General features: G+C 46.2%; 3 protein-coding genes across 4 annotated transcripts in view; all 3 read right to left on the bottom strand.

Moving 5' to 3' along the window:
• Positions 1-46,153: 46,153 nt before the first annotated feature.
• Positions 46,154-49,895, bottom strand: LOC119332708. Its single transcript, XM_037605860.1, has 5 exons — positions 49,442-49,895; positions 47,834-47,958; positions 47,666-47,757; positions 46,632-46,718; positions 46,154-46,473 (listed from the first exon to the last, which is right to left on the bottom strand). The coding sequence occupies exons 1-5, from the start codon at positions 49,774-49,776 to the stop codon at positions 46,357-46,359; spliced, it is 756 nt and encodes a 251-aa protein (XP_037461757.1). The 5' UTR covers positions 49,777-49,895; the 3' UTR covers positions 46,154-46,356.
• A 12,162-nt stretch (positions 49,896-62,057) lies between these two features.
• On the bottom strand, positions 62,058-66,529 carry LOC119329590 (glutathione gamma-glutamylcysteinyltransferase 1). Its single transcript, XM_037602656.1, has 6 exons — positions 65,933-66,529; positions 65,673-65,836; positions 64,649-64,700; positions 64,339-64,566; positions 63,746-64,252; positions 62,058-62,450 (listed from the first exon to the last, which is right to left on the bottom strand). The coding sequence occupies exons 1-6, from the start codon at positions 66,401-66,403 to the stop codon at positions 62,370-62,372; spliced, it is 1,503 nt and encodes a 500-aa protein (XP_037458553.1). The 5' UTR covers positions 66,404-66,529; the 3' UTR covers positions 62,058-62,369.
• Positions 66,530-70,267: 3,738 nt separating this feature from the next.
• The window catches only part of LOC119330318 (O-fucosyltransferase 15-like), a 6,058-nt gene continuing 4,236 nt past the window's right edge, over positions 70,268-72,089 (bottom strand). For both annotated transcript variants that reach the window (XM_037603421.1, XM_037603422.1), the window contains exons 9-10: positions 71,808-72,048; positions 70,268-71,277 (exon numbers count right to left, since the gene is read on the bottom strand). In XM_037603421.1, coding sequence (XP_037459318.1) covers positions 70,966-71,277; positions 71,808-72,048 — 553 coding nt within the window. In that variant the 3' untranslated portion in view covers positions 70,268-70,965. The remainder of the gene's footprint in view (positions 71,278-71,807; positions 72,049-72,089) is intronic.

Genomic DNA, 72,089 nt, shown 5'->3' with positions numbered 1-72,089 from the left:
GTGGTGTCGTGAAGCTGCCAACTCCTTCACAATGTCATTTCCTGCCATGTCTTGACCTGAACAATACCATATTGTGTTAATGCAAATTTAAACTGTGTCACTTTATTCGTCAGTAAGAAATGTGATGAATTGTTAGCACTGATACTTTTATGTGCAAAACATGTCATATGTCTGCTTGTTTATCTTTCAGAGTGAGGAAGATATAAGTGTTGAACAAGCGCAGTCTCATCATCTTGCTCAGCTGCTTGCACTGCAGCTCCCCAGCAGGGCTAACCTTTCTTGAACTCTATTGAAGTGCTGTCGGTTTTGTATATTATTTTGTCGGCTTGTTTATTTGCACTGGTGGCGATCTTTGATGCCTAGTGTATGTAATCTGCTGTCTAATTGTGCTTTATTATCATAGTGGCGAACTTTGATGCCCAGTGGATGTAATATGCCGTAATTTCTTTATTGTATAGTATAGGTTTTTTCTTATTCACGATGCTACAGTTATTTTACTGTATATATCATGTCTTCGTAGTAAACCGGTCAAACCGTAAAATTATGGTACATAAGCGGGCCGTCATGCAATCATGATGTAGGTTGGGCCTGAAACGTGTCGATCAGCTCACGGGCCGGCAGCAACCCGAAATGAATCCCGGCCCATGATTGTGTGAATCAAATCACGGGCTTTTAACAGGCCGAAAAATTGTCTCAATCCTTGTTTGGCCCAATTAGATATCGGCTGCGAGCAGGCCGGATGCAAACCAGGCCGTAGTTAGGCCCAACTATATGACGGGCTTTTAACAGGCTGAAATTAATATAGGGCCGAAATGTTAAACAGGCACTTAATAGGCCAAAACTAATATCAGGCCGAATTACTAAGTGGGCCTTTAGCAAGTGGGCCCAAAGGCATAGTGTCCAGTTGACGGGCCGAATCTAATATGGGCCATAATTAGGCCCAAAACCTCTTAAAGGGCCGGACCTGATCTGGGCCATAATTTGGCCCAGAACATGGTAGGCTTTTAACGGGCCGGATCTCATATGGGCCACTATTAGGCCCGGAGTGTGGCAGGCTATTAATACACCAGATCAAATATGGGCCGACATTTGGCCCAAAACATGGCAGCTAGTTAACGGGCCAGCCTACTAGGGTCCTCAAAATCTTGTGGGCCTACAGCTAGGCCGGCCCATTAATATCGGCGAAATCTCGTGGGCCTTTAGCTGGGCCGGCCCATTATGATCCGCAAGAATTTTGTGGGCCTTTACCTGGGCCGGCCTATTATGGCACACGAAAATCTTGTGGGCCTTTACCTAGGCCGGCCCATTATGGCCCATGAAATCTTGTGGGCCTTTAGCTGGGCCAGCCCATTATGGTCCGCAAAATCTCGTGGGCCTTTAGCTGGGCCGGCCCATTATGGTCCGCAAAATCTTGTGGGCCTTTAGTTGGGCCGGCCATTTAAACTTGTTGGGTCGTGCCATGTGTCGACGTATCATAGGCGCCTTCTGTCCAGTGAGTGGATGACATCTGTCCCGACGATGAGTCGACACGTGTTTCCTCTAGCCAATGATGATTTTACACGTGGAAAATCCCCATTGGTCGGGGCTGTTAACGGGTTATCGGATCCAAAACCCGACCCGATAGCTTAACGGTGTTCCGTTACGGTGGATGCCACGTGCCGGTCACCCTTGACGAAAGCACTTCTGTGACGCGCGATTTATCGTCATGGAAGTGGACACTTCCGTGATGATAATTTTGGTAATGTCATGGAACACTTCTACGATAGCACAGGTATGACTATCTTGATTCTGTCATAAATTTGTCATGGATGTACATGCATGACAAAAAAAGCGACCTACTGTGACAAACACGTATCATCACGGGAGTGTATTTTTTTGTAGTGTTGGCAGATTACAACCTTGAGCAAGTCAAACTTGGTATCATGTTGGCCACTGTAAGATTCTGAGTATTCCGGGCCGCGGTGCCAAAGCAGTGCAGTGTTAATCGAAGGAAGGGGGATCAATCGCCGGGTGTAGACCTCCAAGAGCATCCAGCTGTCGCGACCGTCGACAAGCACCATCCAAGACGTGTTCATGCCGACCCAGTACATACCGTTAATGTAGTTGAGGCTGACAGGGATCGGAGCGCAGTCAAGGGGGTTGATGCTCGCCACCCTATGATCGTTATGCTGTGTGACATGCCGTTTCTGAAGATCAGGCGGCATCAGCAAGCAAGGAGCTGGCTTAAAAAGCTCCGGCCTGAGGGCTTTGAGTAAATGGTACATCCCCGACGAGCACGCGGCGAGCGGCATTGTACTGAGATTGTCCACATGCGAAACAATGAGCTTGATTACCTCTGTGGGGAGCGAATTCCAGGCACTCTTTCGGCGAACGCTGCTCGGTTCTGCCATTGTTAGTGCTTGGGTTTCAGACGAGGGGGGAGGCCCCTTAGTGGGGATGGAAGATTGGACGAGATTATGTGCGGACAAAGATGGAGAAGCGAATATGTGCTGCGGGAAGTGGACAGGTGATGATGACTACAGCATACCGCTTGACTTACGAGACACATACCAGCAGCGTAGGGTCATGTCGATGCCAGACAACTTGCTTGAGTGATCACAGTACTGGTACTCCCTATAGTGCTATGCCCTAACTTGCTTGAGTAGAGTAGTAGAGTAGGACTCTGCTCTACTACTAGCACCGGAGGAGTAGTATATTCTAATCTAAAATAGTTCCAAACTTCAATGCCCGAGCGTGGAACGACTATGAACTGTGCTCAAAGACCGTGTCTACGTGGTGTTTGGACATGGGCGACAACCTCAACGCCAACGGTGCTGCTCCCGTTGCACCGTATGTGTTTCTGTCCTTCCTGTTCGAAATCGTGGTAGAATTCATGATTTATTTTGTGCTTATTCAGATTAAATCTCGTAGTAACTTGCCCATATATCCAACTGGCGCAACGTCCCCTACAGCCACTCCCGTTTCATGGACGGCCTGGTCGATGCCTCCAAGGAGCCCTTCGTCCACTGCTATGAGTGCCCGATGCCGTTTTGTGGCTCGCCGGCAGACATGGTGCATCACCTCATGGATGCGTGCAGCGGTCACTGTTGGCCCTTGCCGGAGAACATCAAGCACGAGATGTGCTACCCGTTCACCATGCCGGAGTCGCTGGAGGATCGACGTGAGAGGGAGGGGGAGGAGATAGCGATGAACGTGAACGTGAGCGGGAGGAGATAGCGATGTCGTGGGAGGCGCAGTATTTATAGCGAGCAATGGCACACCTACGTAAGATATGGACTGAGCTGCACTGACTTAACTGCAGGTCCAGTTGCGTCACTGACATGTGGGCCAGACCCATGTTGGGCCCATATGTCAGTGACCCAATGCACCTGCAATTAAGTAACAGCTACGTGGGCATATTTGTTGGAGTAAATTATGGGGGAGTGAAGGGGTGGAAATATTGCTGGTCACAACGGATTGGACGAGCATGGGGGAGGAGAGTCATGCATGCAGATTTTTTCACACGGGGTGGAGTGGTGGGACCGCCGGAGGGAGAAGGAGAGTTTGGCAGGCATATTGTTTTCACACATGGAGAGGAAAAGATTTGGAGATGAACGGGCTTCCTGCAGGTATGGGGAACGGTGCAAAATAAGTCATCTTGCATGCCGGGCTAGGTATAGTCTCAAGTCATAAAAACATACATGCCCCACACATGTTCATATTTCAAGCTGCACTAAATTATTGCATGCGATGATTAAGGTTGGCAATAATGGTGGTATCTTAGCTGGTATCATGCACACGGGAATAGCAAACATGCTGATCTGGCAAAGAATTAAAGAAGAGAGGGGGGTTAGAATAACTAGTGTTCATGCATGCATTGGTAAACACATTTTTTTGTGAAAAATGACAACACTAGTTGAGTACTTTTGCAGACTTCGAAAACTATTCCACCGCCTCTACTATCTTGCTAAGAGTAGGTGAAATTTTTGAATCGAGCCCTTTAAACTAGAAGGGAGGTAGTGGTACTCTAATATCTAACCATGTTGTGATGACAAGATAGGACATGGCACGCACCTGGACAGAGGAACTAGTCTGCATTGTGCATTTAAGTTTTGTCTGAAGTCAATGTACCTCTACTTTCACCAGACTTATAGAAAAATATGTCAACATTCACAATGTCAAATCAATATTTTTACACTCATTATAAAACATAGTTCTTATACTCATTATAATCAGTATTGTAGATATTGATATTTTTAGTATAAATTTGGTCGTGGGATTTCATTGATGCCTGTCAAAGCATGGAGGAAGCGGAGCTTAGGGCTTGCATTGCCGGTCTCTACATAGGTATTTCTCTTCATAATCCTGCAATTTTAGAGACTGATTGCGCTTTTGTGGTAGCGTCTCTTGCATCGGGGGACTATGATAGGTATGCTATGAGTGACCTGAAGATCAAAGCATTGAGCATCTCAAAGTTGATCAACAATCTTCAATTGTCAAAGATTAGCCGTTCGGCCAATAAGGTGGCACACTTAATCGCTAAGTATAGCTTTGACAATAGATTAGATGGTATTCTTGTAAATAATGTACCGCCCTGTGTGGTGAATATTGTACCGATTGAGTGTACTGGTGTGGCTAGTTAATTAATATAAGATGGTGTTCAAAAAAAGTATAAATTTGGTCAAACACTTTGCAAATGGTTGGCGGGAGTAAAAAGGACCAGAGGGAGTATCATGCATACGGAGTAGGCAAAAAAAATTGCTTGTCTAAAAAAGGCAAAAAAAATTGCTCATTTATAGTCGGTCGAAGTCTCAAAGGGCGCGACCGTGCGAGGGAGGCGAAGGTCGTGGGAGGCGCGATGTTTGACGGAATTAAGTGAAGTTACATCCATGCGCCGGCATGGCGTGTGAACAGGCAGAAGCTATACCGTTAGGCCTACGATATGGTTCTAGTAGACATGACATCTAGTGGGTCCCGCATAGTTCTTGAGAACTCTTTGGGGGCTTGCAGCCGTTTATCCACTGGGCAAGCCAGCAACCCCACACCATTCGCATGCCCTACTCGTCCCTGTCTTCTACCTTACAACAGTTCGCTCCCAGTTTTTTTGCAGGGTACAACAGTTCAACTTCTCCTAACCCTCCTCCAAAATACATGGCCTCCCAAATCTCCATGGTTGCCGCTGAGTACCAGGTTAGAGCCATCACCGGCGATCAGTTCATCGTCATCTACAAACGTGGATCCGAGACGGTGAAAGCATGGCTTGCTCGCTTCGTACGCATGTTCAACAGTTCAATGGATGAGTGGGTCACTGGGCTAGATGTTGAGTACACCACAGTCCTGGGACGAGAGAAGGATCTAAAGGACGAAGAGAGAAAGAAGCCCGCCGTGATCCAGGTTTGCGTACATAATGTTTGCTTGGTCTACCACATATGCCATGCCGATGTTGAGTGCCAGGATTTTAAGAACTTCCTCAAGGACAAAAGAGTGAAATTCGTTACTGTAGGCTTTAAGAACGACAGGGATGTCCTGCGTCGGATAGGTCTTGTTGTAGGCCAGCCCTTCGATCTCTAGAAGGCAAGCCCAGAGTCCTCCTCTCAACCTTCAATGCTGACCCTGGCAGCAGCCATGATTGATCCTTCATACGCTAAACTGAAGAAACCTCATCACGAGTTTCATCATGCATGGGAGTCGAAGACATTAGATGAAGATCACATCCTGTATGCAGCAATGGATGCCTACCTTTGTTTAAATATCTACAAGGGTTGGACGAAGAAGCAGAGCCCAGTGTCCGGTTCAAGCAAAGAAGCGTCGGCGAAGAGGAAGAGGGACGAGGACGAAGTCGAGGACGAGAGGAGGACTCCGAGTAGGTGGCAGTGCCGTCACTCATGCTGGTTCTACTGCAGTGTCAAGCGGACTAGTTGCTTAGTTTATTTTCAAGGGTGTGTTGTGCTGAGGCCCCAGCAGAACTATGTTTATGTTCTTTCTCGTTATTTGAACTCTTTAGTACGTATAGTAGTACTAGTACTATGTCTTACTACTGTTCTTCTTGTAGTTGGTACTACTGTTCGTATCTTCGTGTTCCTGCTGTACTTAATACGTTCGTACTAGTAGTATAATTTGGGTCAGTCGATTTGTGAAAGAAGTTCGACGGAGCGAAGGAAGAAGACGGCAGAAGAGGTGGAAGAAGCCCTTCTATCCATCCATGTTGCATCAAACGGCTCACATGAGTCAACTGACCCAAATTGCTCCTTCAGATTACAGGATCCACATGGCATTCAAGGTCTCGAAGGAAGATTCCGCGTCCACACCTGGTTTGCGGGCTCGACGAGCGCGCGACCGGCTTCTGCCGTGACAGCCACCATGCGCGCCTCCTCTGCGCGACCGAAGACGACAATGACACGGTAGTTCCTCCTCGCCGGCGTGCTGGAGCACGCGCTCGTCCTCCTCTTTGTACGCTGCGTGCATAGACGCGGCTCCACCAGCTGCTCGCGTGCTTGGCAGCGCGGCGGCATCGCGAGGAGGGACTGCAGACGACATGAGTGGGCGAGCCTTTGGCTTCATGGCACAGGGATGGCGGCGACATGGCGGTGATGGGTGAGAAATTGTTGGCCGGAGCAGGCGGGCGCCGGCATGCGCAACGGCGGCGGCAGCATATTGATGAGTGCGCGTGTGGGGGCTTACTTTAGTTATATATATAAGGTTGGTCAAACTTAAAAGAAAACCATACTAGTACACGTAAACATTAGACTTAGGCAGTGCTTTTATTAGTTTGTACCACAGCCACGATACGGAATCCTGTGCAAGCGCGTGAACCGCGGCCGTGCGGTCGATCGAACGGCGCGTCACCGTGTCGCGCTCGAAGGACATCCACCGAACCTTTTTGTGTGTGTTAAAACAATCCTCGAATATTACTCAACTTTTTTTTCCTGTGAAAGTTCTTGACGCTGCAATATTTCCATATATTTGAATTTAGCCCCAGTTCGTGTTTATTTGGATTTGGATGTTTTAGGTGCGCCCTAGTTTTTTTAATACTGATTGTGTGTGTGTGTGACTGAGAGAGAACGTGTGTATGTGTCCATATGTGTGTTGTGGCGGAAGGGCAATGTGGAGACGGTGTGCGTGTGATACAGACATAGAGAGGTGTGAATGTGCAAATGATCATGCACGAGTGAGACATAGACAGATGTCGATACGTTGTGTATACATGAGAGAACGGTCTTCTAGTTTAGGGCCTGTTTGGTTCCAATAAGTCACCTGACTTATAAGTCAGGTGACTTAAAATCAGTGACTTATAAGTCACGCATGTTTGGTTGTCATCTGACTTCTAAGTCACCTGACCACATCTTCCCACCTTGTTTTTTAATGTAAAGGTGATAGGACCCACGTAAAAAGGGGTGACTTATAAGTTTTAAATTGGGGTGGAGCAACTTATGACTTATAAGTTTGGGTGACTTATAAGTTGGGTCCGTTTGGCAAAATAAGTCATTTTTTGCACTTTTCGACTTATAAGTTGGTGACTTATTTGGAACCAAACAGGGCCTTACTTGTGTGTGTGTGTGTGTGTGTGTGAGAGAGAGAGAGAGAGAGAGAGAGGGAGAGAGAGAGAGACAGAGAGAGCAGCATCCGTAACACAACAACCATCTCTCTCGATTCGTCTGTCCCTCGCACGGTTGCATGCAACACATGCATCAACGCACACATTTTGACACCCTCACCCAGCCCCTGCCCGCCTCAAGGCCCGCACAATCTCTTCGTGAATACCCATTTCTCTCATTAGGTTTGTTTTCTCTCAATATCTTACACACACAGAGAGACACACGCAGCACAACACACACACACACACAAGCACACAATTCATCCCCATCCAAGGTTATACGACGACCACTCTCGCTTGTGCTTCTTTGCACCCCAACATGCACAACACGTCAATCTTCAAAGGGGGCATCGAGCAGATCGAAGACGGCGACCACACCGCACTAGAGAATGCGGGGTCATTTGGAAGCAGGGTGATGTGACGACGGCTGACTGACTCCTCCCCCCACCCTCTCTCTCTCTCTTGCACAAAATTACCAATCCCTCTCTCCCCCGCACAAAATTTTCAATCCCTCAACCCACGAGATCCTTCCCCTCTCGTCCATGTTTTTCCAGCTCTCTCATCAAACATGTTGTCTCTTCTCCTTCCATGTATACAGAATCCAGATGCACACGCATCTCATGTATATTACATGTATCCATCTTTCTCACAGACCTAACTTCTTCCTCTCTCTTTCTCTCTCTATCTCTCTCTCTGTCTTGTTAGGTTTGTCTCCTACTCTCTCATCCACATACATACAATTTTTCCCGCCCTATCTGCTCCATCTTCAAAAGCTCTCTCTGCACGTTTCATTCACACATTGGGATATGTCAAAATGTTGCTTCTATAATGGCTGATATAGAGTTATGGTTGTTTTTGTTGCATCCTATAATGTAATAACTATGAAATGCATTTAGATTCTCATTTGACTGGGATTATGTGAGTTTGAGCATGTTGTGAAGTACTATAGACCTTGTATACATCTTGGGATTCGACAATGATTGTAACTATTGAATTGTATAGACCATTACATTCGAAGTCAATAGCCTAATATATTTATTTCACAATTTCAACAAATGATTAGTTCACTACAAACTAAGAAAACAAATATGTACTCCCTCCATTTTTCTTTAAATCCACGTATTAGCATTGGTCAAAGTCAAGTTTTGTAAACTCTCAGAAAGCTTATAACAAAAAATATTAACATATACAATAATAAATAAATACCATTAGATTCATTATTGAATGTACTTTCACATCATACATATTTGTTATGGTAAATGTTTATATTTTTCTATAAACTTGGTCAAACTTTAGGAAGTTTGACTTTGGTCAAACCTAATATGCAGAGTTTACTACTACTACTCGCTAGTTGCTTAGCTGAATCACTCAACACGCCACACGGGGAGCCCAGTGTCACAAAACTTTGAGGTCGGTGGGAAAATCTCCCGCGACCCTGATTCGAACAGTGGGAAGTTACCATCATAGCCTTCGGAACTGGCCTACGGATGACGCTTGGTAGGGGGCTGTTTTCGTAACTTCAGGCTCACCCTACCCAGCCAACCCCACCCCGGCACCCAGAGTAGTACACCTGAATACTCCCCATTTTCTATCCCCACCGCAAAATAGACTTCTCCACAGCACCGCAGCCTTCATGCTCCTCCCCTTTACATCGGTGCACTCGTCCACCGCAGCGCATCTACCTCATCGACGACCTCGTACGCCGCACTGGAGTCGGTCCACCGTCGTCGTCGTACACAGAGCCTCTTCCTCGGCATCGTCTTCCACGGTCTCAGATCTGCTTCCCGAAAGCCGATGCCAAGCGCAGAAGTACCACCGTCGTGGACAATGAACTGACTCCTGTTGCCGACCATGACTCACAGAGGCCGCCGCGACCATCTTTCTCCTCCTTGATTGGTAATATGTGTATTGAATCACTTAGCAGTACATGTGCAGTTCCAATTTTGTTCATACCTACCCTTCAAATTTCCTGGGTGCTATTGTTCCTGTAAAAGTAATTGGTTATAGCCTCCATTGTCCAACAGAATACCAACTTGTAATTGTGCGTCGCTCCTGTATCGCGCTATGCTTGGGTAGGTTTTTCATCTGCAACCAGTAGTGTGGCAAATGATGGAAAGGATTTTAGAACTAGCAAGATGCCCATGTGTTGCACGCATCAAGATGCATTTGTATGAGTAGTTTATCTTGTGGGAGAAAAGGATGAACAAGGGAAGGCCTTATTTGCAAATCTGGAGAGGGGTATGGGTATCTTTTTGCAAAATTCCCATTTATTTCCTTCCTATCTGTCAGATATAAATCGGACGGCCTATATTGCAAGAAAAAAAAGTATAGAGAAAAAAAGTAGACAGTAAAGGAAGTAGAGATAAATATTAAATATTAAATAAATATAACAGTAGAGAAGAGAGTAGAGATAGCATGTTGAGATTTTTAAAGCGCGGCGCGTTGCGATTCTGTTGGAGATACTCTAACATGGCAAACGAGTGCTTTAATGTTGCCCACAAGATGCGCGAGTATTACTAGTAGTATATTTTTATTGCCATGTTGAGATTGTAAAACCACGAGTGCGAACATGCAGAGGAGCAATGAAGACAAAACACGGGATATTCGGGACGTCTTCAAGGAGCGTGGCAAGTTAAAGAGGAGCTGCATCGAACCTATAAAACGAGCTTTGGTAAGTAACACCATTTCAATTACTTTCGTGTAGCCTCGTGTTCTTCGATGTGTATATGTTGTAGTTTATGTTTCTCTTAAGCGTAATGTTCTTCGATGTGTAATAAGAAGAGTCTTAATCGTCCTAATGCTTTCGTTTTTAGCTTGATGTAGGAAGTGGGTGTTCTCATCTTGTAGTCTGTTTTCATTTTTATTTTCCTTTTGAATTCACTTCTCCGAGTTCTGTTTATCTGGCTTCTACTAAATGGATCTGGGTTGCTCTGAGTATTGATCTAAAAAATAAGTAACTTCATGTCAAGATGCAGTTCCTACGAGGAGGGAAGTATGGTCAACCTCGAGAACATGTTTCCAAAATGAGCCTGGATTACACACAAGGTGCCAGTTCCCTAATGATGCTGGATTAGTCACAAGGTGCAAATTCCCAGATGATCCTGGATTACACACAAGCCAGGTGGAGTCGTCAGTTGTTCATGTCCTCGTGGCATTAGTAAAGGCTGAAAGAAAGCGTGCAGTAGCCCTTGAGAATGTAGCTGAGTTCCTGAAGAAGCGAAAAGAATAATCAGATGCTCTCTTCACCCAAGCAAAAGAAGAGATGGAAGAAGCCAGAAATAAGCTAGCAGAGGCAGAGCAGGCTAGGCGTCTCCTGCTATCTAAAACTATTGTCAATACAAAATTTCCTTCATAATAGCTAGGTTCAAATGTTTATCCAGTCAGCATGCCTGTTGTGATGTCTGTGCATCTACTGATGTGGCACAAAATGTATTTTTTCGGGTCATGTAATAACAGCAATTACTTCCCAAACAATAACAGACAAAACATTGGACATGGTATAGTTCACGCGCAAGCCCGACATTCCAAGTTCAACTTCCACATCAAACTCATGTTCACAGATATCTGCACATTCATACATAATGTCCACAACCATGATTCACTTCAAAGCCAAAAAAATGTGAGGAGAGTTATAAATAAATAAAATCCTCTACTAGTTCCTGCTACCAGTGCGAGCACAACAAGTCAAGACCATGCGTAAATTAATTATATTTTAGTCATTTTTGTGTTCTAAAATGCATGCCGGCTCGCGGAAGGACGTGTTGCCGGCACACACGCGGATTCAATGAAGGCAGGCGGGGCAGTCTTAAGCTGGTTGCACGCGGCGAGGAGGCATGCTCAGCCAGGCCTGCAGCGAGTGCGACCCTCTTGGCCGGCCCGCCGGTTCAATGCCTGCGCTATGAGAGGTCGCATCCGTGTCAGAGCAATTACACAGCGAGGAGGCATGCTCAGCTGACTATTCCTACAAAGGTGCTCCACCATGTACCCAGTACCCGCGAATGCAGCAATCGTGCACCTAGGGTTTTTTGGTAACGTCGCCTTTACATAACACTCATGTGTGCGAGACAGCGAGAGGCTGACTGCATGCGTGCGCCTCTTCTCTTCGTATATGTACTCCACCGTTTTTCTGGTGTCCAAAAAATTATACTAACTACTAGCAATGTGCCAATGCGTTGCCACACGATCAAAGTAGATTAATACATATTCACTGATTTCATAGAAAAAAGTCTAGTTTTGAAATACGTATATCACTAAAAATATGTTATGTTTCACTCAAAATATATTCCTTTGGCGGTTTTGATGAGATAAGGGAGGAATGTTGTTGGTTTCAAGATTCGAGAAGTGGTATATTTCTAATTTCTACTCTTACTAGCAAGATGCCCGTGCGTTGCACGGAACATCAAGATCTTGTGGGAGAAAAGGATGAACGAGGGAAGGCCTTATCTGCAAATGTGGTGAAGAGTGTGGGTAAATTGCCATATTTTCCTTCCTATCCGTCAGATATAAATCGGACGACCTACATTGTAGGATGGCAGGCCCACCATCATCACCAACTCTATTTTTTATCCCTACTCTTATAAAAAGCATTGTCGGTGATGATCGTGTGCCTGCCATCCTGCAATATAGGCTGTCCGATCTATATCTGACGGATAGGAAGGAAACTATGGCAATTTTGCAAAAAGATACCCACACCCCTCTCCAAATTTGCAAATAAGGCCTTCCCTTGTTCATATTTTTCCCTCACAAGATAAACTACTCATACAAATGCATCTTGATGTTTCGTGTAACGCATGGGCATCTTGCTAGTTGTTGCAAAAAGCCCATGTGTGTGTGAGAGAGGAGAGTGGAGGAGGACGGAGTGCATGTGTGACAAAGACACAAGGAGTGCGTGTGTGATAGGTATCAGCTTGAAATTAGGCGATAGTGTGTGTGTGTGCATGATCAAGAGGGCGTGTCTCAAGAAGGGAAGAAAAATCTACATAGATACAAGGAGCAGGAGAGAGACATGTATGCGATGGTGGAAGCACGAGTGTGCGGGTGTATAAACCTATCTAGAGGCTAGCTAGTCGATAAATGTTTGTGAGAGAAATACGAGTCGGGGTGCGAAAGCGAGAGTTTTGTGTGAGAGAGAGAGATGGTAGTCGGGAAGAGGAGTGGAAGCAGGAGTTGTGTGTGTGTGTCTGTGTGAGAGAGAGAGAGGAGACGGTAGTCGGGGTTGTCTGATTGGTAAACAAATGAATAATGTCAGTCTGGGATGGAGACGAAAAGGAGACCGCAACAAATGTTGTGTCTACAGGAGAGAGAGAGAGAGTAATTTTAGTGGTATGAGTCATATGTAGAGACATATAGAGTGTGTGAGAGAATCCCATAGAGAGAAAGACAAAGTGAAAGACGAGTGGAGACTGTGTGTGTGGCGGTGAAAAAGAAAGCTTAGGTACCGAGTGATTCCAGAGAACAGTAGAGACGTGAGAGATAATGAAAACCGTGTAGTGTATAATGATAGGGAGAGTGTGACACTTCTCAAGGGAGACGTCGAGAGACCATGTTTGCGAGGATAGGAGAAACATGAAGTGAGCGTGCGGGTGAGCTGGAGAAAACAGAGTGATAGCTACCTGAAGGAGCATGCATGCGAGAGAGATGGGCGTGAAAGGAGTGAACAAAAAAGGGATTCACATATTTGAATTCGAGATGATGATACATGTAATCCATACTCGAACCAAAATTGATCTATCAGACATGCATACTCATATGAATTCATGCACATCTATGTTATTTAATATGTAGATATTACTGATCCATACATTTTAGTTGAACATAATTTGGTTAATTTTTTTCGAATTCAACCTTAAGATTTCGAGATTGTTGTATTTGTAAATCATATTATACATATAAAGGAGCAGAATTCTTTGTTATGCTTTTGAAAGTATATATAAAAAATGATGTATATAGAATGTAATTCCAATTGAAAATGGATCCCTCTCGAAAAAAATAGAATACAAACGGGATTCGAATTGAGTTGGCATGGTAAACGTGCACTCTGCAAAATTTTAACGAAGCAGGGAAAGTCGCAGTAACCGCCCGAAACCAAAATCTATGAGATGGAAATCACTACTGCCTATCCCTGCCACGCAAAGCCTATCTGCTGGATTTCTATAGGTTTTGATAGGGGTAGGTTTATAATTTCACCCAAACGTGACGTAACCGCCTCTCACCCGGATTCATACACGGTGGGCACCAAAACACAGTGTGTCCTTGGCCGAAATCGACTCCCTCCCCGATTCATATTCATACACGGTGGGCGCCAAAAACAAACCCTCGTCGGCAAATATTCGGTGTATGCGAGACTACCGTCCTATCCCCAACCGACTAATGTTGTTGTGATGTAGTAGAAATTTGAAATGGGGGCTAAGTTTGCAAATTTCCTCGCATTTCAGACAAGCACGCCCTGAATACATGGTTCCCCCCTTCCTCTCTACCTCCCTTTTCCCCATTCGTACTCCGTGGGCGCCAAAACACCCTCTCCACCCCACCCTCCTCCGTCCACCGCCGTCCGCCACCCCATCCACCGCCATCCTCCTCCACCATGCCGGAGCTGATACCCCGACACTGCCGTCCATTACAAGAGATCGACCTCTCTCATCCACGGCTTCGGACCGGGATCCTTGCATCTCGTCCTCTCGCTTCATCCCCGCCGTCGTCCACCTTGCCGGCGCCGCTCCTACGACCGTCTCGTCCACCACGCCCTGCCACCACCGTCTACCCTCCTAGATCTGCTTTCACGCTGCTGACAGCCATCAGTACCACAGCACCGCCAATTCTCAGCAGATGCGTACACGGCGCCGCACCAGAGGCGATACTCTTTCGTATCTGCTCAACTTATTTATCGCACCAAGAAAATAGATCGCCACTTCTTTACTCTGATTTCTTGTCTTGGTTGCGAAGTTGCCTTTGTCCGGTTTGCACCTTTAGATCCACCATGGCACGCTCAACACTATACTCCCAATGCTTATGGTTTTCCCCTTTTATATTCCACACTAGTTAAATCACAGTAGACTAAATTTCAAAATTGGGTCAGTCGATTTTTCAGAGCTCGCCGGAGTTCGTCGGTGCGATCGAAGGGGATCAGGTGGTTGTGGGGCCTCGCCGAACGAAGAAAACTCGACGCGGGTGGGGGTTGGTGCGGGGGTGGGGGTGGGGGTGTCTGAGGAACACAGGCGGTGGGGGCCGGTGGTCCGGCCGACGGCCCGTGCGGTGTTCTGTATGGGAAGAATCAGAGACGAGGAAGAAGAAGGGTTAGGAGACATGGGATCTTCATCCAACCACCTGAAATGGTCGAGAGACAGATGGGAGTTGCATGCTTAATGCGCTCTGGTTCATCATGTGTGGGCACTGCGCAACCAACATTTTATTATCCAAAATCTGCTTGCTCTTCTTTACCATGTTCCTCTTCCGTTCTTCTTTAACATGTACTCTCTCCGTTCCTAAATACAAGTCTTTGTATAGATTCCACCATGGACTACATATGGAGCAAAATGAGTGAATCTACACTCTAAAATGTATCTGGATACATCTATATGTGATCCATAGTAGAAATCTCTACCAAGACTTATATTTTGGAACGAAGGGAGTATGATAGTAGTACAGTATGTTCCTTGTACTAAAGATGAGCAGGGACATTTGCAGTGTAGATGTCTATACGGTCGGTTGTGATGGACACTTTGAGCCTCTTTGTTTCGTAGGATCTTGTAAACATAGGAATAGGATTTGTAGTGGCATGCCCACTTGAATCCTATAAGAATAGCAAGGAAATGCGGGGAGCTGTGTCGCCTTTGAGAGTTACACTGATATTAACAGTACCGCACCTTCACTTGAAGAGAGCTGGTATCCGAAGCCTTTCTAGCCGTACTGGCAATACTAGCACATATATTCCAGCAAGTTCCACTTTGCTGATTTTACTCGGATGCTTAAGGTTTTCCCGTTATATCTACACTATGATCTGTGTAGCTGCTTTGTGTCGCACTAGCAGCAGTCCACTCTTAAAGCTAAAAACTGCAATGACTTACAAAATTGGCACCAAGGTATTGAGTGCCATTCTAGATGCAATGAAACTCATACACTCCCCGCCTGTTGATTCTTGTTCAAAATATGATCCTAATGACTACTCTAACCTCGAGGAGTCAAAGGCAGATGGCCTGTCCTGTTCACTCATCAAGGTGCTTGTTCTAATTTGGCAATGTGTTATTGATTGAGGGTATCTTGCATATGTTGTCTTGCATTTCTTCTACTTTGTTGCACCGCCATCTACTTCGTTTACTCATCATATATGTCGAGATGCCATGCCCATCCATTATCAATACATATTCTCTATCATCATAACATGTTTTTCTACTCAAATGTTGTTCTTGTGCATCATACATCAAAAAGGAAGAGGGTGATTGCCGAACCTGAAGGAGCACCAGCAAAGTCCTTGAAAAACGTGGTGGTGCCGGAGAAATCAGACAGCACCCCACTTATACTGGTTGTACAACCAGTGACACAAAACGTAGGACTGACTCCAGCAGACTGTACCCATACTTCACTGGCCACACCACTAGCCCCACCACACAGGACCTGCACTCCAGCAAAAGGTATACCGATTTCATTTGCCATAGCACCAGCTGTACCACAGAAAAATCCCACTCCAGCAAAAAGTACAGCAAGTCCACCGGCCGAAGACCTATCCCAACTGCAGAGATGGTCAATTCATGTACATTGGAACCCCATTCCATTTATTCCCAGTTTAAAAGACAATGCTTTCAATGTTGCTAGAGACTACGTGCATATATTCCCATCATGGGAAGATTATTGTGAAGACAAACACCATTTTCACATCTTCCTGTCCAACTTACGTGTAAGTGCTATTATTCATGGTTATTATTTTCCTGTTTTCTGCTGATTGAACACATCAATGATTCACATTACATTGTTGCAACTAGGCGAGGGTCAATCTGGATAGTCATGACGAGCAAAGCTTGCTTGTGCTTTTCAAGGAAGCATTGCAGCAGTATCGGTGTTACCTAAGGAAATCACACTTTGATGGCAAGTCTATAAACGAATTTCCGGTGAAGTCTCATGTGCTAAATTTAGAGGACAATGAATGGAAAAACCTTGTTATGCACTGGTCTCATTCCCAGGATGAGGTACTGTCTATGAAATCACATGACAATTTGAACTTCTACTTTTCCGCATGTGCCTTACGGATCTTTTTTGCGGGAAATTTGCTCGAAGAAGAATTCCGGTTTGACAAGAACGACAGGATATCGCAAATATGTTGTCTGCTGCTTTGCTCTTGTTAGTACCTGTTGTCCTATATCACTGTACTTGCATACATACCTGGTTCATTATGTGACAGCAGTATGCATGATAGCTTGCTTATCAATTGTTTGCTCCAAATTATCTGATCTGTATGAATGGTTACATTAGTGTAGAATATATCCAATGCCAATGTTTTTTTAGCTCTGCATTGTTCTTGTAAGTACATATTGTCCTTTATCAGTGTACTTATAATGACAGGTAGTTGTTCATGTACCATCACTCTGCAGCTTATTTTCCTTTGCCCTCCATTTTCTACACATCAGATCTATATTTACTCTTACCATAAGGTTGGTACTGAAGAAGCTTAGTTGTGCATTGCTCTTGGTTGTACCTTTTGCCTGTATCGCTGCACTTACATTTATAGCTACTTGGTTATGTAGCATCACTCTTCATCTTATCTTAAATATTCTCCATTTTTTCGTATATTATCACATCTATATTTACTCTTAACAAAATGTACAATAAAGGCAATGCTTTTGAAGAAGATTATGTGGTAAACTTCTTGAATTGCCCCCCCCCCATCAGCATGGACAAGGCCTTTATAGAGCCTGTCTTCACCAATAATGTAAGTTTGTCCATCTCAAGCCTTCAAACTTTGTTGTATATATTTGGTTAGGCATGACTGCAATGGCTGTTTATTTTTGGTGTTTGCATCAAATTGCTTTTAAAGTTTATTATGTAGTTCATAAACAAAAGTTTGTCCTTTCTCAATTTAAGTTTTCAGTTGTACAACCAAGTTCCTTCTTCATACCATGTAAATTAAACTATACGGAGCAAGTGATCTTCTTTTGCACTGCATGTATGCTTCTGTTCTTCATCCATAATCGAGTGGTGTGGTGAACCTACCCACTACAGCACAATGTCATATTCTGCAATGTCTTAACTATGAACAATGTCATATCATTCTACTATTATTTAAATCGTCTCTTTATTTGCCAATCTGAAATGGTATAAATTGATAGAACACTAACCATTGATACTTATGAGTTCTTGATCTGTAATCCAGTGGTGTCATGAAGCTGCCAACTCCTTCACAATGTCATTTCCTGCCATGTCTTGACCTGAACAATACCATATTGTGTTAATGCAATTTTAAACTATCTGACTTTATTCATAAGTGAGAAATGTGATGAATTGTCCGCACTGATACTTTTATGTGCAAAACCTATCATCTGTCTGCTTGTTTATCTTTCAGAGTGAGGAAGATATAAGTGTTGAACAAGCGCAGTCTCATCATCTTGCTCAGCTGCTTGCACTGCAGCTCCCCAGCAGGGCTAACCTTTCTTGAACTCTATTCAAGTGCTGTCGGTTTTGTATATTATTTTGTCGGTGTGTTTATTTGCACTGGTGGCGATCTTTGATGCCCCGTGTATGTAATCTGCTGTCTGCTTGTGCTTTATTATCATAGTGGCGAACTTTGATGCCCAGTGGATGTAATATGCCGTAATTTCTTTATTGTATACTCTAGGTTTTTTCTTATTCACAATGCTGCAGTTATTTTACTGTATATATATCCTGTCTTCGCAGTAAACCGTCCAAACCGTAAAATTACGGTACATAATCGGGCTGTCATGCAATCACGATGTAGGTTGGGCCTGAAACGTGCCGAACAGCTCACGGGCCGGCAGCAGCCTGAAATGAACCCCGGCCCATGATTGTGCGAATCAAATCACAGTCTTTTAACAGGCCAAAATTGTCTCGGTCCTTATTTAGCGCAATCAGATATCTGCTGCGACCAGGCCAGATGCAAACCGAGTCGTAGTTAGGCCCAACTATATGACGGGCTTTTAATAGGCCGAAGTTAATATAGGGCCGAAATGTTAAACGGGCCCGTAACAGGCCAAAACTAATATCAGGCTGAATTACTAAGTGGGCCTTTAGCAAGTGGGCCCAAAAGCATAGTGTCCAGTTGACGGGTTGAATCTGATATGGGCCATAATTGAGCCCAAAGCCTCTTAAAGGGCCGGACCTGATCTGGGTCATAATTTGGCCCAGAACGTGGTAGGCTTTTAACGGGCCGGATCTCATATGGGCCACTATTAGGCCCGGAGAGTGGCAGGCCATTAATGGACCAGATCAAATATGGGCCGGCATTTGGCCCAAAACATGGCAGCCAGTTAATGGGTCGGCCTACTAGGGTCCTCAAAATCTTGTGGGCCTACAGCTGGGCCGGCCCATTAATGTCGGCGAAATCTCGTGGGCCTTTAGCTGGGTCGGGCCATTATGATCCGCAAGAATCTTGTGGGCCTTTACCTGGGCCGGCCCATTAGGGCCCGCAAAATCTTGTGCGCCTTTAACTGGGCCAGCCCAGTATGGTCCGCAAAATCTCGTGGGCCTTTAGCTGGGCCGGCCCATTATGGTCCGTAAAATCTTGTGGGCCTTCAGTTGGGCCGGCCCATTTAAACTTGATGGGCCGGTCCACGTGTCAACATATCATAGGCGCGTCTCGCCCATTGGATGAGTGACACCTGTGCCAATGCGGACCTGACACGTGTCTCCTCCAGCTAGTGATGATTTTACACATGTAAAATCCCCATTGGTCGGGGCTGTTAACGGGTTATCGGATCCAAAACCCGACCCGATAGCTTAACGGTGTTCCGTTACGGTGGATGCCACGTGTCGGTCACCCTTGACGAAAGCACTTCTGTGACGTGCGATTTATCGTCATGGAAGTGGACACTTCCAAGATGATAATTTTGGTAATGTCATGGAACACTTCTACGATAGCACAGGTATGACTATCTTGATTCTGTCATAAATTTGTCATGGATGTACATGCATGACAAAAAATGCGACCTACTGTGACAAACACGTATCATCACGGAAGTGTATTTGTTTTGTAGTGATGCGAGACGGTTATTCATTTCAATCAGAGAATAATGGCTATTCTATTTATATGAGTAATATCTTTTATGGTCATGCACCCTTGCTGAGTGATCTATTTTTACTAAATCTTGATAGTAGTGATACACATGTTCATAGTATTGAAGCCAAAAGATACAAGTTTGATAATGATAGTTAATACGTCTCCAACGTATCTATAATTTTTGATTGTTCCATGCTATTATATTATTTGTTTTGGATGTTAATGGGCTTATTTATACACTTTTGTATTATTTTTGGGACTAACCTACTAACCCAAGGCCCAGTGCAAATTGCTGTTTTTTGCCTATTTTAGTGTTTCGCAGAAAAGGAATATCAAACGGAATCCAAACGGAATAAAACCTTCGGGAGAGTTGCTTTTGGAACAAACGTGATCCAGGGGACTTGGAGTGGACGTCAAGAAACCAACGAGGAGGCCACGAGGTAGGGGGCGCACCTACCCCCCTAGGCGCGCCCTCCACCCTCGTTGCTCCACCGACCTACTTCTTCCTCCTATATATATTCATATACCCCGAAAACATTCAGGAGCACCACGAAACCCTATTTCCACCGCCGCAACCTTCTGTACCCAAGAGATCCCATCTTGGGGCCTTTTCTGAAGCTCCGTCGGAGGGGGAATCGATCACGGAGGGCTTCTACATCAACACCATAGCCTCTCTGGTGATGTGTGAGTAGTTTACCTTAGACCTTTGGGTCCATAGTTATTAGCTAGATGGCTTCTTCTCTCTCTCTTTGGATCTCAATACAATGTTCTCCTTGATCTTCTTGGAGATCTATTTGATGTAACTCTTTTTGTGGTGTGTTTGTCGAGATTCGATGAATTGTGGGTTTATGATCAAGTTTATCTATGAACAATATTTGATTCTTCTCTGAAATCTTTTATGCATGATTGGTTATCTTTGTAAGTCTCTTCGAATTATCACTTTGGTTTGGCCTACTAGATTGATCTTTCTTGCAATGGGAGAAGTGCTTAGCTTTGGGTTCAATCTTGCGTTGTCCTTTCCCAGTGACAGCAGGGGTAGCAAGGCACGTATTGTATTGGTGCCATCGAGGATAAAAAGATGGGTTTTATATCATATTGCTTGATTTTATCCCTCTACATCATGTCATCTTGCCTAATGTGTTACTCTGTTCTTATGAACTTAATACTCTAGATGCATGCTGGATAGCGATCGATGTGTGGAGTAATAGTAGTAGATGCAGAATCGTTTCAGTCTACTTGTCACAGACGTGATGCCTATATACATGATCATGCCTAGATATTCTCATAATTATGCACTCTTCTATCAATTGCTCGACAGTAATTTGTTCACCCACCGTAATACTTATGCTATCTTGAGAGAAGCCACTAGTGAAACCTATGGCCCCCGGGTCTATTCTCCTTTATATTAATCTCCCGTCAACAAGATATTTCTTGCACCATTTATTTTGCAATCTTTACTTTCAATCTATATCATAAAAATACCAAAAATATTTATCTTATTATTATTATCTCTATCAGATCTCACTCTCGTAAGTGACCGTGAAGGGATTGACAACCCCTTTATCGCATTGGTTGCGAGGTTCTTATTTGTTTGTGTAGGTATGAGGGACGTGCGTGTAGTCTCCTACTGGATTGATACTTTGGTCCTCAAAAACTGAGGGAAATAATTACGCTACTTTGCTGCATCACCCTTTCCTTTTCATGGGAAAACCAACACAGTGCTCAAGAGGTAGCAAGAAGGATTTCTGGCGCCGTTGCCGAGGAAATCTACGCACAAGTCGAGACATACCAAGTACCCATCACAAACTCTTATCCCTTGCATTACATTATTTGCCATTTGCCTCTCATTTTCCTCTCCCCCACTTCACCCTTGTCGTATTATTCGCCCTCTTTTTCCTTCCTGCCTTCTGTGTGCTCTTTCTTTTTGCAATTTGTTGCCATCATGTCTGAAACTGGGGAGGTTATCGTTGATAAGGATAATAATATGGAAAACTTTGATGCTATCGATGATCCTCTTGAAAATCCTACTATTTTACACACTAAAAAGTTTTGGATTGGTAGCGGTAATATTATTGGGAAGGGAGTTATTCGAGATTTCTTTACTTGTGTCGGTGCTTTGCCCATCATGAGCGGGTCTATTCTTCATAAAACTAGTAGTCTCGCGGATGCTATATCTTTGCTCATAGTTGAACTTGATAGACACTTTTTACATATGCATCCTTCCATACAAAGGATTTCCTAGAATTTTCTAATATTGAGCATTCTTCTGTTAAGCGAGCAGCGACCATCTTTTTAGCTCATGAGTTCAGATTTATAATAAAAGAGGCCAATGAAATTTTTGTGCATTATAGGGTGGATGTAGGTCGTCCTCCCATAGAAGCAATCCTTTTTTATCAAGAAGACATTATGCGTTTACGATCTTTAGATCATGTTGCTTTTAATGAAAACCTTAGAAAAAGGGTTCCTACCGATGTTCTTGTTGACAGGGTCTCTGAACTTAATGATAATTTTGCTATCCAGAATAATGGGTTAGGTTTTTCCCTTGAACAAAGGCTCATGACTTTTTGCCAAAAGAATGCTTATAATGATGAATTGGTTGTGTAATATGAGGGGCCAAAGGAGGAACCAATACCTCCCGAGCTTGATCTTGGGGACTTTTGTCCCATTATATTTAGCCCTTTGATTACTTTTGCTTGCCACAAAGAAAGCTTTCTGCTGAACGTAGGGAGTATGAGATGAGTTTTCGTGATTTACCTTATCATTATCATGGCAATACCTAGATCTATTCTTGTTTTTATGCCTAGCTAGGAGCGTTAAACGATAGCGCTTGTTGGGAGCCAACCCAATTTTATTTTTGTTTCTTGCTTTTTGGTTCTGTTTAGTAATAAATAATTCATCTAGACTCTGTTTAGATGTGGTTTTATGCTTTTAATTAATGTTTGTGCCAAGTAGAACCTTTGGGAAGACTTGGGGAAAGTCTTTGCGATCTTGCTGTAAAAAACAGAAACTTTAGCGCTCACAAGATTTGCTGCCATTTTTTACTGGAGAGTCCGATTAAGTTGATTCTTTTTTAAGATGATTAATGGATAAATTCCTCACGTCCAGAAATTTATTTTAGAATTTTTGGGTTACATAAGTATTCGAGACCTACAGATTACTAAAGACTGTTCTGTTTTTGACAGATTCTGTTTTTCGTGTGCTGTTTGCTTATTTTGATGAATCTATGGCTAGTATCGGAGGTTATGAACCATAGAGAAGTTGGAATACAGTAGTTTTAATACCAAAATAAATAAAGAATGAGTTAATTGCAGTACCTTAAGTGGTGGTTTGTTTTTTATACTAACGGAGTTCATGAGATTTTCTGTTTAAGTTTTGTGTTGTGAAGTTTTCAAGTTTTGGGTAAAGATTTGATGCATTATGGAACAAGGAGTTGAAAGAGCCTAAACTTGGGGATTCCAAAGGCACCCCAAGGTAAAATTCAAGGACAACCAAAAGCCTAAGCTTGGGGATGCCGCGGAAGGCATCCCCTCTTTCGTCTTCTTCTATCGGTAACTTTACTTGAGGCTATATTTTTATTCACCACATGATATGTGTTTTGCTTGGAGTGTCTTGTATGATTTGAGTCTTTGCTTTTTAGTTTACCACAATCATACTTGCTGTACACACCTTTTGGGAGAAACACACATGAACTGAAATTTATTAGAATATTCTATGTGCTTCACTTATATCTTTTGAGCTAGATAATTTTGCTCTAGTGCTTCACTTATATCTTTTAGAGCACAGTGGTGGTTTTATTTTATAGAAATTATTTATCTCTCATGCTTCACTTATATCATTTTGAGAGTCCTTTAGAACAACATGGTAATTTTCTTTGGTTATGAAACTAGCCCTAGTATGATAGGCATCCAAGATGGACATAATAAAAACTATCATAGAAAGTGCATTGAATACTATGAGAAGTTTGATACTTGATAATTGTTTTGAGATATAAAGGTGGTGATATTAGAGTGTGCTAGTTGAGTAATTGTAAATTTTAGAAATACTTGTGTTGAATATTGCAAGTCCCGTAGCATGCACGTATGGTAACCGTTGTGTAACAAATTTGAAACATGAGGTGTTCGTTGATTGTCTTCCTTATGAGTGGCGGTCAGGGACGAGCGATGGTCTTTTCCTACCAATTTATCCCCCTAGGAGCATGCGCGTAATGCTTGGTTTTTGACGACTTGTATATTTTTGCAATAAGTATGTGAGTTCTTTATGACTAATGTTGAGTCCATGGATTATACGCACTCTCACCCTTCCATCATTGCTAGCCTCTTCGGTACCGTGCATTGCCCTTTCTCACCTTGAGAGTTGGTGCAAACTTCGCTGGTGCATCCAAACCCCGTGAAATGATGCGCTCTATCACACATAAACCTCCTTATATCTTCCTCAAAACAGCCACCATACCTACCTATTATGGCATTTCCATAGCCATTCCGAGATATATTGCCATGCAACTTTCCACCATTTCATTTATGACACGCTTCATCATTGTCATATTGATTTGCATGATCATGTAGTTGACATCGTATTTGTGCCAAAGCCACCATGCATAATTTATCATACATGTCACTCTTGATTCATTGCCCTTCCCGGTACACCGCCGGAGGCATTCATATAGAGTCATATTCTGTTCTAGTATCGATTTGTAATCATTGAGTTGTAAATAAATAGAAGTGTGATGATCATCATTAATAGAGCATTGTCCCAAATAAAAAAAGGCCAAAAAGGCCCAAAAAAGGGGCAATGCTACTATCCTTTTTCCACACTTGTGCTTCAAAGTAGCACAATGATCTTTATGATAGAGAGTCTCTTGTTTTGTCACTTTCATATACTAGTGAGAATTTTTCATTATAGAACTTGGCTTGTATATTCTAAAAATGGGCTTCCTCAAATGCCCTAGGTATTCGTGAGCAAGCAAGCTGGATGGGCACCCACTTAGTTTCTTTTGTTGAGCTTTCATATATTTATAGCTCTAGTGCATCTGGTGCATGGCAATCCCTACTCCTTGCATTGACATCAATTGATGGGCATCTCCCTAGCCCGTTGATTAGCCTCGTCGATGTGAGACTTTTTCTCCTTTTTTGTCTTCTCCACATACCCCCCCTATCATTATTCTATTCCACCCATAGTGCTATATCCATGGCTCACGCTCATGTATTGCGTGAAAGTTGAAAAAAGTTTGAGATTACTAAAGTATGAAACGATTGCTTGGCTTGTCATCGGGGTTGTGCAAGATGAGAGCATTCTTGTGTGACGAAAATGGAGCATGACCGAACTATATGATTTGTAGGGATGAACTTTCTTTTGCCATGTTATTTTGAGAAGACATGATTGCTTATTTAGTATGCTTGAAGTATTACTATTTTTATGTCAATATTAAACTTTTTTCTTGAATCTCTCAGACCTGAACATTCATGCCACAATAAAGAAAATTACATTGAGAATTATGCTAGGTAGCATTCCACATCAAAAATTCTGTTTTTATCATTTACCTACTCGAGGACGAGCAGGAATTAAGCTTGGGGATGCTTGATACATCTCCAACGTATATATAATTTTTTTATTGTTTCATGCCATTATATTATATGTTTTGGATGTTAATGGGCTTATTTATACACTTTTATATTATTTTTGGGACTAACCTACTAACCCAAGGCCTAGTGCAAATTGTTGTTTTTTTGCCTATTTCAGTGTTTCGTAGAAAAGGAATATCAAACGGAATCCAAATGGAATAAAACCATCAAACGTGATCCAGGGGATTTGGAGTGGACGTCCAGAAACCAACAAGGAGGCCACAAGGCGGGGGCACGCCTACCCCCCGGGTGCGCCCTCCACCCTCATGGGCCCCTCGTGGCTCCACCGACCTACTTCTTCCTCATATATATATATTCATATACCCCGAAAACATCCAGGAGCACCACGAAACCCTATTTCCACCGCCGCAACCTTCTATACCCAAGAGATCCCATCTCGGGGCCTTTTCTGGAGCTCTGCCGTAGGGGGAATCGATCACGGAGGGCTTCTACATCAACACCATAGCCTCTCCAATGATGTGTGAGTAGTTTACCTCAGACCTTCGGGTCCATAGTTATTAGCTAGATGAATTCTTCTCTCTCTTTGGATCTCAATACAATGTTCTCCTTGATCTTCTTGGAGATCTATTCGGAGTAACTCTTTTTGCGGTGTGTTTGTCAAGATCCGATGAATTGTGGGTTTATGATCAAGTTTATCTATGAACAATATTTGATTCTTGTCTGAAATCTTTTATGTATGATTGGTTATCTTTGCAAGTCTCTTCGAATTATCAGCTTGGTTTGGCCTACTAGATTGATCTTTCTGGCAATGGGAGAAGTGCTTAGCTTTGGGTTCAATCTTGCGGTGTCCTTTCCCAGTGACAGCAGGGGCATCAAGGCACGTATTGTATTGTTGCCATCGAGGATAAAAAGATGGGGTTTATATCATATTGCTTGAGTTTATCCCTCTACATCATGTCATCTTGCCTAATGTGTTACTCTGTTCTTATGAACTTAATACTCTAGATGCATGCTGGATAGCGGTCGATGTGTGGAGTAATAGTAGTAGATGCAGAATCGTTTCGGTCTACTTGTCATGGACGTGATGCCTATATGCATGATCATGCCTAGATATTCTCATAATTATGAACTTTTCTATCAATTGCTCGACAGTAATTTGTTCACCCACTGTAATACTTATGCTATGTTGAGAGAAGCCACTAGTGAAACCTATGGCCCCCGGGTCTATTCTCCTTTATATTAATCTCCTGTGAACAAGCTATTTCTTGCACCGTTTATTTTGCAATCTTTACTTTCAATCTATATCATAAAAATACCAAAAATATTTATCTTATTATTATTATCTCTATCAGATCTCACTCTCGTAAGTGACTGTGAAGGGATTGACAACCCCTTTATCGCGTTGGTTTCGAGGTTCTTATTTGTTTGTGTAGGTACGAGGGACTTTCGTGTAGTTTCCTACTAGATTAATACCTTGGTTCTAAAAACTAAGGGAAATACTTACGCTACTTTGCTGCATCACCCTTTCCTCTTCAAGGGAAAACCAACGCAGTGCTCAAGAGGTAGCGATAGTACAACTTATTTGTGGCACTGCCATTTGGGTCATATTGGTGTAAAGCGCATGAAGAAACTCCATTATGATGGACTTCTAGAATCACTTGATTATGAATCACTTGGTACTTGCGAACCATGCCTCATGGGCAAGATGACTAAAACTCCATTCTCCGGAACAATGGAGCGAGCAACAGAGTTATTGGAAATCATACATACTGATGTATGTGGTCCAATGAACATTGAAGCTCACGGCGGATATTGTTATTTTCTCACCTTCACAGATGATTTGAGCAGATATGGGTATATCTACTTAATGAAACATAAGTCTGAAACATTTGAAAAGTTCAAAGAATTTCAGAGTGAAGTGGAAAATCATCGTAACAAGAAAATAAAGTTTCTGCGATCTGATCGTGGAGGAGAATATTTGAGTTACGAGTTTGGTCTTCATCTGAAACAACGAGGAATAGTTTCGCAACTCACGCCACCCGGAACACCAAAGCGTAATGGTGTGTTTGAACGTCGTAATTGTACTTTACTGGATATGGTGCGATCTATGATGTCTCTTACTGATTTACCACTATTGTTTTGGGGTTATGCTTTAGAGACGACTACATTCACGTTAAATAGGGCACCATCTAAATCTGTTGAGATGACACCTTATGAACTGTGGTTTGGCAAGAAACCCAAGTTGTCGTTTCTTAAAGTTTGGGGCTGCGATGTTTATGTGAAAAAGCTTCAACCTGATAAGCTCGAACCCAAATCGAAGAAATGTGTCTTCATAGGATACCCAAAGGAGACTGTTGGCTACACCTTCTATCACAGAGCCGAAGGCAAGATATTCGTTGATAAGAATGGATCCTTTCTAGAGAAGGAGTTTCTCTCGAAAGAAGTGAGTGGGAGGAAAGTAGAACTTGATGAGGTAATTGTACCTGCTCCCTTATTGGAAAGTAGTTCATCACTAAAATCAGTTCTAGTGATTCCTACACCAGTAAGTGAGGAAGCTAATGATGATGATCATGAAACTTCTGATCAAGTTACTACCGAACCTCGTAGGTCAACCAGGGTAAGATCCGCACCAGAGTGGTATGGTAATCCTGTTCTGGAAGTCATGTTACTTGACCATGACGAACCTACGAACTATGAGGAAGCGATGATGAGCCCAGATTCCACAAAATGGCTTGAAGCCATGAAATCTGAGATGGGATCCATGTATGAGAACAAAGTATGGACTTTGGTTGACTTGCCCGATGATCGATAGGCCATAGAGAATAAATGGATCTTCAAGAAGACTGACGTTGATGGTAATGTTACTATCTACAAAGCTCGACTTGTTGCAAAAGGTTTTCAACAAGTTCAAGGAGTTGACTACGATGAGACCTTCTCACCCATAGCGATGTTTAAGTCCGTCTGAATCATGTTAGCAATTGCCGCATTTTATGAATATGAAATTTGGCAAATGGATGTCAAAACTGCATTCCTTAATGGATATCTTAAAGAAGAGTTGCATATGATGCAACCAGAAGGTTTTGTCGATCCAAAAGGTGCTAACAAAGTGTGCAAGCTCCAGTGATCCATTTATGGACTGGTGCAAGCCTCTCGGAGTTGGAATATACGCTTTGATAGTGTGACCAAAGCATATGGTTTTATACAGACTTTTGGAGAAGCCTGTATTTACAAGAAAGTGAGTGGGAGCTCTGTAGCATTTCTGATATTATATGTGGATGACATATTGTTGATCGGAAATGATACTGAATTTCTGGATAGCATAAAAGGATACTTGAATAAGAATTTTTCAATGAAAGACCTCGGTGAAGCTGCTTATATATTGGGCATCAAGATCTATAGAGATAGGTCAAGACGCTTAATTGGACTTTCACAAAGCACATACCTTGATAAAGTTTTGGAGAAGTTCAAAATGGATCAGGCAAAGAAACGGGTTCTTGCCTGTGTTACAAGGTGTGAAGTTGAGTCAGACTCAATGCCTGACCACTGCAGAAGATAGAGAGAAAATGAAAGGTGTTCCCTATGCTTCAGCCATAGGCTCTATCATGTATGCAATGCTGTGTACCAGACCTGATGTGTGCCTTGCTATCAGTTTAGCAGGGAGGTACCAAAGTAATCCAGGAGTGGATCACTAGACAACGGTCAAGAACATCCTGAAATACCTGAAAAGGACTAAGGATATGTTTCTCGTATATGGAGGTGACAAAGAGCTCGTCGTAAACGGTTACGTCCATGCAAGCTTTGACACTGATCCGAATGACTCTAAGTCACAAACCGGATACATGTTTTTATTAAATGGTGGAACTGTCAGTTGGTGCAGTTCCAAGCAGAGCGTCGTGGCGGGATCTACGTGTGAAGCGGAGTACATAACTGCTTAAGAAGCAGCAAATGAAGGAGTCTGGATGAAGGAGTTCATATCCGATCTAGGTGTCATACCTAGTGCATCGGGTCTAATGAAAATCTTTTGTGACAATACTGGTGCAATTGCCTTGGCAAAGGAATCCAGATTTCACAAGAGAACCAAGCACATCAAGAGACGCTTCAATTCCATCTGCGATCAAGTCAAGGAGGGAGACATAGAGATTTGCAAGATACATACGGATCTAGATGTTGCAGACCCGTTGACTAAGCCTCTCTCACAAGCAAAACATGATTAGCACCAAGACTCCATGGGTGTTAGAATCATTACAATGTAATCTAGATTATTGACTCTAGTGCAAGTGGGAGACTGAAGGACATATGCCCTAGAGGCAATAATAAAGTTGTTGTTTATATTTCCTTATATCATGATAAATGTTTATTATTCATGCTAGAATTGTATTAACCGGAAACTTAGTACATGTGTGAATATATAAACAAATAGAGTGTCACTAGTTTGCCTCTATTTGACTAGCTCGTTGAATCAATGATGGTTATGTTTCCTAACCATAGACATGAGTTGTCATTTGATTAATGGGATCACATCATTAGAGAATGATGTGATTGACAAGACCCATCTGTTAGCTTAGCACGATGATCGTTTAGTTTGCTGCTATTGCTTTCTCCATAACTTATACATGTTCCTATGACTATGAGATCATGCAACTCCTGAATACCGGAGGAACACTTTGTGTGCTACCAAACATCACAACGTAACTGGGTGATTATAAAGGTGCTCTACAGGTTTCTCCGATGGTATTTGTTGAGTTGGCATAGATCGAGATTAGGATTTGTCACTTCGATTGTCGGAGAGGTATCTTTGGGCCCTCTCGGTAATGCACATCACTATAAGCCTTGCAAGCAATGTGACTAATGAGTTAGTTGCGGGATGATACATTACGAAACAAGTAAAGCGACTTGCTGGTTACAAGATTGAACTAGGTATTAAGATACGGACTATCGAATCTCGGGGAAGTAACATACCGATGACAAAGGGAACAACATATATCGTTATGCGGTTTGACCGATGAAGATCTTTGAGGGAGTCCTGGATTAGGGGGTCTCCGGACAGCCGGACTGTTAGACTATGAAGATACAAGATTGAAGACTTCGTCTCGTGTCCGGATGGGACTCTACTTGGCGTGGAAGGCAAGCTAGGCAATACGGATATGGATATCTCCTCTTTTGTAACCGACCTTGTGTAACCCTAACCCTCTCCGATGTCTATATAAACTGAAGGGTTTTAGTCCGTAGGACAACAACGGAACAACCACAACATACAATCATACCATAGGCTAGCTTCTAGGGTTTAGCCTCTCTGATCTCGTGGTAGATCTACTCTTGTACTACCCATATCATCAATATCAATCAAGCAGGACGTAGGGTTTTACCTCCATCAAGAGGGCCCGAACCTGGGTAAAACATTGTGTCCCCTGCCTCCTGTTACCATCTGGCCTAGACGCACAGTTCGGGACCCCCTACCCGAGATCCGCTGGTTTTGACACCGACATTGGTGCTTTCATTGAGAGTTCCGTTGTGCCGTCGCCACCAGGAAGGATGTCTCATCCCGTCTTTAAAGACGACACTGTTGCTGAGGGAGCTTTGGCTATCGGCCAAACTCTCCGGCTAGGTGGTTTTCTTATGACCGCCTGTTCGGTCGCTGCGCTGACGATGACTTCTCAGGTCATCGAAAGCAATCTTCACGTCAACTCGGAACTCGCCGAGCAGCTAGATCCAATGGAGCTCTCTTCCCTGAACGAGCTCTTGGATCACATCGCCGCCCTGGGAGTCGCTACAGACTACAATCAGATTGGGCCTAAACCCGATCTGAGAGAGATCAACTCTCCCTAGGTCACGCATCATATTGCAGTGGTGGAGGAACAATGCGGCAACCCTTCATCTATCTTAAGGACTAGCTATGTCCGGATTCCCGATCCCTCCAAGCCAGATACCCGCAGAGGGGAGGACGTCACTCAAGACCTGAACCTAGAGTCAGGCAGCGGGCTAGATTTATTGGAAAACATCCAAGAATTCAAACTTCCGAGTTCGGAAACTCCTTGGCCCCTGAGTCTCAGATTGGGTGAGGATTCGGGTTCAATTCCACCCATCCACCCAAACATAAGCGATCTATCCCAAGTTAGGCAAGAGCCCGAAGAAACAGTACACCATTACTGGGCCAGATTCCTCTTGGTCATGAACAGGATAAAGGACTGTCGCGAGGAAGACGCAATTTCATTCTTCTGCAATAATTGCACGGACAATGGAATCCTCAACGCCATAAGTCGCCGCGAAATTACACGCTTTGCCGACTTGGTGTCCATAGTACGAAAGTACTGTGCGATGGAAAGCGCCTGGAAAACCGAAATAAAATTTTGGGATAATCCGGCCCTGAATACAAACCCGGTCCGAAATAAAAGGGTGCATTATCACAATACACCTGGGTTAACTACCAAAAAGCAAAAGCCCTCTACGGGGCAAGGAACCGTACTAGAGGGATGGCTCAACGGACCCTGCAAAATTCATAGTACAGCGGATGCAATACCAATGCACAGCCTTAGAGCATGTTGGATACTCCGGCAGGTGGCCAAAAGTTGTGAGGATCTACTCCTCCCAAATACCATAGAGCACCATCCCGTGGACAACAATACGGTGTTAACGGTCTTTGAGACCTTCGCGTCAAATAATAGACGCAAGCGAACACTCCGCAGCATGGCCTAAATCTGCCACGTAGCAGAAATAAATCCTTGGAGTGACACGGCTATTACCTTCAATGCCAGTGACGAACCCAAATTCCGAACAGCCCGAGCACCAGCCGCACTGGTCCTCAGTCCAATTGTGGACGGCTTTCGAATCACCAAGGTACTCATGGACGGCGGCAGCGGATTAAACCTCATCTATGAGGAAACTCTTCAAAAGATGGAAATAGACTGGAGCCGCATTGAGCAAAGTATCACAACCTTTAGAGGAATCATCCCCAGTCGGGAAGCACGCTGTGCTGGGAAAATCACACTAGATGTGGTATTCGGCACGCCGGATAATTACAGGTCCGAAGAAATTACATTCCAAGTGGCCCCGTTCAGCAGCGGATACCACGCTCTATTAGGGCGGGAGGCGTTTACAATCTTCCAAGCCATACCCCATTACGGGTACATGAAGCTCAAAATGCCCGGGCCCAACGGAATCATCACTCTGGCTAGTGATCCGGACATAGCACTCCGTGCCGAAAATAAGACATCTGCACTGGCCCTCGAGGCACTATCCGAAGCCCTAGCGGCCGAGGAACTAACTGCGCTGCGCTCCATGGTGAACAGGGACGGCGTGATACTCGATAAAAGATCCAAGTCCACCTCCTTTAAACCGGCGGACGAAATAGTCAAATTCCAAGTCCATCCAACGGACCCTACAAAAACAGCCTCCATCGGGGCACAATTAAACCCTGATGTCGACGCCGCAGTGCGAGAGTTCCTACGCGAGAACTGAGACATTTTTGCCTGGCACCCTTCAGACATGCCAGGAATCCCACGCAGGCTGGCCGAGCACAGCCTAAATATCCTAAAAGGATTCGAGCCAGTCAAGCAGGCTCTTCGGCGTTTGAAGGCAAGCCATTGGAGGCCGGATTCATCAGAGACATAAAACATCCGTACTGGCTAGCAAACCTAGTGATGGTACCAAAGGAGGACAAATCATGGCGCTTGTGCGTCGATTTTAAGGACCTTAACAAGGCCTGCCCAAAGGATCCCTTTCTCCTCCCACACATCTATCAAATCATCGACGCTACCGCGGGACACGATTCATTGTGTTCCCTCGATGCATACTCCGGCTACCATCAAATTAAAATGGCAGAGCCAGACCAAGCCGCAACGGCATTCATCACACCATACGGCCCATTCTGCTTCAACACAATGCCCTTCGGGCTCAAAAACGTCGGTGCAACATATCAGCGCATGATTCAGACATGTCTGGCAAACCAGATCGGCAAAATAGTGGAGGCATACGTAGATGACGTGGTCGTCAAAACCAAGCATGTTGAATCTCTAGTAGACGACTTGAGGCTCACATTCGATAACCTCCGGACATATGACATCAAGCTCAATCCGGAAAAATGCGTTTTCGGCGTACCAGCCGGAAAGCTCCTGGGATTCATTGTCTCCAGTAGAGGTATTGAAGCTAATCTGGCCAAAATCCGAGCGTTGTCACAGTTGGCTCCCCCAACAGACCTCAAACAAATACAAAAATTGACCGGATGCGTGGCGGCTCTAAGCCGCTTTATCTCCCGCTTGGAAGAAAAGGCATTACCCCTTTATCGCCTCCTCCGACGCACCGAACACTTCGAGTGGACGGATGCCGCCACGGCCGGACTCAACGAAATAAAAGCCATATTGGCAACAAACCCAGTCCTAGCCACGCCAAACATTGGTGAACCAATGCTATTATACATTGCGGCAACTCATCAAGTAGTAAGCGCAGTGCTCGTCGTCGAGCGAGAAGTGGACAGACACAAATTCCCCCTTCAAAAGCCGGTTTACTATGTGTCCACTGTCCTTACTCCATGCAAATCACGGTACCCGCATTATCAAAAGATAGCGTACATGGTATTTATGGCATCCCGGAAGCTGCGACGCTACTTTCAAGAGTGTTCGATAACGGTAGCCTCGGAAGTACCACTTAACGATATTATAAACAACCAAGACGCGACGGGCCGGATTGCCAAATGGGCCATTGAGCTCCTCCCGTTCGACATAACTTACAAGCCACGGCGAGCTATTAAGTTGCAATTTTTGGCTGACTTCGTCGCCGAGTGGACGGAAGCCGAACTCCCTAAGGAGTACGGCACATATTCAAACTGGATCATGCACTTCGACGGCTCCAAAATGTTGGTTGGTCTGGGGCTTGGAGTCGTTTTAACGTCCCCAACATGAGATACAGTTCAATACGTACTACAGATAATGTATACGGACTCCAACAACGCAGCCGAATATGAGGCCCTTCTACATGGTCTCCGGATGGCAGTATCCATGGGCATTCAACGCCTAGAGGTGCGCGGGGATTCGAACCTCGCGATATCCCAAATAAATGGAGACTTTGATGCCAAGGATCCGAAAATGGCAGCTTATCGCAATGTCGTCCTAAAAATGTCAGCTCGGTTCGAGGGGCTCGAATTTCACCATGTGGCTCGGGAAAACAATCAGGCGGCGGATATCCTCGCCCGCATCGACACAAAACGCGATGCGGTCCCTCCCAACATATTTCTGGAAAGGCTCTTCAAGCCATCCGTAGCATGGGAAGGGGACACCGGTAACAACAGTCCGGACCCGGCCAAAATACCCGATACCGAACTCTCTGACACAATCGAAGGCTCCGCCATCGAAATAACACATTCAGCCCACGAAATAATGGCCATTATTGCCCCGTGGACAGAACCATTCCTGGCCTACCTAACTAGACAGGAACTTCTGGAAGACCAAAATGAGGCATGCTGCATAGTGCGGCGATCCAAGGCCTACAGGGTCCATGAGGGAGAATTGTACAAGAAGAGCACTACCGGAGTCCTTCAAAGGTGCATCTCCGAAGAGGAAGGGCGGAACCTTTTGGTAGAAATTCACGCCGGACTCAGCGGTCATCACGCCGTAGCCCGGACTCTTGTAAGCAAGGCCTTCCGTACAGGATTCTATTGGCCAACGGCCCAGGCAGATGCACAGGACTTGGTCCAACATTGCGCCGGTTGCCAGCTCTTTGCAAATCAAGGCCACATGCCACCCACCACCCTCCAAACAATCCCCATTACATGGCCCTTCACGGTCTGGGGGCTTGACATGGTTGGACCCCTTAAAGGGGGAACCCACAAGAAAAAATACCTATTGGTCATGGTGGATAAATTCACCAAATGGATAGAGGCTAAACCGGTTAAAACAGCCGAATCCGGACCGGTGATAGATTTCATATCCGGGGTTGTACACCGTTACGGCGTCCCCCATAGCATCATCACTGATAACAGCACGAACTTCACAGCCGACGAGGTAAAACTCTGGTGCAGCAAAATGGGCATCAAGCTCGATTATGCTTCAGTCTATCACCCACAAACCAACGGTCAAGTCGAACGAGCAAACGGTCTTATAATGAGCGGCATTAAACCCAGATTAGTGCGTTCCTTAACGGAGTCTGACACGCACTGGGTAGAGGAGCTCGACTCCGTACTCTGGGGGTTGCGGACCACGCCGAATCGTAGTACCGGATATACACCATTTTTTATGGTGTACGGCGTAGAGGCAGTCTTGCCCTGTGACATAATTCATGACTCACCTCGAGTGCGCATGTATGAAGAAAGAGAAGCCGAGCTCGATCGGCAGGACAGTCTGGACACCTTGGAGGAAGAGTGCGACGTAGCCAAAGCCCATTCCGTATTTTACCAGCAACAGGCTCGCGGATACCAAAGCAGAGAAGTACGGGCCAAAACTTATAACGTTGGCGAACTAGTTCTACGACTGTCGGATAAGAAAAAGAACAAGCTCGAGCCCAAATGGGAAGGTCCCTTCATTATCGACCAAGTTCTGACCAGTGGAGCATACCGACTGCGGGATGCATCGATTAGTCGACTCGAGCCGAACCCACGGAACGCAGCCAGGCATCGAAGATTCTACGCCTAGCACCGGACTCTATGTTAGTCCCCTCCCTTTGTCCATTTTCCGCATATGCATCATTTGTCTTGTTTCCCTTTCTTTCTTTTTCTTATTATTTCTCTAGGCCTTCAAGGGTCACCTTGTGCCTCACTTGTACATCACAGATGCGCTAGCCGCACTCTCCATACCTGGGGGCTTCTTTCACAGAAGCTTAAATTATTTACCTGGGCCTCACGCCCAACACATGTGTTATACTTCCGCATGTACCTTTTTTCACCATTATATGCATCGATATGACTTAAGTTTTGGCCAAGCTGGGTTGCCTGGCTCTTGTATTTATGCCCTACATTCCCGTTAATTCGGCTAGGGCATAAGGGGAGCACCTCTGCGATTGTTACCGCCGGGTCAGACGGATGTGTACCTCAGACTGGGTAAAGCCGAAAGCTAGCGTTCTTAAGGGAATATTCGGTCGGTGAACAAAACATGACTTTTATTTATTATCCATATCTTCCCCCAGATGCTTTTTCTGCGCTTCTTATCGCAGTCCAGACATGCACTTTAGGGCATGCTTACCCAGGGGAAGGAACCCTTAACCGAACTATTCTCCCTGGAAGATGTTTCTTACTACCCATGTAATATAACATAACTAGTTGGGCACTTGTCTGATAAAGCACTAATGACCCCTACGCCTGGTCTCCACGCATGCCCCGGTTCTTACATAACCGAGAGGGTATTCGGATACACTCCGGACCGTCGGGTCCCGAGGTTGAAGCGAAAAGGTCCGCCAAACGATCTACAATCCGGCTAGAAGGCATTATACATGTCACTTTAAATTACATAGTCAATTTGACTGGTTGAATTCCTCTTCAATACCATCCAATAGGTTGTCTAGTCTACAGTCCTGTTGGGAATACTTTGCGGCCAATTCTACTTGGCCGTACACTAAGCTCACAGGGATCTCCTTCCCATCGGGCCCCACAGGTCCGACTTCGGCCATGTGGTTCGGGTCAGCCTTCGTGTACCGTGTCTTCACCATTGCCCAGGCTTCCCTGGCGCCCTGACGGCAGGCCAATATCTTCCATAATCGGAAGCGCCGCCGCGCTCCCTTCAGCTTTTCTGCAAGCTCTCCAAGGCCTTCGGGTATGGAGACGGATGGCCACAAGGCCTGGGCGACGCCTTGCATCACCTGCCGAACTTGTTCGTGCAGCTGTGAGAGCTCGGGAAGAAGGTCACCCATTGAACCGGGCATTTCCTCGGCAGGACGACCTGTTAGCATACCTACAGACATAACTCTGTCAGCCAGCTTCCTCGCCGAACTCTTTTTCAAAGTTCGTTCAAGCACTTACTAAATATGCCACGTCGAAGCCGCCGATTCTCCTTAACAGAGTCCGACAGTTGGGCACGAACATCTTTTAGTTCCATGCCCAGCTTGGTGTTGGCATCTAGGAGATCATTCTTCTCCTGCCTCACCCTCGTAAGCACGCTCTCACCGGCCTTCAGCTGGTGTAGGAGCTGTTGCTTATCCGGATTTACTCTAGCGTCATCTGCAATTTTATCGTCAAATCTGCATATACGCTGCATCCTATATGACACTTATCATTCATAGGATATATTACCAGAGGGGGTCTCTTTGGGATCCCCCGCCGCGGCCAGTGCGACCTGAAGTTGGGCTCTGCACTCTTCCAGCTCCTGGGATAGTTGAGTATTCTTTTTGGTAAGAACCTGCATAACAAATGATCCTTAAATCAGTTATTCTAACTGTTTCAAGTCTCAGGGGCTACTGATATATATAATCACCAAATTTTCTCACCCGTATGTCTTTTACATACTGCTCCGTGGCTCTGGCTAGACCATTTTGAGCGGCACGGAGGTACGCATCTCCCGAGTTGAAGGCATCCAATACCTCTTGGGAGAAACAAGCGTCATGAAGAATAGTCCGGCGACGCCTGTGGTTCATGACACTTTCCACCTCGGAATTGGTGGCGGACAGTTTATCCACATCCTCTGTCGGAGGAGCGCCCGGCGCACGCCTCGTATCCGTTCCCGCCTCCGAATCCAGCCTTGGAGCCTGGCTGGTGAAGGCGCGATTAGTAGCCTCTCCGGGTATAGTCCGGCGAGCGCTCTTTTTCCTGAAAAGAAGGCATGGGCGTTAATATGCCTCTGAGAATAATGTCTTGCAATAAAGACGGCATGCCGTACCGCTGCGCCGGTGTCTCAATCCGGACTGCGGGTCTTTTCAGCCTGCCTGGCCTCGCGGCCCCTTGTTGGCTAGTCGCCGCAGGCTCGGCCTTCCGCCTCGAGGACCTCCCCTGCAAAACACGGCTGTTATACGGCAATCAAAAACATGCAAGGATGGATCCCTTTTCGAAGTGCTGGGACTTCGATCTCAGTCACCTGTGAGGCTGGAAGTAGCCCAGGGTAATCGGTCGTAATGGCTACCAAGGCGCTGTCATTGCTCAATTGGTAAAATACCCCATCGATCAGCTCCACAGATATGTCCGGATCCTCTTGGGAGGTCGGGTCAAGGGACCATCCAGGGTCCTCGGGTTGTGGAGGGGGGTTGTTTATCTCCCTTACAGCCTGGCACAGCTCCTGCGATAAAATCGCTAGACTGAATACTTAACTACGGGAATATGAAACAAATGGGCGAGAAAAAGTCTTCGCTTACCCAGCTCGGAGGATTGTACATAGAAAATCCGCCCTGTGGGTTGACACGAAGGAATTCCTCCTCTTCTCCCTTGTACAAAGTGGATAAGATCTTTATTAGATCAGCAACCGATCCCGGCCCTTTACGGCCGTGGCGGGTTGCGTCATCCTCCCTGTTGAAATCCCACATGGGGTGGCCTCTATATTGAAGCGGCTGCACCCCCCGCATAATACATATGGCCATGACCTCGATCATGGTCAATCCGGATCGAGCTAAAAAACTTATCTGGCTCATCGGGTAAAGAACGTCTCTGTCATCTTCCTCCAGGGAGCTCCATGGACGCCAGCTCTGGCGCTTCTTCAAAGGGCGTTGTCGAACTCAGGAAGGCCGACTCTAATAGGATCCGGGAGGGGGACGTCTTCTATATAAAACCATTCTGAAGGCCAGTCTTTGGACGTCTTCTTCGGGGTTCCGGATAGGTATCCGGTCCCGACAACACGCCACACTTCGGCTCCGCCCACTTGATATATTGACCCCTTCTGAGAATGGGGCACAAGGCAGAACAGCTTCTTCCACAGAGCGAAATGAGCCTCACAGCCCAAAAACAACTCACAAAGGGCTACGAATCCCGCGATATGCAGCATGGAGGCAGGCGTACGGTTGTGCAACTGGAGGCCGTAGAACTCCAGGAGCCCCCAGAGAAACGGATGAATTGGAAATCCGAGCCCTCTTACCATATAAGGGACAAGGCATACCCGCTCTCCCTTGGAGGGATTGGAAAGGCTCTCCGCTTGCTCTCCGCCATTATAGGTGGCAAGCCCGGCTCGAACCGGGACCATGTACGCTGGGGGAAGAAATCCCTTGGTCTGAAGCATCACTAATTTGCTGTGCGGGATGGAACATCTCTCCCAATCTCCAGGCTTGGGGCTAGGGGAGCGAGAGGAGGAGCTACGTCGACCGGCCATGATGGAATGGATCTCTGTCGAATGCGCTCCGATGAAGGCTCGCCAAGGGAGGATGGTGTGATTTGGATCTGAATCCTTGTCTTTTTAATAGGCAGCTCATTCACATAGCTAGGGGGTAAATGTAAAAACACCCTGGCTCTTCACATTCGCTCGACACGTGGAAAGTGGCCATTATTGGGCGTGGAAGCCAAGGAGTGCAACATTCACAAGAGGCCGGACACTATTTCGACAGGTACACGGAATTTGGAGAGGAACCCGCCCTACAATGCCGAAGACAATACTGCGCGCTGGACTCATCGTCATTGAAGCCTGGTTCAGGGGCTACTGAGGGAGTCCTGGATTAGGGGGTCTCCGGACAGCCGGACTATATCCTTCGGCCGGATTGTTAGACTATGAAGATACAAGATTGAAGACTTCGTCTCGTGTCCGGATGGGACTCTACTTGGCGTGGAAGGCAAGCTAGGCAATATGGATATGGATATATCCTCTTTTGTAACTGACCTTGTGTAACCCTAACCCTCTCCAGTGTCTATATAAACCGAAGGGTTTTAGTCCGTAGGACAACAACCACAATATACAATCATACCATAGGCTAGCTTCTAGGGTTTAGCCTCTCTAATCTCGTGGTAGATCTACTCTTGTACTACCCATATCATCAATATCAATCAAGCAGGACATAGGGTTTTACCTCCATCAAGAGGGCTCGAACCTGGGTAAAACATTGTGTCCCCTGCCTCCTGTTACCATCCGGCCTAGACGCACAGTTCGGGACCCCCTACCCAAGATCCGCCGGTTTTGACACCGACAATCTTCATAGAATATGTGGGAGCCAATATGAACATCCAGGTTCTGCTATTGGTTATTGACTGAAGATGTGTCTCAGCCATGTCTACATAGTTCTCGAACTCGTAGGGTCCGCACGCTTAACGTTCGGTGACGATCGGTATTATGAGTTTATGTGTTTTGATGTACCGAAGGTATTTCAGAGTCCCGGATATGATCACGGACATGACGAGGAGTCTCGAAATGGTCGAGACATAAATATTGATAAATTGGACGGCTATATTCGGACACCGAAAGTGTTCCGGGTGATTTCGAAGAAAACCGGAGTACCGGAGGGTTACCGGAACCCACCCCCCCCCACCCCCCCGGAGAACTAATGGGCCACATGGGCCTTAGTGGAGAGAGAGAGGGCCGGCCAGGGTAGGCCGCACGCCCCCTCCCCCTCTGGTCCGAATTGGACTAGGGAAGGGGGGCGGCGCCCCCCTTTCCTTCTCCCTCTCCTTCCTTTCCCCCTCCTAGTAGGAGTAGGAAAGGGGAGTCCTACTCCTACTAGGAGGAGGACTCCTCCTCTCCTGGCGCGCCACAAGGACCGGCCGGCCTCCCCCCTTGCTCCTTTATATACGGGGGCAGGGGCACCCTAGAACACACAAGTTGATTATTTTCAGCCGTGTGCGGTGCCCCCCTCCACCATAATCCACCTCGGTCATATCGTAGCGGTGCTTAGGCGAAGCCCTGTTCCGGTAGCATCATCATCACTGCCATCACGCCGTCGTGCTGACGAAGCTCTCCCTCGACACTCTGTTGGAACGTGAGTTCGTGGGACGTCACCGAGCCGAACGTGTGCAGATTGCGAAGGTGCCGTACTTTCGGTACTAGGACCGGTTGATCGAGAAGACGTATGACTACATCAACTGCGTTGTCATAACGCTTCCGCTTACGGTCTACGAGGGTATGTAGACAATACTCTCCCCTATCGTTGCTATGCATCACCATGATTTTGCGTGTGTGTAGGAACTTTTTTGAAATTACTGCGTTCCCCAGCAATAACTGCATCCGGGTCTACATCATCAGGATTACCAGATTCGTCTCCCTCGGGGTATTCAGAGGCCCTTCCACGACCAGCAGCACGTCCACCACGCCGTCCACCATAGCGTCCTCTTCCACGTCTAGGACTAGTCCCAACTCTCATATTCCATGTTGCTCTGAGATCCTTGAAGTACAACGTAGAGGGTGGATGGATTCCATTGCCATGTTCCTTGTATACATGTCCCAGGTGTCCATAGACAGCACACCAGTCTGGAAGGCGCTCATATTTGACACGGTAAATCTGGCATTTCCCATCGCGGATCATGGACACAACATTCTCCAAGGGCTTGTGCACATTGATCTTAACCCACACTCGATAAAAATTCCCACCAAAATCCCGCGTAGCGTTTTCTATGAACAAGACCTCTCCAACCTTAGCTGCAAGCGGCGTCACGAGATGTGCATATAGGTCTGGGACATCATGGATCTGAATCCATATGTCCAGACTATCCAGATTAACCTCTGTCGGCTTGGTAATCCCATCATAGGGCATGATGATGATGGCGTTTCCTCTGAAGTTCCACGGGCCCTCTTGCATCACACGCTCCCAATCACCAAGACAGAAAAATTGAAGTGTGTATAGATTATCCTCCAAAGGACGGAATTTAACCTCATGCGCCAGATCCCATGCTGCCCGCATGTTCTTGAAAAACCAGTACTGACTATAGGGTTTATCGATGTGAACCCTAGCAACAGCCATCCATCTCGCGTCCGGTGGTGCCGCCTTCTCGTCGAAGACGACATCGTCCAGGTCCTCTTCCTGAATCCCTAGTTCGGCCATCATCTTCTCAACTTCTGACGTGGAGGTGGAACTCAACGCCTCTGAGGCCTTCGATCCTATCACCACTGAAACCCTGAACCCTAGCCCGAGAAAATTATCAAATCGGGCTTTGAAGCGGACCCTAACTCTCCAAGTAATCCTCCAGATGACAAGCCAAGGCCGAGAAGTGATGCTGGATCACCCCTTGATCAGCCCGAGCCGCCAGGATCCGAAGGATAATCGGAGGAGGGGAGGTAAAGTGCTCGACGACGGCTGGATCGCCTCCGGGAGAAAGAAACCCTAGCTAGAGGGAAAAACTTGGCATACTGTATGTGGGATGTCGGCATTATTATCATAAAACCGAGGGATCAATGATTGGTTGATTTCGATTTTAAGGGGCCGGCCCAGGGCCCACTGGGCCGTGGTGATCTGGGATTGGGATGGAATCATCCTGAATTGAACGGGAAACCTCCAGCATGGCGTGTCCGTCTGATCCGGTCACACGCTGGACGCGGTTGGTGACGGCGGCGGCTTCGGCGGACGACTAGCCAAACTCCAAACTTCATCTCCAGTTTTAGGTCACAAAAGAAGAGCCAGCGGCAGAAACTGGGGCATTCCAGAGCACACGCTGGCAGGTTTCTCCGCTATAACAGCATCATCCTTGGAGTGGTTGCATGCATCATCCTTGTAAGGTCTTGTGTGAATAATTAATAAAGTGGCTCCATGCATTATCCAGATGCAGATATGTAGAGGCTGGGGTCCTCCTCCATTTCTAAAAAATAAAATAAAATAAATAACATCATCGTCCTTGGAGAAACACGATGCTGCCTGCTGCAGTGCTAAGCTCACCACCTCCAGTTTAGCACATGGAAATATACTAGCATAGCCCGCGCGGCGGCACGCCGCGCCTGGTGATGCATTATATTTATACGGATCGTAAAGGCCATTGTTATATTTTTAATGACAGAATCGCATAACTAAAACCCAGAAAAAGTTCTAAAATGTGGGAAATGAGTACATTTATTGCAGCCATGTATGATAAATACTGATGAACGAAAGTGTACACGCTACTAATAAGGTCTACTTATTGGCACATTGTAGAGACCGTTCTATGGAACATGCCATATACAATGATGCAACTGCATGAAAGCAAATGATTGCGGATGGCCTAGTTGAGTTAAATCATCCTAGTGTAGCCCCCTGTAAGATAGTTTGTAATGAAGTAGTCAAGAGCTTTTGCAAATTCCTCTAAGGACGTTGGGGTACATGCGAAGAAGTGCCACGTCGGAGAAATCATTACATATTATTGCCAACATCATTGTTTGTCTTGCAAATTCATTCTGTTGGGTCCTTACTTGCTAGCGAGCCATGTTGAATTTCCATGCCCGTGCGGTGGCACGCCACGCCTATTGATACTTTGTGTGAGAAATTCTATGTACAATAATATTAAACTTCATATACCAATTATTTAATTATTTTATTCACTTTTTACGTGTTCACTTCAAATTTTATATTATGGTGTATGTAAAAAAATTATATTGGTACAAATGCTATAATCTTTCATAAAGAAAAATTTTATTGAATGAAAAGAGTCAGTACATTAATTGTACATAAAGAGAGTACATATTGATATTGCATAATAAATTTCTGATTCCTTGGTAATTCAAGGCATCCTTGTTTGACCGCCCATTGGTTTTGTGTTCATAATGAAATGATAGCTAAGGAAGTTCACATCAGTAGTTAACATGAAAAAGCTTGTATATGGGGAAGTTGTTCAGCTTCAGTAAGAAAAACATATTGTTAATGCCTTGCAATTGCTTCCGGCTTTTCACCCCGTAAGGGTCTTATTATGTAAGTTAATAGTATGTCATCCAAATTCATCATAGATTGATGCATCCATACAATAAATATGAGAAGGGGTCGTTCAAAAAAATAAATATGAGAAGGGGTTAAAACCATATCTCTAGTATTGATGCCTACATACAATTATTAGAAGGCAGTAAATCATGGCCATCCCAAAAACCATATCATCAAATTAACGGCAGATGCAGGAAATGACACGGGACCATGAAGAATATATCCCACACCGGAACCGCCGTGGGTTTAACGGTTGCAAATTCTTGCACCAAGGACAGGTAGTAAATGTTTGCAGCAATGATGGAAGGGATACTATACCTTAAGAGCACAAAAATGAACCTGAAGCTAAATAACACCAATCAGTTAGTGGCCATCTCTGAACCTTTAGTCTACAAGAAAAGGCTTCAAAATAATTGACAGAAGCAATCCCTATATGGATTATCAAGAAGAAAGAGGATCAGGAGAAACCTTGTCTTATTACATAGCCATGATAGCACCAGAATTTTGACCACTTGCAAATCTCCCTCGCTGTTGAGCTGCACAGAAAATATGAGAGAGAGAGAGAGAGATGATCACACAAACCTGGACGTACGCGAAACCTCGTCGGACCATGCAAGGGGATACAGCGCGGATGGCATGCATCACGGTTTGAGTGCACTTCATGTTCAACAGTATCATATAGCAGTGCAGTGCGCAACGCCGGGCCGTGCCTTGCTGATGGACGTTTCACGTTGAGATCCACGTACTCATCCACATGTCTGCGGCATCATCAGCAACAGCCGATCCTGGCTAACAACGGACCACTCCGGCTCCAGTCGCTCCAGTCGCTCCTGCGCAGTGTGGCCGCCTTCGAGACCATCCTACTATCTGCTGCACCGCCTCCCCTTCGCCCCAACGCTTCAACCTAACCCCTTGTCGGCGCCACAGAGCAACCTGCTGTCTGCTGCACCAGGAGCATCCGCCCTCGCCACTGTCACACCGCTCGCACTGGCAAGTGATCGTTATCCGGCGGTGGTGATGTCGACGTCGTTGTCGTAGAGGTTGTTGCCGCAGGATCTATGCTCCCTGAACAGGGCGTCCTACTACGTCCGAGCGGAGACCATGGCCCCGCCAAGGGGATACGCAAGCGCCGGCCGCCGGGACACCCGGTTTCCGCGCAACCCGTAACCAATCGACAACATCTTCGACATAGTCACCGTCGGCCGCGTACGGCCGGTTGGACGGACTCAGGGCGATGCCGGAGCCGAAGCTGTGGCTGATCCTCACCAGGCCCGCCAGCACTGCAAAGAAGGTCAAGGAAGATTAGGAGGCCCGGGGCAGCAACAGCGAGTTGCCGACAGCCAGGGCGCGGCGGCGGCAACGGCCGATCATCAGAGGATGAAGCATGCTTCATACATACGGGCCGAGCCGAGACAACGGCCGACGCAGCAAGACAACCCGGACCACCACACCGGCCAACCAGAGCTCCCCGCGACCGAGGAGGCGGAGCAGGACGCCGCGGTCCATTATGGCAGGAAGAAGGATATACCATAGAAACAGTATATGCTAACCCAAAGAAAACCTAGCACAATGATATGAGAAGAAGGACGATCTATTTATAACCCCCAAGACGTAAGCGATGGTGGTACGTGGCTAGGTTTTGAGATCAAACGACTACAGCGGCGCAAACCAGAAACAAAAAGCAGACTCTAGATTGAAACATGAAAGCGGCACCGATCAAAAAACGCAAGAACCCTCCAGATCAGGTGATGGAAGCGGCACCGTTTTTCACCATAGAGCGGCAAAATCGCTAACCGCACCCAACTGCACCCAAGAATTCAGCACACAAGTTCAAAAAAATTGAAATTAAACACCGAATCCACAAAGCGTTTGTACACAGCCATTTACCAAAATAATACCATGTGCCAAGCCCAAAATTCACCATGGGTCACTTTCATCCAAGTGGATGAATGTTGGGAAAAAAACCTTGTCTGGAATAGAGGCTTGGGTACAGCTTCTCTTCACTTGCGTGGCATGGCAAACTGGCCGTTGGCACTGAAATAAGGGATATATAGTCCAGAAATGACAAACACGGAGTCATGCATACGGCTATAGGGTGGCTTCCCATGTCAAAAGGGACTCCGCTTTATTCAATGTTTCAATATATATATATAGGGGTAACATATGTACATTGATTTGATTCCTTGTAGTCTTGGTGTCTTGCACATGTAAATAAGGTAAGCACGTAAAACAAGTGAGGAGCTTCACAATGGTGGACTTAAACAACAACAACAACCAGTCGCCAGCAGTATTGATCAATCCGTCGGACGCGTCTTAGCACCGAGTGCTCTTGAAAGCTCTCTAACAAGGACAGACTTCTCCCCTGACTCTCTGTCGGCTTCGTAATGCCATTTTCGGGACGTGTCTTCAGCCTGCAATTTCAGTACGTGGAAATGGCATATCAATTGTGTTACTGTACAATAAACAGAAGAAACCAGAGCAAGACCAACTCTGAAGTACAATCTGACTCAAAGACAAGAGGATCAATACAACAGCCAGAAACAAAGGATGGGTTCCCAAGTTTTGTTACCCATTTCCTTAGTGGAGCTATTTGTTCTTTGATCATATCGGCATGTGGTTGCACTGCGTCTTTTCCTTTATCTTTGACGTCGTCTACCTGAAAGAGGATATCAGTGCTGTTTCAGAGAGGATATTTGCCAGTTAGATGTCTTGACTTTCACATCTTTTCTTGCTCACTGTTATTATCAAGGATGCTCATAGCAAATACTCAGAGTTTAGTATGTTGACGTCGGCTTATCCAAAAATATTCAAAGTTGGTTTTATCTACACTGACATATGAATAGGCACAAGTTGGTACTTTACCATTTTAAGTATGCCAATGACTACATGATTAACAAAAAGATGCTGAAGGAGCATAACAATTTTGAAAACCACATATTTTGGAAATTAATCAATGAAAAACTGAAGACAGGAAAACTTCTTCCCTACATGGACTCCTAACTTCCTTGGTATCCAGCATGAGATCAGTTATTTGAAAGATCTCCTTGCTGTACCTTTCCACATGGAAATTATTGTTTTGGCAGCTTGGGCGATCTGGATCACTAGAAATGGTTTCATCTTCAGAAGAATACCCCCTAGCCTCTATGCTTGCAGGAAAGTCTTTAAAGAAGAGCTCCATTGGCTAACCTACAGAGCAACCAGGAAAAACTATGCAGGTTTTGAAGCCTGAGTTGATGCCATCCGATAATTTCTCTGTTTGTATATAACCGCTGTATATTTCATTCTAGGCTCTGGTTTGTATAGTTTCTTTTGTTTTTCTTTTCCATTTCCTTTGTACAAACCTTTGTACCCATTATTTGAAAATCAATAAAAATACACAGCAGAGTCCTGCTGTTTCCCTCAAAAAAAAGACAGGAAAACAATGAAAGTACAAAACTCGAATACAAATCATAAACCTCAAACAAGACAGGTGAAGATCATGCAGTAGCCACAGAACCTAGAATTTGTAGTGCAATCTGATATGGCATTTCTTTTCTTCTTCTTGAAGGTGGGAAGTATATTTACTCTTGTATAGTTCAGTCTAGAGCAAGTTCCGTGACTTACTGAATGCAACTGTAGCTTATTTGCCGTGTACAACAGCACAGCTGTTGCTCCTCCAAACACCAAAACAGTCCCAGCAAGAAATGCCTTTCCAACTGCATCAATGAAAAGGTGAGAACAACAGATCTTGAACAACACTACAACACAAAAATTTCTAGCAAAATTACATACCCTGTGAGTATCCATCAATTACAGCCTTCAACTTCTCAGGGTCCATGGGAGGAGGATGCATATCACGTCGCCGCTCATTGGCGGTTGCCGCCGAGTAGTAAGGCTGCTCAGTTGGAAGTTCCCATCTGTAAATTCATGACATAGACAGAAAAATATGAAAATGAATCATCAAGTTAAGTTTTACAGCATTAACTTAGTTATCTCATAGAATGGCCAGGCAGAACAGCTCTCAGTATGTAGGACTACTATATGGTATGCTGAGAAGAGATAGTTTTTCTTTAAAATTTAGGAAGCAGTACTCCTGCTAAAAATCTCATGGTACCATTTGCAGCTCTCAGTACGTAGAACTAATTGTTGATCAAACGTTGCAAAGTTTTAATCTTAAACAGTGTGTTCATCTTATAAAAATAAATAAATGAAGGAGGTAGCACATAACCTCTTGCTCTAGTATCAAGTTGAGTTCTCTAACCAACTAGTACAAAGGTTGAGCCATTAGATATTTACGGTTCTGTTTCTGGTATGTGCAAATACGAAATTGCATTCCTGGAGGACTCATAATGATTAATGAGTGCTTATGCACATGCTAAAAAAATTAATGACCACTTTAAACGACCCCTCGTTACGACATTATAGAAAGCAGGCTGCAAATAAAAGAACATTGTCTCAAATTCATGATTTATAAAATGGATCTAGTAGTGTAGGTTTGTGACTGGCTTCTTGCTTGACTGCAACTATCTAGTGAAAGATAATTACAAATGAAATTTATAATTGATTTTTCAGTATTATTGACTTACTCCAGTTACATCTCTATATCACTCTAGCTCAGCTCAACATGCTTTAAGTCGCTAGAGATTTAGCAAGTATAGATACAAATTCAGTTAGAAACTTAGAATCAACACCCTTTTGGTTGGGTTGTGGCTTCACTCGAAGCAACTTTGGGTTGGCTGTGCCAGCAAAACTGCTCTATGAAGCATCGGAGGGTGTGGTGGTATTTTGTTTCCATAACGGGGCTCCGTGGAAGGCAGTTTTCTTGCTAGAAGCATCTCTTGGCTGCTTCGCGCCCCATGTGCAACTGAAATAAGTGCCTTGGTCAAAGCTAGGAAACTGAAGGCAGGAAGAGGCTGTTTGGTTGGGATTCAGCTTTTTCAGTGGAAATCCACTCTAGAAGCCAAACCAGACAGGATTTGGTCAAAATATTGCAAACCTGTTTGGAGTATAGCCTGTAAATTCTGAAGTGATCCTGTAAAATCACATATACTAGCTCAGTGCATTGAGTGAATAGAATCAATTTTTTGAACAGTTTCCATATGAAAGCACACCCTGCACCTCACATAAGCTCATATATGCCCGTTTTCCTTCCAATGTGTGTATCAGTGATACATATGATTTTCCAGGTATATGTCCAAACCAGCCAACAATTGCTCTCAGAGATCAAAAGATGCATCACCCATAGACACCAATGCGTAATCCCTTGCTGATCATCCAAGCATGAATGATCGGGTGTACTTTTCCCCAATTCAGAACGTACACATATACGAACAAGCACCCGATTTCAAAGCTACTGTGAGCGAAAAAATTGGAGCAGAACTGAAGGCAGCAGAGCCAAACCTTTTGGGGCCGAAGGTGGCCTGCGGCAGCGCGACGTACGAGCGGAGCGGGTTCATCACGTCGGGGGACACGCCGGCAGCCTCGGCGCCGCCCTGTGGGAGGGCCCAGCGGGTGGAGCCGTAGAGAGTGGGGTCGGCCGGAGGCGGCGTCGGCCTGATGGGCACGGAGTGGCGGAGGATCTCCGGGAGCACGTCGGGCGAAGGAGGCGGGGACGCCGGCCTGGGCCCGCGAGCGGACGCGGGGAGCTTCGCCGCGAGGCTGCCGGCAGCGAGCTTGGACTCCTGGAGGAAGTAGGCGCCTTCCTGGGCGGCGAGGCGCCCGGCGAGGAAGCTCATCGGCAGGGGCGGAGGCGGCCGCAGGCTAGCGGCGTTGTTCGAGCGCTGGGTAATTTGATCGAGCAGGTGGTGTGCGGTGCAGTGGTTTGCAGAAAGGTCGGAGGCGGCGAGTTCTTATGTAGACGGCCGTTCATAAGCAGTGACGTGGATGGCCGCGTAGCTACTTGAGCTATATGTGATTTTACAATGTAGTGAACGTTCATAAACAGAGATTATGAAACCCTCGACTGTTGCATCATCTCTGTTTTATCATGTTTGGTTAGAAGGAAATACTCCATCCATTTGATAAGAGCATCTCCAGCGGTTGGCCCCCAGACGGCTCGAAAAATCGCCGTCTGGGGGCGATCCGGCGGTAAAATCGGCCTGGGGGTGATGGGGTTCCTAGCCGACGCCCCAGGTTCGTCTCCAGGCGCCTGTTTTAAAAAAAATTAAACATTTATTTGACTAAAATTCGGTGAACGGGACAAATATTCGGCGAAATGGTGCATTTACTTCGGCGAACTGAAATAGTTTCTTACATAGATAAAATACTTAAAAAAACGTGACTACAGGCCAAATAAGGCGCTGAGAGAGGCGAAGTCGCTGCCGTCGCCGCCACCGCCGCCGTTGTCCTCGTCGTCCTTCTCCTCCTTCACGCGGCCACCCCTGCTGGACCCCTCCCCGGCGTCGCCCTGGCGGACCGGTGGTGGCGACGCGTCATCGTCGCTGTCGTCGAGGACGACGACGCCTCCCTCGTCCCGGCCACGGCGCCAAGCGGCGAACTGCTCGTAGGCGAGGCGCTGGCGCTCCAACTCCGTCTGTACCCAGTCGTTACGCGCCCACTTTAAGACCGCCGTGTCGTCAAGCTCCTCCTTGACGCCACCGGCGAGCCCTGGCTCCGTCTTCACGGCGGTGAGCCATGGCTCCGTCTTCGGTTTGACGTAGCGCGGAGGAGCCGAGGAGGAGGCGCGCCCGCCGCCCTCGTGATGACGATGCCGGCGATGTGAGTGCGCCGGCCGAGCGACATCTTCGATGCGGGCTCGGCTTTGACGCCGAACACCGCCGGCGAGCCGGAGGAGTGGGAAGAGGAGCGGGAGGAAGAGTGAGAGGAGTAAGACGAGGAGGAGCCGAACCTCCTGGCCATCCATTGATTCTCCACGGAAAACCGAGGCGTTGTGAGGACGACGAGGCGAGTGTCGCTGACTCGGCGGGCCCCCGGCTCTTTCGCGCCAAAACCGCTCGCCCCGGCGCCCCCGGGCGCCCCCAGCGCGCCGGGTTTGGCCAGGGTCCGCCGGCGCCAGTTTCGGCAAACTGGCGAAGAACGGGCTCCTGGGATGTGACAGGGCCAATTTTTGGGCGCCGGCGCAGAAAAGTCGCCTGAAAGGGGCTGTTGGGGGCGCGGCTGGAGATACTCTAATGTAGTGAATGTAGATTTTTTTTAAGTCAAACCTCACAAATTTAATTAAGTGTGTGGAGAAAAATATTAACATCTAGAATGCCAGATATATATCATTAGATTTATCATAAGATGTAGTTTCATATTTTAAATATTTAGCATTATAGATATAAATAGTTTCCTTTATAAATTTGATCAAAGTTTGTAAAGTTTGATTTTTTTAAAAATCTATACGCATTGGAACGGAGGGAGTATGAAGTAATTCAGGGTATAGTAGTTTGGACTTTCAACGACTGGAAAACATTTTATTTACATATTGTGAACTAAAATTTCAATATTGAAGTTTGAGATACAATTTTTCGTATTTATATTTATTATTTTTTCTAAATCTCATCAAAAAAGCTGTGAGTATTTTTTTTGTCTGAATGTGAAATTTTGAAACACAAAAGATCAAGAATTGAAAATTTTAAGAAAGATCTAAGTATTGGAAATATGATATATTGAACCCGCAAAAATAGATAGTAAAAGAAATTATGCATCTTCAAATATAACACTAGAGATATAATTTCAATTGCTAAAATATAGACCAAGTAAAAAGACACAATAACAAATATTCATTTGATGCAGTCATTTAAGGGGGAATTTGATGACTTGCCACTCCTTTCTTTGCAAAACAACATAATCGCCTAAAATTGGATCCTTCTTGGTTTAAACAAACGCCCAAAATGGAACTTCCGAAATAGTAAGTGATTGTCACAAATAGATCATTTCATTGGTAAAAATAATTGAAACAATACTAGAAGAATATAATGGCATAGCTCTATGAAACCAAAGAAAATTCATAGGATATGAGCAAACATTGCATCCTATTTGTAGCAATCAAACCAGCTCAAATTCATGTTCTCTCGCTCAATATCTCTATTTTGCATATGTGATTATAGGAGATGTCCATTGTATTTAGAGAAATAAATAAAGATTTTACTATACAGTACAAACCACATGCCTCCCTTGAAGTGGTTATAATTAGGGGTGCATGCGGATGCGTCCGGGACCATCCATCATCATGCCGACAGATGTGGATGTGTCCGCCTGCATTCTTACATATGACCCATGTTCAAGAATTTGTCCAATTAACTAGTTAATTTGCCGACTAATCCCTCCTTGTAGGGTAATCGGCTGATTAATTGATTAAATGACCAATTAACTTGTTGATTAGCTTATTAATTCCCTACTCGTCAGTCAACCGAACAGCTACCAGTTAACGATTTCCGCAACAATGCATATGATGGTTTATAAAGACAAAAAAAATTACAATAAAGTTCAACTATGGACATGAGTCATGATATAAAATGAAATATATATTGGCGTAATCTCTACCAATTCATGTATGTGCTCCCAAAATTATAGTGGATTTAAGTTAAACTAGAACAATATTGGAGATATATCATTTTTCTTGCTAACAAAAGACAATTTTTATTTTCCATTTCTCTTCTAACTCATTCGTGATCCTATTTGGCATTCCTAAAATAACACCATGTCTTTTAGGCTCTACTTAAAACAATAAAAAAAGTTAAAATGAAACACCTTTCATTGAGGCGTTGTGCAGCCACCACCAACACACACCGTTTGTTGACTTAGACCGTGTACAATGCAAGATATTTAGAAAGGTGTTTGTAATAAATCAGAATTTTTGCTTCAGCATCGGTGCTTGTTTCTATAGCTTAGGGGTCTAAGTACATGTTGTACAAATAAGCAGCGGTGTTTTAAGAAAAAATGGTTCACTTTTACAATCTCCTATTTAAAACAGTCTGCATCGTACATGCCATTAGGACCCATAATCGGTTATTTTATTGACTAGTACGCATGTAAATGAATCGCTAGTGAAACATTTTTTTAGGATCCGGTTTCCATTCGTCTATGTTCTTTAAACAGCCTGCATCGTACATGCCCTTAGGACCATGATCAGTTATTTTATTTATTATTAGTATGCAGCTAAATGAATCGGTAATGAAACAATTTCTTAGGATCCAGACTTCGTTCGTCTATGTTCGTATGTCTATAGGTTGATTTATTTTTTTTTGAAATGGTCACCGGAGGAAAGGCTCCTCACCTGAATATATTCCAAAAGAAGAGAGTTTACAGGGATCATAAGATACGTGAGGAGAGGAAATCACGCCACAGGCCGGCGTGTTCCTTTAGGGCTGCCGTCTTTAGACGGTGAGTCCACAGAATCAGGTCCTCAAGAATAGCTTTTACAGTGGTTTTGACATCAATTTCTAAGTTTTGAAACACCTTTTTGTTTCTGGCATCCCAGATTTTCCAAAGAAAGAGAAGGAGCATGAAGGAGCGAACTGAAGAGGGCAGCACCGCCGGAATAGCCGTGATGAAAAGGTCGGCCGTGGGGTTGAAGCGTGGCTTGAGGCCCAAGGCACGCCAAATCCGTCGAGCCGCCGGGCAGGTGAAGAAGAGATGATCCCGGTCTTCCACGTGGTTATTGCAACGCGGGCACACAGCAGTCTGTAAAATGTGCTTCTTGAGCAGGTTCGCCCTAGTATTCAATCTGTCCAGGTAGAAGAGCCAGCCAAAAATCATAACTTTTTTGGGCACCTTGGAGTCCCAGATCTGTGAGAGAGAGGGATCAGTGAGCTGCGAGGCAAGCGCCGCGTAAGCCCCGCGCGTGGTCAAGCAGCTTCCATTAAGCAAGCGTCTTGTGTCCGGTTCCGTCGAGGTGGTAACGTCCTGCAACAAAGAGTTGAGAGAGACAAGTTATGCGGCAGCAGTAGGGGTTAGCCGATTACGAAGAGCAAGTTCGATCTCATCCTGTAATATGGTGGCTACTAAGGCATTTTGATTAGTGTGGTGAGAAAAGAGGGCCGGGAAAGCCACAGCCAATGGCTCCGGCTGCAGCCAGCGATCTAACCAGAAAAAGGTGGAGTGCCCATTACCAATGGAGCACGGGGAGATCTCCCTCAGACACTGTAGTTTCTTGAAAATGGTTTTTGCTAGGAAGGAGCTTTTTGCACCATGCCCAATATGGAGGGGAGAGTGATGCAGTATCCAATCCTTCCAGGGAAGGTTGGACGAGTGTAAAATTTATAAGCAAATTTCAGCAGTAGACAAAAGTTTTGTGCACGCAAGTTTTTGACACCCAAACCACCTGCCTCCCGAGGAGTACAGACCTTGTCCCAAGCCACCAGACACTTTGCCCCCGAGCAGGTGTCATCTTGGGACCAGAAGAAAGCACGTCTACGTTTGTCGATGGCCTCAAGTACTTTGATAGGTAGAGCGAAGCAGAGCATAAAATACGTAGGAAGGCTGTCCAAGACAGCGGAGAGTAGAACTAGTTTGTCGCCTCGCGAGATAAGGAGCGCACACCAACCAGATAAATACATGTCACATCTATCAATGACTGGTTGGAAAGCAGACGGGGGGAGTTTGTAAGGTGAGAGAGGGAGACCTAGGTAAGTTTGGGGGAAGGAGGAGAGATTTGTGGCAAGGTCAGAGGCCATTTGATTGGCTTGATCAGGATCCACATTTAAGGGAATGAAGGTAGTCTTGACGAAGTTGATTTGGAGACCAGTGGCATTGGCGAAGCTATCGAGGATTGACTTGAGATGCTTAGCCGCATCTGTAGTAGCCTTAACCATGATAAGAGTATCATCCGCGTATTGGAGTACAGGATAGGGAAGGGTGGGGCTCAGAGGGTGGAGGAGCGTACCCTCAAGGCAAGCTTGGCTAATCATTTGCTGTAAGATGTCTGTGATGATGATGAAGAGATAAGGCGAGAGGGGGTCACCTTGACGGAGGCCATTTTTGCACTTTATCCACTGGCCGGGGATGCCGTTCAGCATGACAGCTGTGGAGCCAGTCACAAGGAGTGTTTCAATCTAATCACACCATCGTTGAGGGAAACCTCAGATTTGAAGAGTGTGCAGGAGCGAAGACCGGCAGACTGAGTCGAAAGCTTTTCGGAAGTCTAATTTGACCACCAAGGTGGGGGCTTTCCGTTTAGCACAACAGTGAAGAATGTCTGCAACATAGAGAAAGTTCTCCGAAATGTTACGTCCGAAGAGGAAACCCGTCTGATCCGCGTGAACTAGGAGAGGGATGAGAGGTTTAAGTCTATTGGTTAGCAACTTGGCGACGCCTTTTATAGGACAGTTTTGGAGGGAGATAGGTCAGAAATCCGAGGGGGAGCGGGCTTCATTGGTTTTAGGGAGAAGGATAAAGAGTGCACGATTAAGACGGGAGATGTCGCTGCGGAGAGCATGGAACTCCAAGAAAAAAAAATAATTTTGCTCTTGATGATGGGCCAGAATTTACGATAGAAGCCTGGCCCAAAACCATCCGGCCCAGGGCTAGCGTTTTGCTTCATGTGGAGAAAGGCATTGGTAATTTTGTCATCAGTAAAGGGGTCGTCAAGCCATCTTAGCTGAGGGAGGGGCGCGGGGTACAGGTCCGTGAGATTGAAGGCCCACGACGGTTGGAAAGGAGAGCCAAGAAGGGTTGTGTAGTAGTCAGAGAGAATTTCTAATTTGTCAGCGTGGGAAAAGAATTCCGTCCCATTCGAGACGAGCATGCTAATCTTGTTCCTACGGAGACGAGCCGAGGCTGAGGCGTGAAAGAAACGCGAATTTTCATCACCTTCAATCGTAGTGCGAATCTTCCCGCGCTGGATCCAGAAAAGGGCTTTTTCACGGAGGGTGCGCTGAAGGACTTTGATGACGACGCGGCAGAGAGCGAGCTCAGGGAAGGAAAGGAATCTTGATTCTTCGATAATATCCAGGATGGTGATGATAGATCGACAGTTGTTCTCCCTGGTATTAATAGGCATCGAGAGACGGGTCCAGGTTTTTAAATCTGACCGCAAACGTTTAAACGCAGCCACCAGGGAGAGAGCGTGAGTTGATCGCAATTGGGCCGAGTCCCACGCAGATTGGATGACATGCCGGCAGGCTGGCCTTAGGGCCCATCTGTTTTCAGACCTGAAAAGCGCGGACCTGGGGATAGCGGAGTCGACCGAAATGATAATGGGGACATGATCAGAGACGAAGCGAGTAAGGGACGCCAAGGTGGTGTTAGGGAAGAGAAGGTCCCAATCAGTGTTGATAAAAACCCTGTCAGTCTTCTCAAGGGTCGGCTTGTCTCGCTTACTAGACCAGGTGAAGCTACGATCCAGGAGGGGAAGCTCAATGAGAGCGCACGAGTGGAAAAAGTCATTGAACAGGTCAGCCTCACACTGGCGAAACCCTGGTGTGTTCTTTTCAGAGGGATGGCGAAGAAGGTTAAAATCACCTAGGATTAGCCACGGAGAGCCGGGGGGCGGGGAGCAATTAGCGAGCTCCTGAAGAAAGGAGTGCTTTAGGCCGTGATCCGTCGGGGCGTATACGTTTGTGACAGTCAAATTTTGGGGAGAGGCAAGACAAGATACTGTAGAGGTTTGGGTGTATAGACCGGAGTTGGAAGTGAGAGATGTGAAGTGGGCAGAGGAGAAGGCAGAGAGCATTCCTCCTGCTGAGCCAGTTGAGGGTAGAAAGCAGGAAGTATCTAGGTGCCGGGGGAGAAAGCTATTACATTTAAGGCAGGCGATGTCATTGAGCTTGGTTTCCCGAAGAAAGCAGGCGTGAGGATTAATGGTGAGAAGCTCCGAGAGAACATCGGAGCATTTCTGCGATTGGCCGAGACCCCGGACATTCCAGGAACAGAAGCAAAATTTAACATTACGCATGTGCACTAGGAACCACCAAGGACAGGGACCCTAGACACAAGATAGAGGCAACGACGACCAAAATAGAGACGACCTTAAAGAGTTTAAGGTTACAGAAAGGGCAGTGAAGCCAGCAACCGGACAGACCCGGGGCATTAACAGCGAAACTTCTAAGGGAAATAAAGCAACCATTGCCAAAAGGGCAGATATAGCCGGAGCAGGATGAGACGAGGCAGCCGTGGCGAGGGGCTGTCGTCCAGGGGCAGCAAGCTACGATCACTACGCAAGGAAGGACACCTAAGCAGCTTCCTCCGTCTCGGCACCGCAGGCGGAGGCAATGGCGGCAAGCACAGCAGTGTCGAGAACAGGCTCCTCCGGTGTGTTGGTGAGACCAGACTCCTCAAGAGCAGCGACAAGGTCAGCAGAGGCGAGCTGCAGGTCAAACTTGCGGGCTTTGGCGCGCATGGCTTTGGTGGTCATGTCCATAAAGGCCTCACCCTCCTTTTCTGCAAGGTGGCGGCTTCTACGGACCTTGGCAGCGTCAGTGGCCCTCTTCTCAGCACCACGCGCACGCTGGAGAGTGGCTTCGTGGCCCAGGCAGGTGAGGGAGGTTGCGACAACCAGGGACGACGCGAGGAGAGGGTTAGAGACCAAAGCATGAGCGGGAGAGGAAATGGAGGGGACAGGGGATTGGGCCTTACCGGGGGAGGAGTAGGAGTTGAGGTTATCATCGAGCAACACGAGGGAGGAGAAGGAGTTGGTCACCCCCACCGACGGAGAGGCCGCCGAGATCTCCTCCGAAACGACAGGCAAGTCGGAGTCGGGGTGATCAAGAGGCTGGTCCTCCGAGGCAGAGTTGTCGACGGTCCGAGCCGCAGGAAACAGCGGTCCACCGACGAGAGGGTGCAGGAAATCAGCTCCACGGTTCGAAGGAGACGTGGCGGGCGGAGCAGCAGTGGGGGGAGGTGGCATGACGTCCACGGAGTGCGACCTGGGGCAGGGAGCGATGCGACCACAGGTCCACCTCCACGCTCCATGGACATGAGGGCCACCTTGGTTGCCATCCCTAGGCCATCATCTAGAGGGACGGAGATGTCCTCAAAGATGGCCCAGGTCTTGATACGGCGCAGCTTGACGTCGACGATCTGGCCAGGGGGGAGGTGGAGGCTGCATCCATCAGGAGTGTCATTGTCGCTCTCGACACGAATGAACGCACGCACCGCCGTGAAGTCACCGGCACTGAGAGAGTTTTGGTCGACGCAACAGAGCACGCCAAAGTGGCCGAAGAGAAAGTTTGCCCCCTGAGGGTGCCACAGTTCAAGAGGGAAGTTCTTGTCCTCGATCTCGACCAGCCGGTCATAGCGAGTGGTGGCGCGGTTGTCAGTTTCTTCGGGGCGGAGGAGAGTGATGGTGACGCCGAGGAACTTGGCGGGGAAGAAGGCCATGGCCGCCTCACGGTCTTCGGTGCAATCGAAGACGATGAGCGCCGCACAGCCCGTCGTGGTAGCAAAAGTGGAAGGAGGGATTATCAGCGTGGTGTTCGATGGCTTGGTGGATGAAGTCGAAGGGCTCGGCCATGACAGCGTCAAGGTGCACGAAGCAGAAACGGCTGACGTCATGGATGAGCCCAGACGGGACGAAGATGTCTGGGTAAGTGGAGTGGGCACGGCCATGCGAGGACGCCGAGGATGACAAAGGAGAGCGGGGGCGCAGTGGCCCATGGACGACGGAGGCTGCGTCAGAGGCCTCCTCCCGCTGAGACAGGGGCGCCGAGTCGCCGTCCGAGGAGTCAGAGCGGGTCTCGCAGAGAGGGTGGTGGCCGTCGAGGACGGTGAGGCGGATGGAGCCGGTCTGGAGAGTTCTGGCAGGGCCCTCAGGGGCAGGAGCAAGCGAGTGGGGGTGGGGGGGCAGCCATTGCGGGTGGGTGGAAAAGGAGGCGGAGGTGCTGGAGGGCGAGGGGGAGGTTGGAGGTACAGGCAAAGCTACGATGGCCGGAGCCGCCGCAGCGAGAGCAGCGGACCGGATCTCTACAGGCTCGGACTAGGTGGTCAGCGGCTAAGCATCGGAAGCAGAGAGGGCGAGAGGTGATGGACTGGCAAGGGGCAAACGGGGTGCGTTGAAGTAGGGCGGGGGAGGGGCATCGAGAGGAGCGCCGGGGCGCGGCACAAGGATCGAGGAGCGGCATCCACGGCGGGGAGAGCAGAACATCACGATAGGAGGGCACAGGGGCAGGCGCCGCGGCGATGGGACTGAGCTCATAGGCCAAGGACGGCGAGAAAGCGGGGAGCGGCGAACTCTCGAGTGCCTTGGGGGTAGGGGTTTTGTAGGGCGTACTAGTCGGGAAGCAAGGGTTCTGGTGGACCAAGGCCGGGGACGTGGAAACAGGGAGGGCAAGCTCATGCACCGGGTGCATGCAGGCCTGGGAGGGAGTTAGGTTTGCATTAAATGCTGATGGAGAGGTGGTACGGTGGGGGGTGGTGCACGCAAGCATGCGGCGTTGGAGGGAGTGGCGAGCGGCGGTGGAGGGGCTAGGACGTGAGGGTTCGAGCTGGGGAGGGGACATGTCATGGCAGCGGTGCGCGCCATCTCGCGTGTGCCCGGCGTAGCCACTGTCACAGCGACAGCGCTGTCCTGGGCTTGGTTAAACAAACGGAGTAGCTGCAGGGCAAGAGGAGGGGGAGGCAACAGGGGCGCGCAGCCCAGGATCGAACGGGAACGGACGTCACATGTCGCGGGCGTGGCGGGGGCGCCCGTTTCCTTGGCAACCAAGGTTGGTCGAAGGGGTGGGCCCGAAGACGTGGCCAAGGCCGACTGTGCATCGGAAAAGGAGGGGGTGAGAACTAGCGTAATGCCAGGGGGAGAGACAGGCGACCGTTGAGTGATTTCATTCAAAATGTCCACAAAGGAAACAAGCGCGAGGAAGATATTAGCCTGGAAGCGAAGGACGACAAAGCTAGCACTACCCGAGAAGAAGTGATCCAGGGCCGATTTAACAATGCATGCACTTGGTTTTGCTACTGCTGAAAAAAAAAACTTATCCAGAGGATAGCATGAATATTAGGATCTGGAGTGGTGTATGGTGGAGGGACCACAGGTAACTTAAAACTACGCAGGATATGGGAACGAAACTTAAACCCGAATCGTAATTGACGAACCTTAACCGATGGCCGAGACGAGTCAGTCGTCACTCGATGCAGCCGGATCGCCATGCCCGACAGGGACACCGAGGGAGCGCCGCATGCTGGGGCGTAGGGAGCCAAGGGCATCGAGAAGCGAATGTCCATCCCAGGTCTTCGGAAGTCTCCGAACGAGATGAGAAGATCGCCCACCCCCCGGTTGGCAACCGAGAAGGAGAAATCATCGACCGCAATGGGGGCGGAGTGGAACTGCCGAGGATCCCCGCCAAACATGCAGTGGAGGATGCGATTACAAAGAACATGCGAGAGAGGGAGGGGGAATTGGATGAAGCTGATTAGAAGCCGGCAGGCTGGTGCCGCGGGGGCCGAGGGGACGGTAACAAAGGACTTGAGGCGAAGCCAGGCGACATTTTCAAACTTGAGGCCAGCCGCAAAGTTCAGGAGGAGCAGATCAGAGAGGGATCTGCAGGAAGGAGCAGCTGGCAAAGACGTTGAGGGTGACAAAGGCGAGGTGGCCGGAAGGAAACGGAATGAGAAAAGACGGTGGTGGACAGGACGGAAACAAAGGAGATTTGCCGCGAAACCGGCCTGCGGGACTGAGAAGAGGAAGGTCTGGTCGTGGAGGAGGCGAGCGTTGAAGCAGCGCGCAACCCCTCCAATGAAGGCTTGAAGAAGGGCTCCAGCGAGCAGTTCATCGAACCAAAGCTTAGAGGAGGAGACAGCTAGACAGAGAAGGTGGTCTGAAGGTTCGAAGCAGGAGGCAGGTAGACGAGGGAGGTGGGGGAGACAGACCTCCTCCCCCAGGCCAGGAAGAGGCACATGGACGCATGAGCCAGGTCGACGTACCGCAGCGGGAGGGGAGCGGAGGCCGCGGGCAGGGGGGCGTGCAGCGCCGCGGGCAAGGGAGCGGACGCCGGAAGGGGAGGAGAGGGCGGAGGAGACATCTGGTTGCTCCGCTCGCGCGTTTCACAGGTTGAATTTTTTTCAATATACGCTTTTCTTCATCATCGCCGCTTGTTGTACTAGTGTGTTGGTCCTCTGGGGTCTTAGCACGATAATTTTCTGACTGTTTACAAGAAGGTTTGCCGGCTTCGGTGATGGGTGATAACGGCGGTGTGTCTTCAACTCACTCCTATGCTTATAGTCATCGCTAGGTGTTCTAAGGACCTGAATATGAGTTTTACTTCGAATGTCTTTCTACTACCTTAACAGTAGATGAATGGATCGGAGGTTTTTTCCCGGAAAAAAAAAACAACTTCTTGGGAAGCAAGTAAAACAAGTCGTTTGATCTTGACACCCCCTTCCACAAGGCAGCAGTTCCCCGATTTCTCTGCCTTGGTCAACAAGTCCTTTTTGCCACATCAGTCAGCAATAGCTGCACTCCAACATTTCTTATCACAAGGATTAGAGCCGCCAAGTTCTGTTTATAGCGGTTGCTTCTTAAACACTTTTATATGCGAAACAAGCTTCTGAAAAGGGAAAGGCCGTCTCTTTCGATAGTAGACACGAAACATATCAAATGCTGAGCTACTGTCGCTACAGGTCAGCGCAGAGGAACAAGCGGCTTGCACTCCAAGTAGTCGGGATTGAGTAGCTACAAATTTCAGTACTCGCTCCGTTTTTGTATACAAGACCACGTCATATATTTATGCTTAATTTTGATTATTAATTTACCAACAAAATGTGAGCTATGTGCCACAAAAAATATGTCATTGGATGCACATTTCAAAGAACTTTCTGCTGATATATTTTTTGATGACATATAAGTATATAACCCATATTATGAACACCAAAATTACAAGTCAAAGTTTGACAAAAAAAACAAGAAGTGACCTTGTATACAAAAACAGAGGGAGTAGCATTTTTACCAACACTCACTGTCAGGTGGCCGGCTATTATTCATGCAGGCTTAGTCTGACAATTGGATACCAAGTAGCATATCTGTTGTGAATACCAATTTAAATTTCATTGCGATCTGGCATCTGTATAATTTTGCTCCTGTGAATCTATCAGTTCCACACAGAAGCAGGTTATTCCGTGTCTCCACGTTGGCTGACAGGTGTTTTACTAGTTCAGTGAAATCTTGGTGTTCATGGTTAATGGAACCGAATGGGTACATAGTCGAAGAAAATTATATAAACACAAAAGAATTTACATATATAGTGAACCAAAAGAGACCGGTAACCAGGATGTTACCAGCTATCTTGGCTCCAATACTCTCTCAAAATCCTATTACTTGATCCTTAGTATGTCCTCCTACCTCACGAAGTAAGTCTGTTTATTGAATCATATATTTTTGCCTCGATAGTATGCTCGTGGGATCTCCAAGGGCCTTATCTCCTAATCAAGTGAGCAGATTATCGCAGCAGCGTCACTAAGGGGATGGAGGCTCTTGACATGCCTCCTGTCCTTTACAACCAGCCAAATAATGGAGCTGCCGCCTTAGATGCAGTATCTGTTAACAAGAAACAGAATCCAGTTACAGTACATATAATACTTCATACTCCCTCCGGTCCTAAATGTAAGTCTTTTTAGACATTTCAAATGGACTACAACATACGGATGTATGTAGACATATTTTAGAGTGTAGATTCACTCATTTTGCTCCGTATGTAGTCACTTGTTGGAATCTCTAAAAAAGACTTATATTTGGGAACGGAGGGAGTACATAATAGGCTTTGGGAGTTCATTTAGGAATAAACTAACTATTGTTTCCTCTCATGGGAATACGAATGGGACTGTCCCATGGAATTTAGGCTTATTCAGGAAGAAAAACATGTGGGTACAATGATGATTAAAAGTAGCAGTCTGCTGTCAGAGAGAGAGAGAGAGAGAGAGAGAGAGAGAGAGAGAGAGAGCAGTCAGGAAAATTGACAGCATGAGCTGGGCTGGTAAAGTAGATACCCATCTGGAAAGAGGTGTTCTAACACCAAATTAAATGAAAACCTTGTCGTAAATGCTCATGAATCACCAAAGGAGCACAGACATTGAGGACGAAAATACATAAAGACCAGTAAGACAGTAACCGGCTGATAACCACGTGGTTCCGAGTACTGACTTGCTGCAATAGTAGATCCGTTTTTTGTATCCTTACCCTTAATCTCATTTTCACCTATTCGCTTACGTTTCTTACTCACATATGTGCCCGTAACAGTTTGATACACAACTCAGCTCCTGAATTCATATGAAAACTTGCTATAACTTAGAATATCCATCTTATATGATGGCATGTAGACCAATGTCTGCATCTGTAGGAGTTAGCCGGCTCAAAGCGCAATGTGGCAAGATAAATTTAAATAAAAAGACATAAAAAAGATGCACCCAGAACCAAATTCATTTCAGGAAAACCAAAAGAAGTTAGAATAGGCTATGCAAGCTGTGGGCAATTCATGGACTCATGTAGCAGATTACCACTGCCTAAGACACCCCAAATACAACAGAAAGTCAAAACTTGCAATATATCACAGAGTCCCAGACTACCACACTCAATACAGGAAGTACATAAGATTAACTTCGTTAGTGTAAAGAGGATAAAAAAGATTCAGTTGCGCTTTCTATTTGTCTGTCGTTAATGGTGCTGGTTTCGGATACCTATCTCAGGTTTCCTACTGAGTATTAATAGGATACTGAATTACTGATTCATTTAGCACAAAGCTTGATATAATTTGCATTAGAGAAAATAAATTTAAAACATGTTGCTAAGGAGCAAGGTAAATAGAAACGTGAGATACTTGGGCTGAATCAACGCACCTCCTGTTTAAGAAGATCAGGAAGATTGTCTGTTGAAACAAGACTCTGAAATTCAGCTTTCACGTTCTCATCTTTTATGCCAAGCCATGTGTTAGGCTGTAAAACCAGCAGTAGGACAGTTAGAACATCTGTGCTTGATGGATACTTGACAATCTTGCTCCTCAAGTTTGAATTGCATAAGCTTGTTTTTGATGAGGATGTTGGTAAAAGCAAATCAACACCCTGTTCATTCCCTTTAGATACCACGGTTCCTGAGATAACAGTCTTTAGTCCATCACCATTTGCTTCTATACATTTGATACATGTTTCTCGGCAGCAGAACCCATCTCTAGATACAAGGTTACCAGATAGGAATGCAGCTCCTTGGCAGCACACAGTGGCTGCAATCTCGGCAAGCGAATCTTCATCACTTGAAGATGAGCAACTACCACATAGCCCCTTGGGATATTGCAGTTCGTGGACTACTCTGAAAAGATCAGTATCACGGATTTGCTGTAATACTTTTTCCTGAAAATTAACAGAGTATATGGTGTGTTATGCAAGGGAGAAACAGTAACGGTAAATCAGCATCAGCAAAGCAAAAGGAAACTGACCTTCAAAAAAAGCCTTTCTTTCTCCTCTTTGCTCAAGCTTGATTCACCTTCCTCTTTTCTCCTAACTTCAATGACACATTTGATCAAATCTCCAGCATTAGCTGGGAGAGATTCCACTAGGCGGGACAGAAGTGTTGTAACATTGTCTAGATTCTCATCCTTCAGTAGATTGGGTACATCTTCCACACAATACTTTGCCATGCTTTTCCAACTTCCATGGCCGCAACTCTTCAAAAAATTGGAAGCAATGAGAAAAGGAGAATCGAAGATGTCAATTTGCATTTGATACAGCATAGCAATGGCATGTTACCACTGTGTAGAGCAATGAAGGAGCTGAACTGCGCCTTGATACAAGCATGAACCTATCAAATAAAGACAACACCATCATAAGGTGGCATGCAACACTGCAGTTTCATAACCTATTTTTGAATTTCCATAGGAAGAACTAGAACAACAGTTCAATTTTGCAGTCTATGTTTTCTCTAAATGAACAGGCAGGTCTACAGTCGGTTACCTGGAAAGATCTGAATGTACAGGAGATAAAACATGTGTAATGTGATGTCAAGGTCTACGACTCTACACAGACACATGATATAATGCAGCTAGCCAGCTAGTTGTAAGAACTACTCCCTCCGTTCCTAAATATATGTCTTTTTAGAGATTCCAATATGGACTACATACGAAGCAAAATGAGCGAATCTACACTCTAAACTATGTCTATATACATCCGTATGTAGTCCATGTTGAAATCTCTAAAAAAGACTTATATTTAGGAACGGAGGGAGTACTAAACTACAACTGGAGTAGCATTACATCAGAACCAAAATAATCAGGCACCTCAAGTAGCATTGAGTTAGAGCAAACACCCAGTCTTTCCCAATGAAGCATGTCGAGCTAATCAAGAAGGCAAAAAGGAAATGAACTAAACAATTGCAACTGAAGAAATCAAGATGCTCCCTGCAATAACATGGCTCAAGAACCTAATAAAAATGAAACTGCAGCCCATAGGGCAGGTTGCAACTTTTACTATCTATGATACCAAAGTACATAAAAATACCAACCATACAGAGCAGGTTTTCTTAAACCAAATATTAATTTTAGAACTATTAGTAAACCGCATGTCAATACAAGATCAAAGCAGCAGCGTGTATCCAGATAATCAATGAACAGTAGTGTAGCCTAAATGCAGCTGCTTAATCCCAAATCTCCTGTTTGACTACAAGGTAACAGGACAGCGAACTGAACTACATTCCAACAGCATCTTATACAGGAGTACAATGTTGACCAAGGAAACTGTGATAATAAGAGACAGAGAGATGGGTAATAGAAGGTACCCCCTGAGAAGCCCTGTTGCTTCATCAGTCGTGTTCATGGCATCCCAGAGAAGCGTCAATGGAACCCAATGAGGAGGGTATTTGAAGCGCGCGACATCCAAGATGAGCGCCATGTCCTTTTCGGCGTGATACCCGCCGATCGGTGAGAAATGGCCAGTCCCAGTCTGCAGCACCCCCGCACGCCGCATCAGACATTGTGTGTGATCCAGTAGCAGGGGGGAATTTTGGGGAATTGAGGAACAGAGAGAGGGTGTACCAACCTGCTTGAAGGGGCTCCTGTGGTAGGAGGAGATGAGGTGGCAGTCCTGGGAGGAGGCGCAGCGCGTGAGGTGGGCGCGGAAGTCGTGGATGGTGGTCTGGTCGGCGCGGAAGGACTGGACCCGGGCGCCGGCGCAGTGCGCGAGGCAGACGACCTTGCCGAAGGTGATGCCCTCGGCCTTGACCTTGTGGAGGGGCTCGCAGCAGTCGAGCATGGACTCGTCGAACCAGCGCCAGGGCCCCTTCCACGGCCGGCCGGGGTCGATGGCCAGCGCGTTGAGCACGACGGAGAGGGAGGCGAGGCCGCAGAAGGCCGGCTCCGACTGCGTCTGGAAGTAGGAGATGAGGTTGAAGAAGCCCTCCATGGTGCCGCCCTGCAGCGCCTCCGCGAACAGCCGCTTCCCCTCCGCCGACGCGAACTCCACCGCCGGCGGCGACGGCAGCACCCGCCGGTACAGCGACGCCACCTCCATCGCGCCGGCCGATCTGCTGCGAGTGTACGGACGGCTTCGGGGAATCTCGCCACCTGTCGGTCGGCCCGGCTCTCCTCGTTTTTATTCCTCTCCCTCCGCCCCTGAAATTCAATGGGATTTCAACCTGGGAGTCGTCGTCGGCGCCTCGCTGTCGACCGCCAGTTGTGCTGCTCCACTTCCCTAATATCGATGCTTAAATTTCGCCCAAAGTTGACATTCTTTCCGTGGTATTTTCTTCTGGTAGCTGTCAATTTTCGTCGGAATTCGTACATATCCTGCGGCCGATTCTGGATTGCGGTTGCCGGCAAATGGATTTATAATATCCCTCCAATATTCGTACAAAATTCTGCACGCGACGTTGACTGAATGTGTGTCTACCGTGGCACCGAATTTCAAACACAAATGTGATCCACATGTCATGAAAAAAATGGACCGCGATAAATTTCGAACGTTCGGATTTTAAGCATTTCATCCGGAACGTTTTTTCACGACAATTTTAGTTGACGCGAGGTGGCAACTTTAGTTATTAAGACATGACATCTTTGTCCCAATTCGTTTTTGTCAGAAAATTGCAATGTTTAAAATCCAAACATTTAAGCCCGGCCCAAGCCCGGCTTAAATTCGTTTTTGTCCCAAGCCCGGCCCGACCAATGATCAGGTTTAGGCGTGAACTAAAGTTTCCATGAAAAACATTCGAGCTGCCATGCTTAAAATCCGAACATTCGCGATTTATCATTTCCGAAGAAAAATGACAAATTTAACCATGAATAGTAGCCAAAACCACATTGTTGGGGATGAATAACCTTTTTTCCTAACTGTGTGAAACGAAATGGATCATGGCCTTTAATGGGGTTAATTGGACATTTGTTACACCCTAAATTCATTTTTATTACGTCGTCTAAAAAATCATTATTACTACTCGCAGTATGTGCCACATTCATCCCTAGTCTTTCGCAATAATTATGTCTTGATTATTTCTGAGGGGAAAAATAAAAAAGGCCATAATTAATTACATTACATTTTCTTACAACAAAAGAGAGATAGGAGTACCAACATCACACCATAACGACCGATGAACATTAACAATAAGACAACTACCACCTTCGGCTATGGGTTTAAAAATATCCTGATCATGCCAAAAACCTTACAACCAATGACTTTGGTTGGCTCTTTTGTCAACACCTTAAGGGCTTGTTGGGTTTGATGGGGATTGAAGATGATTGAGGGGGACTAATATAAATCTGTTGCAGGTCAAAATCACTTTTGATCTCCTCCAATCTTCTTGGGAAGGTGATAATACGAACAAGCTCGAACATGAAAACGAAATGGAAGGGGAAGGAGTGGCAGAAAGTTGGAGGGAAGAAAGAAGAAAGTGTTACAAAGAAGAGAGGGATTGGTGGAATAGTCGTTGTTGTGTTGCTTGAGCCTCATGGGCATATATATAGGAGTACATGGTCAACTTGAACAACTTGGAGTATAAGACAAGCTGGGACATATCCTAGTCTATCTCATATTTCCAAACTAAACACAATACTCAACATCCTCCCGCGGTCACAACGGTAGCAACGCAGGCAGTGAGACTGGAGAATAATCCGAAGGGAAGCCGACGGACACCCCCCCCCCCCACAGTCATAAGGGGCGATGCATTGCGGAGTCGTGGCTGGAGTGGCAACCGACGAGGTTGCTCAAGCAAGGCGGTAGCCCTTTGTGCCGGTTGTCGATGTAGCCGAGAGCGTAGGTGGTGTAGCTGTAGTCGAGGTAGCCATGCGAAGAATGCCATGGTCGGTGTTGAGTCGGGGTCACCGGTGTCAAGGTAGTCGCCGTGGAGCCGCGGAAGAAGAGCAGCGGTGGCGGCGGCCTAATGAGGAGGCGGCGGCGGCTAGAGAAGGAGCGTGGCGGTGGTGCTCGAAGTAGACGATAATGAACCCGACAGCGTGACGAAGACCGGTGCGGGCGGTGACGTTCCCGCGCCAAGGGAGGTGGCGCGGCGCATATCACGTGGAAGTCAACGCACGTGAACCGGTGGACCGCGGGTCGTAGCGTTACGGCCCGAAGGGGCGACGCACCGGCGGCGGGCAGGTCGGGGCGGCAGCGGAGAAGGCCTCAGGACGGTTGCAGGGATCGCGTGCCACGTTCGCTACGGCCCGACGGGACGACGCATCGGCAGCGCGAGGGTCGGTGCAGCCTCGGGGACGGCCTGGAGCGGACGGCCTCGGTGCGGCGGTTGACCGCGGGCCGCGGCACTACGGCCCGAAGGAGCGACGCAGTGGCAGCGCGCGAGGTGGTGCAATCACGGGAACGGCCTCAGGGCGACGGCGGGGATCACATGCCGCGACACTATGGCCCGAAGAAACGACGCAGCTGTGGCGCAGATCGGTGCAGCCACGAGAAAAACCACGGAGCGACGGCACTGCGGTCTAAAAAAACAACGCAGGTACAACCCGTTGCTCGATCAACGAAGAGACGCGTTGTACTTAACGACGTCCGTGAAAATAAATCACGAGCACTCAGATGATCAATCTGATTGCCGTGAAGATGAATTGTCCGCTAGGGGCCGGACTTGGCAGGAGCGGGTGCAGATGCGCAGCCCTTAGGTGCAATCTCGGATGCCAACACAAGCACCTACATGCAACCGGCCAGGCTAGGCACACGTTGCCATGCGGGATGCACGGGCGATCAAGGCTTAAGCCGATGTAGCACATGCAAGGACGCGGGGCCACGCGGAGAATCGGCCAACGCCCAACGCTCGAGGAGGTAGCCAGAGTACATGTAGCGTGGGACGCGGGACAACGCGAGCAGCTGCCACGGCTGTGCGTTAAGTCCGTGCGACGACGGATCCAACCGAAGACGATGAAGTAGACGCGTGTTGAAGATGACGAATGAGGGTGGGCGACGTAAATCAATCATAGATCGAAAAACCAAAAAAATAGACGCCGATCAAAGTGACCGGCAAGAGAGAGGAAAACCCTGATTAAAGGATCTGGAAAAAGACTCTCTGGGACCCTTACGGCTATGCTCCTTTGGAGCTTATGACGTGGGTAGCGGAAGCAGGACGGGCCGTAATTATTTATTGTATTTACTGGGTTTTAAACCCTGAACCTCTTGGTTGTAAGTTTATGCACATAACCAGATCTGAGGGCCGAACATTATACTCCAATAAGAAGGATGCATGCGGCCATCTTATTAAATCTATTTGATTACATGTAATAGCTCTCTTGCACGGTTCCAAAAGAAAAAGTATTACACTTTTGCTAATTCCTAGGCAGCAGAAGTTATTGCAATCTAAGTTGACTTTCTAACCCAAAGTCGCACCATATTTCACTTGTGCTTGCACGTTTCAGAAAAGGGCATGATTCATGCCATGTATATAGAACATGTTGTTCTATTTAAGTTGTGATAATTTATGTCTGTTGATTTTAAATTTTAAACTTCTGTCAGGGTTTTGTGCCAACATTTTTAATCCTTCTTTCTTATATTTTGATCTGATCATTTTTAGGCCATCCTAGTCAACCCATCTGGGTTGCTGATAGATTTATAGTAGCACATATTATGAGCTGGTCCATTAAGAAAGTACTTTGACCAGTCAAGTAAACAGCCAACCTTCCTTTAAAAAGGTAAACATCCACTTTCCATAAAATCTACCTTCATTAGATGCAAATCACAAAGCTAACAACAAAGTGACTGAAACTTCAGTAATCTCAAGCAACTGTTCAATTGATAGGCCCCAGCCATCAAGGATTCAGACAGCCATATGACATACCAAGAGGGAGCTGCAGAGGTACTACTTGTACAAGTTGGAAGCAGAAGAACAGGAGCTAGTAAGAAATTTCAATAGTATTTCTGCCAAAATCATGAGGAAATTCGAAAAGAGAATGGAGATCGTCCTCATAGCAGCAGCACGACACTGCAAGTCTGCACTTTGATGATACACAATGTATAGATACACAAAATGGCAGCATTGCTAACTTTGCCCTTTGGTATGAACTTACAATATGTACGGCTCGTATAGTACAACATTACCCACTGAAAAGGAATGAGAACAAAATGTACAGCGAGTTGGAGAACTTGACTCAACAAATGATGGACAAACCACAATTGATATGGCATGCTCCAATCGCACAAAGCCAGAAGCCTGTGTTGACAAATGATAGATCTTCTGAACTCTGAACAGAAATAATATAGTTGCTTTTCCATCTGTCAGATATACAGATAATACACTCGCGGTAACAATGCTGTTCCCAGCCTGACCTATCAAAAATACGGCAGCAGCAACACCGTAGCTCAGATGCAAAAATTAGTTGCTGATCTACCACAATCCAAATCCAACGCAATGTCAAACTGATCAGAGCAGTCAGTAAATTGAATTTGATCCCAATCAGCTGTGCTGGAACCATATTTAGAATGCAAGGTTGTTGTTCAGCTTAAAGTGAGAGCTTTGTCACCCAATCTCCAAGTTGATTCCAGTGGTGCTTCATGTTGAGGTATCAGCCAAAGAGCCAAAACAAGCTCTGGGCCACTGGCTGCATAATACAGTTACAAGCTCAAGAAACTTCCAAAATGTCTCAATTATCTGTTCTGCACATACACTCTGGACAACGCGGATGTCTGAATATGCTCCTCGCAATTGGCCTCTCATGGACTTGCTTAGTTTGCTGTATGAGTTTGTTTACTCTTGTTTCAAATTCCTTCCACTCTATTGTGGCATTCTTCACAAGTATGCTGGCTAGGCGACGCTTATTTGGTCTTAATGTGGGAAGGTCCCCACCACCATAGTACATGCGGTATCCTTGAACAAGAGAAGAGAACTGGCTGCCTGGGTCAGTCATAGCAAATGCATCAGCTGATGCACATGCAATAAAGTCCAGAGCTGCCAACTGCAAATGGCAAGAGAAAAAAGAAATTATTTCATCAAGTATAATTAGAATGCATAAGGTGCTTTTTTTCGAATTAAGGAGCAGAGCTCCCAATTAGAACACAGTTGTTCGTGCTGACCCTCGAAAACGAAAGGTTCCACTTCTTTATCATGCATGTGCAGACTTTCATTCAAAATTCTGATATTAGTAATATTCTTTATCATGTGTGCCACTCTAGTGGTTCGAATTTGAATTTCACACATAAGTCACCTTTAGTACGGAACTGGCAAAAGAAATACTTAAGCTGCCCACATGAGCCACCTTTGGAGTGGAGCACATACAATTAGAGCATTCCTGGTGTTGCACATGCAAACTTGTATACATTTCAATCAAATTGCAGGCTATATCTAAGGTCCATACCCATCCGAGGCTTAAGGCCTTCAAGAAGTGTCTTTGCTTATGAATGGTTTACATCCATGTCTAACAACACTTTGTTTGCATAATTTTCCACCTATATACGGAATCAAATAAAACATCTTATCAAAAATTACCTGCGATGAGAAGTTTCTGAATGGTTCAAGCTCCGATGGGGACAGAAGTGTTTCTTTAGTTACTAAAGCAGGATAAAGGCGACTTATGGCAGCCATCCTATGCCTCCCTCCATAAATTTCAGCACCTGCAATATATATACTAGTCCTGCGCTTGAAACCAATAGCAGCGAGCATAAGCACAGCTTCTTCAGGTGCAAGGGGGCATTTGCCTTCAGATCGCAAGAAAGCAGCAGAGGGCAACCTGAAACAATAGTTGGACTTTCAGAAACGTATATTTTTTCT

This window comes from Triticum dicoccoides, chromosome 7A (assembly GCF_002162155.2).
Source record: "Triticum dicoccoides isolate Atlit2015 ecotype Zavitan chromosome 7A, WEW_v2.0, whole genome shotgun sequence".
Classification (NCBI taxonomy): Eukaryota; Viridiplantae; Streptophyta; class Magnoliopsida; order Poales; family Poaceae; genus Triticum; species Triticum dicoccoides.
The sequence above is the reverse complement of the archived record's forward strand: the minus strand, read 5'-3'. Positions and strand labels throughout refer to the sequence as shown.

Excerpts from the sequence above, each read along its gene's own strand:
- LOC119332708 (XM_037605860.1), bottom strand. The coding sequence starts at position 49,776 with ATGAGCTTCCTCGCCGGGCGCCTCGCCGCCCAGGAAGGCGCCTACTTC. Across the intron at positions 47,959-49,441 it reads GCCACCTTCGGCCCCAAAAG|ATGGGAACTTCCAACTGAGC; the intron begins GTTTGGCTCTGC and ends ATGAATTTACAG. Across the intron at positions 47,758-47,833 it reads AATTGATGGATACTCACAGG|TTGGAAAGGCATTTCTTGCT; the intron begins GTATGTAATTTT and ends TCATTGATGCAG.
- LOC119329590 (XM_037602656.1), bottom strand. The coding sequence starts at position 66,403 with ATGGAGGTGGCGTCGCTGTACCGGCGGGTGCTGCCGTCGCCGCCGGCG. Across the intron at positions 64,701-65,672 it reads GCAACAGGGCTTCTCAGGGG|GTTCATGCTTGTATCAAGGC; the intron begins GTACCTTCTATT and ends TTTATTTGATAG. Across the intron at positions 64,567-64,648 it reads CTTCATTGCTCTACACAGTG|AGTTGCGGCCATGGAAGTTG; the intron begins GTAACATGCCAT and ends AATTTTTTGAAG.